General features: G+C 41.5%; 1 non-coding gene across 1 annotated transcript; it reads right to left on the bottom strand.

Moving 5' to 3' along the window:
* Positions 1–37,420: 37,420 nt before the first annotated feature.
* Positions 37,421–37,495, bottom strand: trnae-uuc (transfer RNA glutamic acid (anticodon UUC)). Its single transcript has one exon. It is a non-coding gene; the product is annotated as a tRNA-Glu (tRNA).
* Between the last annotated feature and the right edge of the window lie 34,594 nt (positions 37,496–72,089).

The raw sequence follows: 72,089 nt of genomic DNA on the forward strand, positions 1-72,089 counted from the left end.
AAATGTTACTTGCTACGTGTCAGCCCAGGCCTGGGTAGTGTCTCGATCATTTCAACTTGGACTACTTCAGCACCAGAGATGTCACAAATGGTGCTGAACATTGTGCAATCATTGCCAAACATCTCCATTTCTGAACTTATGATGTCATTGATGAAGTGGCTGAAGATTTTTCATCCCAGGACACTGCATTGAGGATCTCCTTTGGAAATGACCTGGAGCTTCGATGATTTACTTCCAACAATCACAACCATCTTCTTACGTGGCAAGTGTGACTCCAACCAGCAGAGAGTTTGCCCATGATACCTATTGACTCCAGCTTTGCTGCGGCCCATTGATGCCGCACTGTTGAATGCGACCTTGATGTCCAGGGCTGTCACTCTCACCTCATCTCTGAAATTCAGCTCTGTGAAATGTCAGAAAACACATGATAGCACTTACTCTGGTGGATGCAGGTGCATTGACCTTTTTCCTCCTTTGCTGAGCATTCCCCACAAGCAAACTTCTACTGGGCTGGCATGACTTTGCCTGGGGAAGAAGTCCTGCCTCTGCGCCATCTCATCCAATGAGACCTCCAGCTGCTTGCCCAAAAAGTGGGCACTCATTTTCCCCGGTCTGCTATGTCCAGGGCAAATGTCAGGAGCTGAACAAGGCAGCTTCAGATTGACAGCAGATGCCCGGATGCACAATGGGCTTTAAAAGATGATGCAGTGTCCAGAGATGCCAATCACTTCCAGGATATCCAGTGGCAAGTTGTTCTGGCAAAGGTGTATGGTATGATGGACACAGAGTTGGCCCTGAGGGATGGGGTAGTCACTTAGTGAAGAAAGTTTAAGTTATGTCAAGAAAACCTGCCAGGCCTCATGCTCGAGAAATCTGCAAAAAACTTGATGATACGGGGACTTAGGTAAATCAAAAACTGTAATTATTTCAATCACTCATAGAAAAATGTGATATTTGTGGCACCTTTCAAAACTCTTGCTTCAGTAATTGTGCTGCATGATTGCAAATTTATTCATGTTACTCTGTTTTTTAACAGAGGGGAAGAGAAGCAGTTAATAGCACATCCATTAATTAAATACCATTTTGAATCATTGATTCTGAGAAATTTAAGGAAGAAAAGGAAACCATTTGGTCCAATGTGTTTGTGCCAGCTGTAAATAAAATCCCTCCAGTCTAATGCCACTTTTGCATACTTATTCCATTGCCTGGAGGCAAAACTATTTGTATCCACCACGGGGGAGAGATTGGCTGAGCTTTCAGACAAATGGGCTGATCGAAGAGAATCATCAGGCGTCATTAAGAGTAAATCATGTCTGGTTAATCTAATTCCAACATAATCTATTCTATTCCTAATCCAGTGCGATGTTTTGAGACAGTCGCAGATCAAACAAACTTGGAACAGGAATGGGTCATTCAGCCGCTTGAGCCTGCTCTGCCATTCATCACGAACATTGTTGATGCATTGTTTGCTATTTCATTCTATGATCTGGAAGCCAGCAATGCCACATCCTTCATTGTATAAACAGGCAAATCAGGGGGACAAGGGGAATAATGCTTTCTTAGATTAGAAATGATTCATACAGAAACTACAAAACTGAACAACTGTCCAACTGACTTCTGTTCGCCGATGGTCAGATTTAACCTTGTTCACACTTGTAAATCAGAGTATATCTGCCAAGCGATTTAAAAGACCCTCAGCTGGTCGAGTGAGTACAAAGTCCAACCTTCCTGTAACATTCTTCCCACCCACACACCCACACGCACATAAACACACACACATGCACACAGACACACAGACACACACACACACACACATGCACACACACACGCACACGCACGCACACACACACACACACACACACACACACATGCACACATGCACACACACACACAATTAATCCTTCTGAACGTATTACTGTTTCTCTGTTTAAAAACAGAGAAGCACTTTTAAACTAATCTGTTTTATCCTCATGTAAAAGTACTACATGATTATAATTCACAACTGATTGGTGGTTCAGTCATCAATCACTGTTTTAGTTCTTCTCAATCGAGACACAGATGAATCGCAAAGCAACTTTGCTCAACAAGCAGGATGTTAGAAAATGACATAAAACAGTTGACAGATTTATGATTGTTGTGAAATAATTGCTGCTTGTACGAATAAAAATGACCACAGTGGGTCAGAAATAGAATCATTGACTCATCTGAGTCGTTGTCAGTGACTTCAGATAATCAGAAAGTTTGTGTATTTTTGGCTTTGTTAGCCTTGACTACAAACTAAATTTCACACTCTGAGCAACTCACCGCTTCAGTGGGCACTTTTGTTCCAAATTATATTTCCTCATTTTTTAATGCCACATTCCTTGACTGCCCTCTTTGAAGGCACAGGGACATAACTGAAGCATTTTGTCACATATATTGTGGATGCTGTAAGAATGAAAGAAAAACAAAAAGGAGCTGGAAAACCTCAACAATCTGAAGGGAAGTTGAGTTAACGTTTCAGGGTGATGGACTTAACCTGATCAGAAATGGTTTCCTCTTCATAGATGATGTGTTGTCCAGTTGAGGTTTTCAATGGCCCTCTTGTTCTTGCGTTGTCACCTCCTGCTCTTTCAATGGCTGAGGGATGCAACTGGGCAGCAATGTTCCATCAACGCCACCGTAGTGCAATGGTCACCTTCAATTTGGTACAACATCAAGGGATTAAGATTGAGGGTGAAGAAGGGAAAATGCCAGATAAATGTCAGGTGCCACATTGTAGCAGATCCCCACCATAGTCCTGCCAAGGGTGATGTCTCCCATCATAGGAAACGGTTGCAGCCTGCTATTTGAATAAAGAATGAACGATTGAAGGGCAATTTTCCCATATCCTTGCCATTTGGCAAGCATTGGAAAAATCACAAGTCCACTCTAATGCCATGTCGGGTGGCCTCTAGCTGTTCTCAGGTTGCAGGGTGCAGTGAGCAGTGTAGTGAAAAGGAAATTACTTGCTCGACAGCCCAACACTGCAACTCAATGGCACCACACCCTCTCTCCCACCATATCTGGCTCTGTTCTTGGGGCCTTGTCTGCCCAGCTCACATGTATTTCTTGCTCCCTCAGCAGTGACCACCTGCCTCAGAAGCACTGCTTCAGTTCTGGAGAAGCTGGCCCTCTGATGGGTTTGCAATATACTATGCACTGAAACACAGCAGAGTAATTAAATGCCCATAAGCATCGTAAAACCAAATTAGTAACCTTCAACTATTACTAAACACATTAATCCAGGAACAGCTGTATGAGAAATTCTGAAGACAGCTGGGTAAAGATCTACACATTGACATTTTTGTGCAGCTTTGCTTAATTTCTACAATGTACAAGTAGAAATTATCTGAGATTTCTTGCAATCAACTAACCACCAAATTAGCGTAGCAGCCTGTCTGTCATGACTCAGAAATTCCCAAAAATATCAGCTTATTGCAAATTTGACCCGGAATACTGTCATATTATTCATCCAGAACTTTGTGGACTTTAATTTTTGTACATGACAAATGAATAGCATGTTGACGCTCAAATCTTTTTGACTCATAATGGGGTCAGGGGGGGATTTATCAATCAGTTTAATACTTCCTTCACTCTTCAGGACGAGTGAAAGAGAAAACACAAACCAATTCCTGTGCAAACATGAGGGAACCCATCTTCTGGTAAGATTTCTCCCCTAAGGGAAGATGTCAGAAAGAGGTAAGGAAAGATTTGTGAAGCCGAAAACATTTTATAAAAGAAATGTGTTCTCAGATGAAAAGAAAGATGAGGGATGGAGTTCGATTGAGTATCATGTGGTAGAAACTTCATTGTTGCTGGCTTCAAATCCTGGAACTCCCTAGTTATGAGCATATTGAGCAGACTATCACAAGATGAACTGTTGCAGTTCAAGAAGGCAAATTACCACCATCTTCTTCAGAGCAAGTAGCTATGGCTACGAACTGCTGCTTTTTGCCAGTGGTGATCATGTTTGAAATGAATTTTTCAAAAAGAATCAAAGGCAACAACAAGAATGTACGTGAATAGACATTGCCCCTTTGCTCTCCTTAACCTGAATTCTTTGCAACGGATCAAAGTTAATGTTAGTGGGAATGGAATTCTTGATGCCTCTCTGTCCCCCACCTGTCAGGATGGAAGGGTTGCAGGAAGGCCTACAAAAAATAAGAATATAAACCTGACCCCAATTCACCTTGAAGACTTTAATTTCCAATGTTAAAGTTGATGGGTTTGGGATGGAGAGATTGTGGTTGGTGGTGGTCTGGTGTACTATTAATACAGTTAAACATTGTTATAAATTTTCACAAACTTTATCAGATTATAAAGGTCCAATTTTCATTGTGTGGAAGTCAATGAGTTTTGAGTTGATTAAATAACTGCTGCTGTCTTAATTTGACCTTTGAAGAGGAGGATGTGGTTGAAGTGATCCGACAGCAGGTGAAATAGAGGGTGACAAACAGTCAGGCCATTTTAACAGGGAGTGTCTCCAATCAGGTGACAAGAACAGAACAAACAGGAAACATGTGACACTGTCCTGGGAAACACATTTGAATTGCATCCGGCTAATTCTTCACACTATGATCTTACAATGTGCAATCTATTTGGCCCTCAGCTGCAGATGTTGGGATTACACCAAGGTGTCCTGTTCAGAAAAGTAAGTGCAAAAGCATCTGGTGGCCGAGGTATTGAATCATTCCATGAGGTTGCAGGTTTATATGATTGTGTTGAATGATCATGTTGATCTGACACGAGCTTTTAGTGCCTGGGGGTTCCAATGAAACTCAATGAAGCCTGGTATTGGGATTATGAACACAAGATGTATTGTTCCGGTAAATCTGTGCTTCCTGATATGTGGCACTGATAAGAAACATTGATGTTTCATCTTCTTTGCAGGAATTAGAGTTTGAGGAACTGTGGAAGAATTGATTTATTTTAGGTTTTGGGGGCTATATGAAATATTTTCTTTCAAGAGGCCATTGAAAGGTGGCTATGGACTTTGGAGTTTATTTTTCAATATGATTTCCTAAAAGGAAAGAGTTGGGGGATGAGAAGCTGTGTAGAAGCCCTGTCCAGCTCATCTCTCCTATTTTTGAACATAGCGATCTTGTTGAGTTCAGAGACATATTTGTTCTTCTGAAAAAGTAATTGCAAAATCTTCTCAAATTGTTCTTCAGCAAGCTGTGTCTGCTAAGACTCCAGAGACAACTGGATGTGAATACTGAAGGGAATGGGAATTTGAGGAAACACAGGAAGCTGGGAAAAGGAGGAACAGTGGTTCTGGTAGTGATGGGAGTTGCACAGTAGACAGTGATGATCTAAGTTCAGTGAAGAAGATGAAGAAACAGTTTGGTAGAGCGAGGTAATTATACAGAAAGGAAATCACTTGTGGGAGTGACATACTGACCTCAAGACTATTGTTTGAAATAAAAAGGAAGAAATAATTAGAAACAAAAATGGAAATTGTTGGACAAACTCAGCAAGACTGTCAGCATCAGTGGAAAGAAAGCTGAGTCAACATTTTGGGTCCAGTCTCTCCACTGATGCTGCCAGACCTGCTGGCATTCACTCGTTACTTCCATTTTTGTTAAAGATTTTCAACATCCTTCATTTTTTGCTTTTAGTTCAGAAATAACAGAGCTTGTCAAAAAGCTAAACTGGTAATCATGGGAGATGTGTTGATGTGGCCTGGGTGGAGTTTATGGCAGGTTGTTTAAAATGAGTTTTTCAAACAGCACATTCTGGAGCTAACCAGAGAGCAGGCTGCTCTAATCTATGAGATCTGCAATGACATGGGATGAATTAATAATCACAGCAAAGGTGTCTCTATGTAGCAGTAATCATAGCGTGAGAGAATTTGACATTCCGTTTGAGGGATGGAGTAGTGGGTGCAAGTCTAGTATTATAAACGTAAATAAGAGCAGTTATGAAGGGATAAAAAAAAGCTCATTAAGTGAACTGCCAAATTACATTAAGGAATAGGTGAATAGAGATGCAGTATCTGATATTAAAGGTCATATTTCAGATTACCCAGAATAGATCCATTTTAAAAAAGAGGAGGACTCATCATCGCTGGAAATCTAAAGAGATAAAAGATGAAATTTAGCTTAAAGGAAAGGCATTGAATCGTACAATGTTGGGTTGCATCTCAGAACATTATACAGATCTATTGGAATCGCAAAGATGGACTAAAAGATAATGATGAGCGAAATATTAACGGTGGAAGTTAATGGAAATACAAAACAGACGCAAATTTCTATAAATATTTAAAAAGGAACAGGTCTAAAAGAGTTTCTATTGATCCTGTAAGAAGTGAGTCTGGAGGTTAATGCTGGAAAAGAAGGAGATGACAGATTGAGGATGCAGACGATACAAGGGTCATCAACCATCACTGACCCCCCCACCAAAAAAAACAATAAGCCTGGAAATGGAAGGCACGGAGGAACCAATTCTAAAGAAGGGCCACCAAATTTGGAAGATTAACTCTGATTTATTTCCAAAGATGTTGCCACACCTGTAGGGTTTCTCCAGTGATTTCAGTTTTGTCTCAATTATTGACTATTTAGGACAGTGGTCAAATATTTTTGGAAACAAAGGAAAATAGGCCAAATGGAGACAGTGCAGGAGGAGGAGCTGTGCTGAACGATCCACCAGTTCTGTTTTTAAACAAATGGCAGCAACATCTCAGCAGTTCTCTCTTTACATTTACATGAATGAAATTATTGGCATTTCTTTTTTTGAGGTATTGTAAGGAAATTCTTGAAGATTGCTTTTCTTCATTCATTGAAAAGAACACTGCAGTTGTTTTAATTGAATATACCACAGTCAATTGTAAAAAAGATGTATAAAATAATCAGGGGTTCAAAGGTTCCCCTGGGAGACATCCCATTAAGTGCCACCCAGATAAAAGAGGGCTCTGTCTCAATCTGAATTGGACAAACCACGTTAAAAAAGAAATCAGGACAGAGGTACATCAATCAGCAAACCACACCACGAATCTAAAAATAATGATGCAGTCAAAATTCAGAGATTTATCTCCAGATCAGCTTTTTAAAACTTGTATCTTTTTGGATTCACAACATACTTCTCCCATCTGTGCATGTGTGTTGCATTGCTATTTCTTCTCAACTGCAGCAATTAATACACCAACTCATTTTATGAAAGATAGAAAGCTTGGTTAAATTAGCTCCTTTCAAAAAAAGTATATTTTGATGCAGGAAGTATCCACAAAGGTGCTGATCCTTCTTAAATTCAACTTGCTTACCCACCTGAGGGATTTTGAGAATAAAGTGCGGCCATTTCATTCCTCTTCACATGGGAACTTCACAGTTTTGACCATCATGTTTGGAACCGGTTAGCTTGAGGAACCTCACCTCAGGGTTGGTCTCAACATTGAGGTGAGGGGGAAGGAGAAGGACATACCATGCATATTGTTCGGGATTAAAGTGGTCTTCACCATTAATGTGAAACCAGGATCATCAATCATCAACCTATTTAACATTGACCACATTGATCAAGCAAACAGGGTATGGAGCTGCTGATTCACCCTGAGCCGAACTTACTTTACTGGGGCGGAACCGAACAGACAAAGTTCTGATGAAGGATCACTGAACTCAAAACATAAACTCCGTTTCTCGCTCCAAATGCTGCGTGGTCTGCAGAGTTTCTGAAGAAGAATCAGCTTTCCTGCTCTTCTGATGCTACTTGGCATCCAGCTCAACACCTTGATATCTTTACACAATGTAACCATCCAGGTTTCCCCATGAAATCTACAGAGCTCAGCAGAACAATGACAGCAGAATGCATTGGACTAATAACCAAAACAAAAATGAAGATATGAACCAAAAGACTTTCTTCACGCAGTTGACACAATTACTTTTTAGGATATCGGACCACATGCACTAAGGAACCTGTGACCACAATAAGCAACTCCGATCTTGCAAACAACAGACAATGGCAATGAAGAATGGCATCTGATGAAGATGTATTATTGTATCAGAAACAGAGATTTGCCTGTATTCATTGCATCACTGCAGTGTGGACATCCCCCATTGACAAAGAAATGATCACAGAATTTTTTGGAGGAATCTGAAAGGTTTTGCGAGGCTATGTAACTGGCTGAGATGTTCAGGGCTGTGTTTGTACAATGTCCAGCAGCCGGGTGCACTTCACTTCTCATCCCTGCACCAGACCTGCATCATTTAAATGTAAATGGTCTGATAGGGCACGATGTCAGCCTTGGTGCCCAGAACATGTCATCACTGAGTTTCACAATGAAGTGGCAAGATACCCCTACATTGGTCCCTTGAAAATGCAAAACCAACCTGGAGATATCAGGGTCCAGGGCCACAATTTTTAATTCCTGAATGTACCAGTCCCAATCTTTCAAATCCAGCTCTGGAAACTTTCAAACAAAATTGAATTTCTCCTTCAAAGGGCATGAACAAATCAGGGACAGAGGAATTGTTGATTTTGATTTCACGCTGCAAAGTAGAATTATAATCAAACATTGTCATATTTGATGCTGCCACAAATGGACAAAAGTTCGCTCCTGTAGAATTAAGTTTGAGACGAGTAAATACATGCTACACTTTCAAAATGACATGCAATTTTGCAGTGCAAACAGGACAGGAAATTTGTGTTATCGGGTACAGACTGGGAACAGATGGGAGTTATGAAAGTTTCCCATGATGGGAAAGCTAATAAATAATAGGGCCTGAGCAGGATTGATGCCAGTGTTTTGATTCGGGTCTGGATTCGAGCTACTATTTGTGTTTGGATAAACTTGAGGCTTTTGAAAGAAAAAGTCAAAACTTCTGGGTACTGGAGAAATCCAGTTGGTAGAATGCTGGATAAGTCAGATGTTGCTGTACTTATTGCTCAGATATAAATGATCAGAGACAAGGATCTGATATCTGTATTCCATCAATGTGCTGGGGTGGCAACATCCAGAACAGTGGAACACAATCTGAACTGCAAAGAAAGGCTTGAGTGGCGTCAGGAAGAACATTTTTCATACACAGGAAGCAGAACCCTCTCCCACAAAAACAGCGGCATTTTGGAAAGCAAATCTTTCAAAGCTTAAAGATGATCTGTTTTGTGCCTGTAAGTATCGCACAGGATGTCGATTGAATTCAACCAAACGGAGTCACAGATCAGGAATGGTTTAGGTGGTCTAATGTTGCTGCTTTCAATGTTTGAGCAAAATGATGCGAGTGAGTAACTTTCCCATATTGTGAATTTTTCATGGTGTTTCACATTATTATTTAAATTGTTTCAAAAAAGACAATTGTGCTCGTTGTTTGTTGCCTCTTGTTAAACCAAATAACTGGAGGCCGACCACGGGCTTCTGGATTTAACATCAAACTATTCAAGTATTGAGCTATGAAATAATTGCTTGCATGGTGAATAGATTATTGAATTTATAAATAAAATATGCACAGAGAAAGCAATGGTTTTTTTATGACATGATATACAACATGTGCCTGAGAAGATGCAAAATACTAGCGGGAGGCGTTCAATAATCAGGTTACATTTTACAGTAATGCGGTCTTTTTTTTTGGAATATCAGTTGGTTTTCAATGGAGGATGGGTTGTTTTCACTTTGATATCAGTCGCACAGAAAGACTTGGGCAAATAAACTGCAACAAAAAAAGAAATGGAAAATAAGAACTGTGCGAAGAATACTCTCACCATATGATTCATGAGATCATTAACTACCTGTTTTGATCTGACAATTAACAGAGCCTATTAATTAGTCCTCTGTGTTTGTAATGATTTTCTTCAATCTGTCATTCTACGCTAAGCTGTTATAGTTACCATGTGGATTACTGCACCTCTCCAAATACTCAATCCAAAGATGTAAAACAGCTTGAGTCAAACTTAAATTCTGTGCATCCTATGTAATCCTATGTAGACACAATGGATATGAACATCATCTGGAAGAACTATAAAATTTTTTGCAAAAAATCTCAAGTGTGCAGCACCTATTTAAATGATTTGAGCAGAAGGCCAGTCTTCAGTATTTGCTTGATAGGACTGAAACAACAGTATTCACAAACTAGCCTGTGAGGTAACTGGATTAACCCACTGTCCATGTGCCAATTGGGGAACTTAGTGACTCATTAGTGGCCTCGGTAGGACCTGCCAACCTGGCCCTGGCAACACTTGCTTTTGTTTCCAGTTCCAGTAATGATTGCCACTGTGGACAGAAGACTATTCCAGGATGCGGATGGGACAGCCTGCTGTGAGCCATACAGTACTTGTTTAGGATTGACATCCTGAGTCTTCAGGCATGCCTCTGAAAATCAGGATGTGGTCTTCGGCACAAGGGGCGGCCTACCCATTGCTGACAAAATGGCAGTGTTGGTTGGAACAGACTCGATATTGGGCACCTGAATGGAATGGTTCCGTGCATTTGAAAAGTTCCTGAGGACGAGCAACGTTTGGTGTCAGACGTGCACACAGTTTGAAGGTGTTTCCAGCTGAAGTTTTACTCGAGGTTTGGCAGATACATTACACTTAGCATCAGTTAAAACTGCCAAAGTGAACATTAAATATTCAATTTATGAGGCGCATTAATAGGAGAAGGATGTACCGAATGACAAATAGGAGAAAATTGCTGTCATGTACGAGAAAAGTTCGGAATGATCACCACAGAGTGTGAAACAGAGCTTTGAAGCAGGCTTACAAAGAGACAGAATGTGTGCCAGAGGGCACCTGAGGAAATTTATCAAAAAAGTACAGCCAATTCACAGGGAATCTGTCATAAACGTGGACGAAAGGAAGACATACAGCAGTCAGGGACCCAAAGAACGAAGTGCGTATATGAAGGGTACAAGACAGAGCATGGTTCAAGGCCATGAAGAATTTGAAGGTAGACACAAGTTGAAAACCAAAACATTAGATAACAGTGAGCCAGTAAAGGTCTCTCATTTCTCAAAAAGCACAAATTTAAGGTTCCCAGTCTGGTCCAGGCAGCAGCAAATGGGACTTCTATTTGCACTGTGCGCATCTCCTGATTTTACAAAGTATCATAATTCTGTGAATGCAATAGAATGCGTTGTCCAATGTTGAAGCAATTTATTCATTAGCCGTAATAGAAGTGATCAACTTTCCAATGTTAACATACATAGCTGGACTGATACAATATTCAATGTGGATCTGCATGAACAGAATGGGCTTGTCAGGGGCTTAAAACATTCCAAGCTCTAAAATTAGGTTCCATTTTAATCATATCAGCAACATGTTGCATACTCCATTACCAAAGACTTGCGATATTCAACCAGTTGTTTGGAAATACGCAACTTGGGTATATCTGTAAAACAGGTCATGCATTTTCAAGTATTATGCCTTTCATTCATCAGGATAGCTGCAAGATTATTGACACAAAAGGAAACAACATTTTAAACTGCACAAAAAAAAGTTCTGATGTGTTGAAAAGTGCATTATGATTGATAGGGATGTTATCAATGGAAACTTTCAGGGAAATAAGGAAACAGTTATCATCCTCGAGGGCATTGGTCCATGATGATACCAAGCAAGACCTGGTATGAACAAGTGATTCCTGCCCATACAGCATCAGGATAGTATTAGCTCATAGTCAGCCCAATGGAGAAGAACACCGAATAGTGTATGCATCTGGGACTTTGGTGGATGTGAAGTGTAAATGCACCCGGCTGGAGAACAGAAGTTCAGTGGTCATATTTCGAGCCAGGAAGTTCCATCAATACCTTTATGGATGTAAACTTGTCACAATAATGGACCACAAATCTCTGCTGGATCTACTTAAAAAGTAGCAGGCAGTGCCACCCATAGCTTCAGGCTAAATTCAGCAGTGGGCTCTAATACGAAGTGCATGTAATTAAAAGTTGGAACACCATCTGGGAAGCCAAGTAGCAAATGCATTGAGCTGCATCGCACTGGCAGATCCGCCGGCAATAGGAGCTGGAAGAATCCATAATGGTTTTAAATTTTCTGGGCACACTTCAAGTCACAGGTAACAATATCAGGCTTTGGACGCAGAAAGATCTGGTCCTGGAAAAATTGAAACAGCTGATGGTGATGGGGGAAAACAAAGGGCTATCACAACCAGAACAGGAACCTTTTTGGACACAGAGAGACCAGATCACAACAGAGGGTTTCACATTATTATAGGGAGCAAGTATGATTGTCCTGAGTAAGGTCACCGCCAGTTACTGGCTGAACTCTACCAGGGTCATCCAGAGTTTTCCAAAATGATGATGTTAATGATGCATTATATACACAAGACTCTGCTGAGCGAGAGAGACGGTTTACTTCAGGCGACAAAGTTTGATGTCGGAACCATGGGAATGGCCCCACAAGGGTAAGGGACACTGTCGATGCATATTCACTCCACTGAAACATAATGTTCTGACATTATATTGTGTGACTATACTGAACATGCAAGTGAACCACATGGGTGGCATCGTTGTGGCACTGCAGGAGGGCCAGGGTTATCTGCGGAATGGGGAAGGGAAGTTGAAGTGGTTCGCGACTTGGACATGCAGTTGATTCATGTGAACCGAGCGTAGGTGTTCTGCAAAGTGGTCCCCAAGCCTCTGCTTGTTTTCCCCGATGTAGAAGGGGCCACAATGGGAACAGCGGATGCAGTATACTGCATTAGCAGATGTGCAGATGACCAAAGCCTTCTTGGGGCCTGGGATTGGGGTGAGGGAGATGTGGAGGGGCAGGTGTAGTACTTGCTGCGGTTGCAGGGAAAAGTGCCAAGTGAGGTGGGGCTGGAGGGGAGTGTGGAGTGGATAAGGGAGTCGTGGAGAGAGTGGTCACTCCGGAAAGCAGATAACGGGAGGAGGGAAACTGACTTTGGTGGTGGGATCGGATTTCAGATTGTGGAAGCGTCAGAGGCTGATGCGTTGGATTCAATGGAGTGGTATGTGAGGATGAGCATGATTCTGTGTTGGTTACTCTTGCGGGGAGAGGGTGTGAGGGATCAGTTGTGGGAAATGTGGGAGACACAGTCGAGGGCATTGTGAAAAGGGCTTTCCCCAGGGACCACTCTCTCCCTGACTCCCAAGTTACTGATTTAGAGCATCCGCTGTCACTTCGGGGTTTTTATTTTCAAAACTCGATTGGGAGAGGCTATTTGTAGGTTAAGATTGGGATGCAGGATTCCTTTCAAAAAGAGGATAATTGGAGTCAAGAGACAGTTTGTTCCGGTTCATGTGAAGGGTCAGGCTGTTCGTTGCTGGGTATGCTGAATGGCGAGAGAAATTGAAGAGATAACAAGGTGTTGAGCTGGATGAACACGGCAGGCCAAGAAGCATCAGAGGAGCAGGGAAGCTGATGTTTTGTGTCTGGACCCACTTTCAGAATGAGGCAGGTTAAAGAGATTCTGAAAAAAAATAGAGAGATGGGGAGGCGGAAGGATCGGGGAGCAGATAGGTGGAGAGGAGATGGGCAGGTCAAAGAGGTCGGGATGGAGCCAGTAAATGTGAGTGCAGGTGGGGAGTGAGGGTGAGGGTCAGTCAGTCCAGGGAAGACAGACAGGTCAAGGAGGCGGGGATGAGGCTGGGAGGTAGGAGGTGGTGGTGAGGATTGAGGTGCGAGGAATGGATAGGTGGGAGAATGGAGGGACAGGTTAGTGAGGCAAGGACAAACTGGACTGGTTTTGGGAGGCGGTTGGGAGTGGGGAAGTTTTGAAGCTTGTGAAGTCCACTTTAATATCACTGGGCTGCAGGTTTCCCAAATGAAATATGAGGTGCTGCTCCTGCAACCTTCGGGTGGCATCATTGTGGCAATGGAGGAGGCCCAGGTTGGACATGTTGGCCAAGGAGTAGTAGGGGGACTTGAAGTGGTTCGCGACTGGGAGGTGCAGTTGTTTGTCCCAAACGGAGCGCAGGTGATCCACAAAGCCGTGTCCATGCCTCCGCTTGGTTTCCCCATTGTAGAGGAGTCCACAAAGCGAAATTAAAGGTCTGGTTAAGAAAAACGAGTTATACGTCACGTTGAGACAGCTGGGATTGAGTGAATCCCTGGAGAAACAGAAGGGCAGTCAGTGTGATTTTAAGAGGGAAGCCAGGAGTGCAAAATAGGGACATGGAATAGCTTCGGCAAGTAAAGTTCAGGACAACCCAAAGAGATTCTACAACGACATTAAGGGCAAAAGAGTAACGAGGGAGAGAATAAGGTGCTGTAAATATCCACATGGCCAATTGTGTGTGAAACCGCAGGAGACGGGTAAGATTCGAAATGAATATTTCACATCAGTATTTACTGTGGAGAAGGACATGGAAGCTAGGGGACTTGGGGAAATAAATAGTGATGTCCTAATAACAGTTCATATTACAGAGGAGGTGCAGGAGGTTTTAAAATGCATAAAAGTAGATAAGTCCCTGGGAACTGAGCAGGTGTATCCCAGAGGGAGGGGGGCATTTATTGGGCCCTTTGCTGAGGCATTGGTATCATTGAAAGCCATGTGTGAGGTGCCAGGGGACTGGAGGTTGACTAACGCGATGCCATTTTTTGAGAAATGTGGGAGGAAAAAGCCAAGGAACTATAGACCAGTGGGCCTGACTCCAATGGCAGATAAGTTATTGGAGGGGATCCTGAGGGATAGGATTTACATGCATTTGTAAAGGCAACTGGTGAGCGTGGCTTTGTGTGTGAGAAATTGTCTCTCCTAAGTTGTTCAAGATATTCTTTAAGACCTCAGGAAGTAGGCTGTTGAAGGCAGAGCAATGGATGTTGTTTATATGAACTTCACTCAGGCTTTCGACAATGTGCTGCATGGGTAGACTGTGAAAAAAGGTTAGATTCCGTGGAATACAGGTACAACCAGCAATTTAGGTACAAAATTGGCTCAAAAGTAGGAGACAGGTTGACGGTGGGGTGTTCGTTTCTGGACTGAAGGCCTGTGACCAGCGGAGCACTGCAAGGTTTTGGTGCTGGCTCCAGTGCTTTTTATCATTTATGTAAATGATTTGGGTGTGAACATAAGAGATATGGCTAGTAGATACGTAGGTGACACCAAAATTGGAGATGTAGTGGACAGCAAAAAATGTTACCTTCGAGTATAACAGGACATTGATCAGATGGGCCAGTGGGCCAAGGAGTGGGAAATGGAGTTTATTTAAAATAAAGGAGAGGTGCTGCATTTTCAAAAGTCGAATCAGCACCGGACTTAACGGGAAGGTCCAGGGGAGTGTTGCAGAATAAAGAGACGTTGAGGTGCAGGTGCAGAATTCTTTGAAAGTGGAGTGGCAGGTCGATAGGATAGTGAAGAGGGTGTTCAGTATGCTTGCATTTATTGCTATTGCATTGAGCCGAGGAATTGTGAGGTCATGTTATGGCTGTACGGGGCCTTAGTTCAGCCACTCTTGGAATACTGTATTCAGTTCTGGTCTCCCTGCTATATGAAAGATGTTGTGAAAGTTGAGAGGATTCAGAATGGTTTCACAAGGATGTTGCCAGGTTTGGGGGTTTGAGCCACAGGGAGAGGCTGGGGCTATTTTCCATGGATTGTCAAAGACTGAGTGGAGAGGTTTAAAAAAATGTTCAGCATTGGTAGGGTCAATAGCCAATGTCTTTTTGCCCAGGGTAGGGCAGTTGAATACGAGAGTGCATAGGTTGAGGGGGAGAGGAGAAGGTTTTGAAAGGGACCTCAGGGGCAATGTTTTCACACAGGAGGTGTTGCATGTATCGGCCAAGCTGTCAGAGGAAGTGGTGGAAGTAGGTACAATAACATTTAAAAGGAATTTGGATGGGGATACAAATAGAAAGGGTTCAGAGGGACATGGGCCAAATGCTGACAAATTGGACCAGATCAGTTTAGGGTGTTTGGCCAGCATGGACAATTGGACCAAAGGGTCTGTTTCTGTGCTGTACAGCTCTATGACTCCATGAGTACCAGAGACCCTTAAACATCAGAATACATTCCTCCTCACGTCAGTTTTAGCCTGAGGAGTAGGATCCGTCCACTCTGTCCATTTCTTTCCTCTTGCTTCCTCCTTTTTTTTTTGCTTCTTTCTTCTTGGTGATGTCCAGAATGCCCGGCTTCAGTGCAGGCCCAGTGAAGTTATCTCTCAGCTGACGTGCTCTCAGCATGGTCTTCTGGCCTTGAGGTGATTCCAAAGCAGTGTCCTCGAGAGATTCAAAGTGTAGCCTGCCACGGTTGGGAGTTGAGGATCAGACTGGAGGTTAGGTGCCAGAATGAACTGAGTTACAAGAACTGACATTCTGAACTTTTTGTTTGTATTTTAAAATGTGTTTCTCTGATCTATCATGGTGAACTTTTTCTCTATTTTTCCAATTGATTCTTATGATCTATAATCCTGCTCTTTATTTATTATTCGAATTGATTCCGATGATCTTCAGTTTCATTTTAGGAAATATTTTCCTGACCAACAATTTGTACTTAAGAATCTTAACCTTGCTACCTCTATACATAAGTTGGCCCAAGATGTGACATTTGAGTACGTGTGACAATAAAACTAATTCTAAGATTCAGTTCGAAAATGGCACCCTTTATTTGGAGACTATACTCTATGCTCCTAGACTCTCCCATGAAGGAAACATCCTTTCAACATTTACCCTGTCAAGAATCTTAAGCATTCTGTACGATTCAACAAGATCACATCCTTCTATATATCACAACCCACTCAGCCTTTGCTCAGAAGGTAATCCCACCAAACTGGAGATCATCGAGTGAATCTTCTTTGTGCTGCCTCCCGTAAAATGATATCTTTTAAATAAGGGGACAAAAACTGCTGACATTGTGAAAATATGGTCTCACCAGCACTTAGTACAGTTGCTGTAAGACACCCCAACTTCCTTGAAATAAGGGCCAACAAGTCTTTGTGTATACCTGCTGCATCTGTGTGCTACCTTCTTGTGTTTTGTGCACAAGTACCTCAATTGCCTTTGTTGCACATTTCTGCTGCTCTTCACCATTTGAATACAACAGCTCTTTTGTTTGTCCTTCCAAAATTAACAACATTGTATTTTCTCACATTAAATTCCAATGGCTTTTTGTCTGCTCAGATGTCAATATCTCTTTGTGAACTCTTTGTGTCCATCTCGCAACCAGCCTTTTCACTTATTTTTATTTTTTTTCTTCAAATTATGCCCCGGTCATTATATTTCCTTGCTCTAAGTGATTTATGTATGTTGGAACAATTGTGGTCCCAGCACCGATCCCTGTGAAAATCCACTGGCCACAGGTCACCAAGTTGAAAACGAACCTCCAATCACTGCTCACTATTTCCTAGCTGTTAGCCAATTCTCCATCCATGTTAACATGTCACCTCCAACACCATGGACTTTTATCTGAAGACTTCACCTTTTGTGAGGTACCTTGTTGAACGCTGATTCAAAGTCCAAATACAACACATGTCTTGGCTCCTCCCTAATTGCTCTGGTCGAGCAATCTTTAAAAAAATAAGAGTCAGAGATGATTTCTCTTTCATGGAGCCGTGATGACTCTGTTTAATTAGAGTACTATCTTCCAAATGCACTGTTATTATTTCCTTAATGATTGATCCCAATACTTTTTCAACATTAAATGTTTGGCCTAAAGTTACCTGCTAGTCTGGTCCCCTGTGCATCCTTTAAATACCTTACATCCCCTTTTACACACACACACATCTCACAATATAATAATTCAAAATAAATTTATTACAAATCTGAACATTAAATAACATGAAATTTGAATCTGAAACATATGTAATAGCACTGGCAATAGTAAACAATCTATTAATTCTTGTGGTTTCCTTTGTTAAAAAAAATCAATGGTTTTTTTAAAAATCCAGAATATTTAAAACGACTCAACAAACAAAGATTTGTGGGCTGAAGACACTGAAGACCGAGACACACATTTCAGCTAAGTGCTCATCACTGCACCAATGGTAGGATAAATGGTCAATGAGTTTGTTTGTTTCCCCCAAAATGGCTTGAACTTTAGAAATGTGTGTCCTCTCACAGACACTCTCTCACTGTTTCATTCACAGTCTCACAGTTATACACACAGACTCTCTCACACAGAGTCACATCCAGACAATCTCTCACAGACTCACACTTCCATTTAGCCTCTCTCTCAGTCTCACTCATCCGCAGTCTCACTCACACAATTTCTCTCTCGCTCTCTCACACACACTCTCAGTCAGTCACACTCATACTTCACAAAGCCACACTCACACTCACTCAGTTTCACTCACACAAATGGACTCATTCACACACATGGACTCACTCTGAAATCCCACAATTTCACAAGCACAGTCTCGTCCAGTCTCAGTCTGAAACACACAGACACAGACACACAGATACACACACGCACACACAACCTCACAGTTTCATTCACACACAAGCTCTCTGTGACCTTCACTCACACACATTCTCACACTCACGTTCTCACTCACACACACGGTCTCACTCACACAATCTCACTCAGGTGCTGCGGTCAGAGATTACACAGTATGCAGCTGGAGGAACACAGCAGATCAGGCTGTAACAGAGGAGCAGGAGAGTCAACGTTTTGGGTTGGGACCCTTCATCAGGACTGGGGAGGTGGAAGGGAGCTGGGAAATAGAGGGAGTAGGGGTGGGGTTGGAGGAAGGTAGGTGGGATGGTGATAGGTGGATGCAGGTAGGGGTAGTGGGGATTGGTCAATGGGAAGGGTGGTGCGGATAGGTGGGAGAGCAAATGGACAGGTTGTGTCAGGTGAGGGAGGTGGGGATGAGAGGGAGGATTGGACATGGGATGAGGCCAGGGTTGGGGAGGTTTGAGACTGGTGACTTCGGTGTTCAGGCCATTGGGCTCTGGGCTTGTGAGGTGGAATATGAGGTGTTGTTCCTCCAGTTTGTGTGTGGCATCACTGTGGTGGAAGTAGCAGAGAATGATACGCTGGATGTGAAGGTTGGTGGGGTGGCATGTGAGGACCAGGGGGATTATTTCTTTATTTTAGCTGGGGTGACAGGTTTGAGGACAGAAGTGTGAAAAATGCAACAGATGCAGTTTAAGGTGTTTTGAACCAACAGAGGCAGGTTACAATTCGATCCCACCACCAAAGAGATAATTCACTCCCCACCCCTTTTTGCCTTTCGTAGGGACTGCTCGGCCCGCGACTCCGTCAGCTGCTCCACACTGTCCATTTACACCACCACTGAGCCCTGGCATCTTTCCACGCAAACACAGGAGGCGCTACACCTGACCGTACACTACCCCGACTCACCTCCATCCAAGGCCAAAGGCAAGCTTTCCAAATCTGACTGGGATTCACTTGTATATCCTTTAACCTGGTCGACTGTCTCCACTGCTCCCGATCTTACCTCCACTGCAATGGTGAGACCAAGTGCTGGCTCGGGGACTGATTCAAGGAACATCTGTGCTCTGTACACGACAAACAACAAACACCTTCCAGTTGCCAACCATTTCTCACTCCCACTTCCTGGGTGACATATGCATCCAGGGCTTGGACCAATGCCAAGAATCACAACTACACCCCTCCATTGATTGAAAACTCCTTCACCTGCATCTCTTGCATTACTCTCCTCCTAACCACCTCCCCTCAATAATAATAAGGGCAGAGACCCCTGGTCTTCACAGACCAATCCACCAACCTCCACATGCAGCGTATCAGTCTCCGCCACGACCGCCATGTGCGATCTGACTCCAACAGCATAGAGATATTTATCCCCCCACCATTGTCTGCCTTTCGTAGCGATCGCACACTCTGTGACACCCTCATCCACTCCACACTTCCCATTTTGGGGGCACTGTTGTTTGTCTTTTTTATAAATGACCTGGATGAGGGATGGGTTCGTAAATTTGCAGATGAGACAAAAGTCGGTGGAGTTGTGGATCATGCAAAAGGATGTTGCAGGTTACAGAGGGACATAGATAGGCTGCAGAGCTGGGCTGAGAGTTGGCAAATGGAGTTGAATGCAGAAATCTGTGAGGTGATTCACTTTGGAAGGAGTAACAGGAATACAGAGTAGTGGGCTAATGGTAAGAGTCTTGGTAGTGTGGATGAGCAGAGAGATCTCGGTGTCCATGGACATAGATCCCTGAAGGTTGCCACCCAGGTTGATAGGTTGGTTAAGAAGGCATACGGCACCTTAGGTTTTATTGGTAGAGGGATTGAGTTTCGGAGCCATGAGGTCATGTTGCAGCTGCACAAATCTCCGGTGTGACCACACTTGTACTATTGCACACAGTTCTGGTCGCCGCATTATTAGGAAGGATGTGGAAGCATTAGAACAGGTGCAGAGGAGATTTACCAGGATGTTGACTGGCAGGGAGCGAAGGTCTTTCTGAGGAAAGGCTGAGGGACTTGAGGCTGTTTTTTGTTGGAGTGAAGAAGTTTAAGATGTGACCTCACAGAGACATACAAGACCATTAAAGGATTAGATACGGTGGACGGTGAGAGCCTTTTTCCTCGGATGGAGACAGATAGCACAAGGGGGCATTGTTTTAAATTGAGGGGTGATAGATAGAGGACAGATATCAGAGGTAGATTCTTTACTCAGAGTAGTAAGGGCGTGAAATGCCCTGCCTGCAACAGTACTAGCCTTGCCAAGTTTAAGGGCATTTAAATGGTTGTTGGATAAACATAGAGATAATAGTGGAATAGTGTCGATTAGATGGGCTTCAGTTTGGTTTCACAGGTCGGCGCAACATCGAGGGCTAAATGGCCTGTACTGTACTATAGTGTTCTATGTTCTATATTCTAACCCCACCACCCGCAGCCTATTCCTCTGCAACTGCAGGAAGTGCTACACTGACCCTACGACTCCCCCTTCACGGTCATCCAAGGCAAATTTTCCATGTCCAATTGGCGTTCACCTGTACATCCTACAACCTGGTCTACTGTATCCATTGTTCCCAACATGGCGACCTCAACATCAGTGAAACCAAGTGCAGACTCGGAGACCAATTCATGGAGCACCTGCCCTCTGTTCACAACAAATGCAACAGCTCCTGGTTTCAAAGCATTTTAACTCCACCTCCCACTCCCTGGATGGCATCTCCATCCTGGGCCTCCTCCGATGTCGCAATGATGCCACCCGCAAACTGGAGGAGCAGCACCTCATATTCCACATCAGGAGCCTACAGCTTTGTGGCCTAAGCATGGAAATCACCAGTTTTAAAACCTCTCCACCACCCTGCCTCATACCATGTCCAACCCTCCATCTCATGCCTGCCTCCTTCACCTGACACAACTTGTCCATCTTCTCTCTCACCTATTGCTCTGCCCTTCCCACTGACCAGTCCCCACTACCCCTAGCTGCACTCACCTATCACCATCGCACCTGACTTTCCCCAGCCACACCCCTCCTCTCCCTCTTTATTTCCCGGCTCCCTTCTCCCTCCCTAGTCGTGAGGAAGGATCGACTCTCCTGTCCACTTATGTTGCCTGACCTGTGAGCTTCATTCAGCTCCACACTGTACTGACTCACTCTGAGTTCACACAATCTCACTCTCACATATAGACTCACACAGTCTCACTCACACAAATGCACGTTCAGTCACATACAAATTCCTAGTCTCTCACACACGATCTCACTCTGACTCTCTCTCACACAGTCACACTCACACACAAACACCCACACACACTCACACAGTCTCACTCTGACTGCACACAGTCACATGCACTCACACTCATACAATCTCACTCACTCTCTCACTGACTTGACACAATCTCGCTCACACTCATGGTCTGACTCACACTCTCACAGTCTCACTCTCAGTCTCACTCACACACAGTCTCACTCCCACTCACTCACACACATGGCTTCATCTTAATCTCACTGACTTCACACAGTCTCACTCTCAGACACACACTTACACAGTCTCACTCAGACAAACACATATCTCACTCAACTACAAACTCCACGTCTCTCTCACACTGTCTCACTCTCTCACTCGCAGTCTCACTCACAGCCTACTCTGATACTCCCATTTTCACAGTCTCACTCACACACTCAGTCTCAGTCACAATCTGACTCTGACTTCACACAATGTCACTCACCCAAACACTCACACATTCTCACTCACACAAACTCAGTCTCGCTCACACACAACCTCTCGGTCTCATTCATACACAAACTCTCATTCTCAATCACACATAGTCTCATACTGGCTCTCACTCACAGATTGCTTTTTCAAAACCAACCAATCAAAACATGTTTGTCATGTTTATGGAAGACAGGTCACAGGATTCAATTATCCAGCCTTTAACCAAAATTTGCTGTTGTGCGAGATGTTATAAAAGGCAGAGAGAAGCACTTTACTCGAAAATCCAAAGTTCATGTCGTCCAGGTTGTCTGAAGGCAATCACTGTTTTCCAAATTGCCCTATAATTTGATGTAGAATACTGTCAAGGTCATTTATTCAGATATAGCAGGGTTTTGAACATTAAACAAGAGGTTTTAGATACAATTGAGACAATATGAAACCGTGTGTTCCTTACAGCTAAAACTTCCAGAAACACGAAGATCTTCTTCTGGTGAAACCTGGTATTGTCATGCTCGGAGGCCTATATGTGTACCGATTCCTCAGGATGAAATTATAATTTACGGTTTTATTCATTGCATAATACACATTTGCATTTTGCGGAAGTACGAGCACTGAAAAAAACAGAGGAAAAGCACATTATTATTCACATATGCTTTCATAATATTGATTGTACACCATCAAACACAGAAAGTTGCAGTGTGATCAATGCAAAAACACTGAGAAAAGCAATCATTTCCTTCAGAATTGAATCGGAATCTTCAAGCTAACACCACTGGGGACACCGAAAACAAACACAAGTCAGTGATCCAGCGTATGACCATTTTCTGAGGGCAATGATAGATGCACAATAAAAGCGAGCTTTGTCAGTGACTCTTGCAGCCAGTGGATTGATTTTTTTTTTCTCAGAAAATTGACAGGAATTGCATGCTGCAGATGCATTGGGACTCTTTATCCTAATAAGACATCCTGTTTAACACAGTCTGGATCGCATGTTTTAAACCACAGCAGAATGAAACCTCTGAGTCCTCTTTTCTACTTTTCACCAGGAAATGGTGAGGGGAGGCATGCTGCAGATTAGCAATTTGGCTGCAGTGACCACACCCGTATTTCTTGTCTCTCAGCCATGGGGCAAAAGGAGGGGAAAAAGATTAAGTTTAGCAACAGGAAGCATTTCTTTTGGAATAACCAGTTAGAACAAGACTGAACAAAGCAGAACAATGTTATATCACTGTGAATAATTCTGGGCTCATTGCCACAACCAACTCCAGATGTGTAACCTTCACTCAATACGGCTTTAAGAGTGGTGGGCATGTGGAATGCGCCTTTGGCAGTGATAGTGGAGTGAGATACTTTCGAGACTTTGAAGCGGCCCTTGGGTAGGCCCGTAGAGGATAGTAAAAAGTACAGCGTGCAGGATAGATTGATCCTAGTGGGATAATAGCTCGCCACAACATGGTGGGCCACAAGGCCTGTACTGTGCTGTACTGTTCTATGTTCTATGTGAAGTGGTTCTGAAGAAGGGCTGCTGGACCCAAAACATTCACTCTGATTTCTCTCTACAAGTGCTGCCACACCTGCTGTGTTTTTCCTGCACTTCTGCTCTCCAGTATTTGCAGTTCTTGGAGATTTTTTTGGCTTTAGGGCAATCAGATGAAATTCGGTACACCGAATAATTCTATTAGGTGCAAATATTAGCTGTTTACTGGCTTTACATTCATCAGAGATGAATCCTGCTGAACATAGTTGGATGTGTTCAATTATACAAATTGAAATATCTTCAGCATTTTGGTGAAATCAGTGGGAAATATCAATCCCCTTGCAGCTGTTATGATATTCAGAAATAGATTTAGACTAAATTGATGCAAATTCCACTGCTCACCTTTCTTTGATTCGATGATCTGCGCAAGATCATAATCCTGAGGACGGTCGGTTTCAAATCCGAGCACGGCCATTGCTTTCGTGAAGATGTCCGATACCCGGTCTTGGTTAGTCACCTAAATAAAACAATATTCACTTTTCATTGATGCATTCGACACACACACACAAACTAATGAAATTTGTCAAAGCTCAATTTCCAAACGGTTGAAAAACATAGCTGTTTTCACTCAGAAGACCAATTGGGACATTACACTGAAAGCTGTAAAAGTTACGTGAAGAAAATTAAGACTGGTAGGGCCGTTATTGTAAAACATGCCTTTGATGCTCCATAACCCATAGACTGTGATCAGTAAATGCTGCAATGTGAATAGCAACAGATTCCAGTGCTCAGGTTTACCTACACAGTCAGTTTGAAGTCAGTAAGTAGTTATGAAAGTAGTAATTTAGATAAGCCACTTCCATCCCCTCCCACCCAAAACCCCAATACCATTTGCCTGCTTTTAACATTTATTGTCAACACAGAAAATGGCTCAATGGTTGTTCACAAAATCTGAAATTTCCTAACACTGTGCTTATATGTGTAAAATGGTTCATAAAATTGCTTTACAGTTTGAGATATTTAGCAATTTGTGATTTGAAGACAGTGCAAATATTTCACATTCAATCAATTGTGAATTGCACAGGAATAATATTGGTTGGGCAGGATATTGAAAAGACCAATTTTTTGGAGAAATTGTCTGTTTTTGTTTAATTCTATCTTATATTTGGCGCTCACGTCTCTCAGCTCAAGTTTGAGCAATGACCTGTAAGATGAAATGCACGAGCTGATTTGCTGTTTCTCCTGGAGAACCACAATGTTTTCTGGTTGACTAGACTCATGCTTAATTTCACTTTAATTGCACCGTAGTTCATGGCGAAAAAAAAAATTACTTTGCCAGCCACGCAAAGCAAAGATCATAATAAATATATTAACGAACAACAAATTTGAAAATTACCACAGAAGTTGTGGAATTAACTTCCTGAGGAAGTGTCAGATATAGGCAGACTAACAATAGGTAAAAGACATTTGGGTAAGGACTGAAATAGGAAAGGTTAGAAGGGATATTTTGCGCTGTATGTCTCGACAACTCAAAGTGGTAGAGTCAACTATGACACAATTAGAGGTTATGTTAACTAACATCCCGTAAATTGATCTTTTTTGAATAACTAATGTCTTTTCCACTCCGTTTGTGCAGGCTGGAAACAATTAATCACTGATTTTAGTGATTCATTGGCGATGCACTGGGTTTTCTAAAATATGTTTCATAAAGTAGCACACAAGTGTGCGAGCAAAAACTGAAGCCTGTGGAATGAAATGGGCAGTGGTGGTATAGACACAAAATTGGGTGAGAACGAGAGTGCAGAATCATGAATAACAGTCATTTGCTCAGACTAAATCAAGGAAATGAGGGAAACTGTTTCCTGGCCCCTCTGATACGATGTACCAAGGACAAAATCTGAGGTCATTGGTGAGGAGAAAAGGCCAAAAAAATTGCGAATTCTGCTGTTACCAAACCACAATATCTGAACATGTGGACAAAGCAGATTAAATTGCCTTCTTAAGGGGAACGAATAATTATATGAGACAAAATTTGCAGTGCAGTGGTAAAAAGGACATTGGAGCAGGACAAGTCAGATACTTCTTACTGAAATTTAGCACAGACACAATTACCCAAAGTTTTTTTCACTTTGTAATAACGTTCCATGATTCTTTGCCTGGCCTCAAACGACCGTGTTCATTGGCAAAAATATATTCCTTTTTTAGCAGGAAACGTTGTTGCCATTTTTGTTGCAATTTGTTTTGTATTTCACAAATGTTCAATTTGAATAGGTCGTTTGCCGTTTGCTTGTCTAAATTCCTCCTCAATTCTTCGGCTGGTTCTGCCCCAGCTCCAACTCTCTGACAACCCAACAAATGTTCTTTTTACCAGGTCATAGAGATGGTGTTTGTAAACCATATTTAAATGCCAGAAGCAATTTCACACACATCACACTGAGCTCTGTGGAGCCACAATCAAAGACTATCACTGATCCCTTCAAGGAAAATTAATGATCAAGCCAAACAAATAATCTATATGCCTTCCAATTTGGCCAACATTCCTTCGGCTTTACTCAACTAGTCAGTTTGGCAATTCTTCTATTTTGCACACTTCTCCAACCCTTTTTTTTGACGTGCTTTCTTCCATGCTCCAGCCTTTTAAATTTCACATGAGTCAAAGACAGGAAAGAAATACTATTCAATGTCTCTGCTAATATTACTCGATTTGTAGACAGATGGGCCAAAGTGCCTGTGGTCAGCTAACTAAAGATCTGGTCCCTCCTTGCTGATTTTTTGCACAGTTAATGGCGTGGGTTAATTTGCGATTTTTCACTTCAATAGTTATCAGCCCATTCCCAAAATGGGGTAGCAGAGCGCTGCACCTTACTATTGACATTTAAACGAGAAATACAAGGGAAATGCAGTCAGGCCTAAAACCTAAACACTGCCAGTGCATCGCAAAACCGGATCCAAATGATGGACTAAGCACACCCATAGACCAAAAAAAAAAATAGGCTTTGGCAATGTGGAAGGCAGACAATGATTATGACTGCATGGCAACAAATAGTTTGGATAAAATATTCTCTCGCCTTTCTGTCGATACTGACAGGAAACAACAACAAATACTTAGACTTGCGAAGAGAGAAAACAATCCAGGTACTTACCAAAATAGTTTTAAATTCTTTTGCTTGGTCTTGCTCAAAACCCAGACGGATGAGGCAGCTTTCCCCATTTTGTTGGTTGTATCGGGGGCGTGTTGTACTCTCAAACCTGCCTGAGCAAGCACGCTTCCGAGACTTCGCGATGTCACAGTGTGGATTTGATGTCACACCACTACTGCGTGAATCTCCTGTGGAAGCACTGTCCGTGGATTTCAGTGACTGTGGAAGAATTATTTTGTTTGAGAAGACTTTTGGAAACTGTTGCATATGAGATAGTTCCTTCTTTCCAGTTATATTTATTGTTCCACTTCTGAGGAATTACACTCCCACATGTGTTTACTAGCTGTTTAGCCAACGTCAACAGTTCATCACATAGCACACTGATAAATTACCAAGTTAGTTCCTGAAGCACAATAACATTGTGGTCATTTCACTTGACCATTTAAATTGGTGCTTCAATTCTAAGTTTGTCAGATGAACCCTTTGGGACCTCAGTTTGCACTCAGCAATTGAACATTCTTACATCAATATTTATCTGCCCGTTTCACCCAACTATGCACAGAAATCTTGAATCCAACTACACTGTGTACACTGTGTAACGTTAAGGCACACATTTATGGCATTATGAGTGACTGTGAATGGGCCAGTGTATTGTGAGGGTCAGAATGTGTGCGAGACAGTACCACAGACAGAAAGAAAGACAGAGATAGCAACAGCAAAACACATGGAGCCGTAGATCCAATGAAACTGGAAGCAAAATCATTCAAGTCACTGCAGCTCTTAGTTTATTATTAATATAGAGGCGATCACAACACTAAACAGGAGAATCCATAAAAGGGGAGAGGGTATTTTAAAACAAAATAATACCACTCCAAAACACCCAAACCTGACCGAATAATGCTTAACCCAATTCTTGGGAGAATAAATTGCTAAAATATCCCTGAGACAAGTCCCCCTGGACATATTCAATAAACATCAACCATGAACTTTGATAATCTCCCGCGATACAACGGTCTTCAGCAGACAACACAATAATCAATAGCTAAAAGGCCAAGGATAGAAGAAAAACAAAACATGCAGTGAAGAGGTCTGCGTGCAGGGAGCTGCATTCCTTTATTGCAATTGCTGGATCAAGGCACAGCCAACAGACTCGAAAGTACTGCTTTTGGTGGCAGTGCACTTCAAGCTGCTGCAGTCATACCCCATGCACTAAAATTTACTGTGCAGAAATTAAAAATGATGTTCAGGATTCAAGATGAAATACTTTCATTGTTCGTGCAATGATTTATTAAAAAATCACATGTATAGCTTTATTTATGTATTTTTCAAAGTTGTATAAAATATCTAAGCAAAACAAAGCAAATCTACACATCTCAAAAAAAAAGTTAGCTTTCATTTCGTCAGCAAATAATATTTGTTCTGGAATCAGATGCTTCAGTAAACGGCAAAAGGTTGAATTTTGTTGGGAATGGCATCCTGTCTTGCATTGGTTCTGAAACCAAGTAACCCAACTTTGGCAAGTGGGACCTGCTATGGAAAATTGCTGGCAGCGGCCAATCATGAGGATGCTTCGTGAAGCTGCCTTCAAACTGAGGATTACAGTCTGGCTGAAACCTCAAAATGGCTAACAGTCCATTAGCTCTCAAAAGAAAGGTAAAGTAGATTGGCCAGGCAGTCATCCAGCTCCAGTGGTTGAGGCGCTATCACCGAGTCCTCTTGCATCCTCTCGAAAGGATAGGGTAACAGAGCGAAGAAACACAGAAGAAAGTTAGAAAAGAAAGAAGAAGTAAATGCATCTGGACGGACCAGTGTCTCCGTGAACAACCTATTTTATGTGGTGAGTGCCTTCTTGTCTCACCTTTTCCGGTGGATTTTGCAAAGTGCTGTGCTTTTGCATTTCCAAGTTGCTGCAATCTCCTGAAATTCTGGCTGAAGCAATGCTTTCTTCACAATCGTCACTCTCAGGGGATGTTGGATGCTGAGAGCTTTTAGTTGGTGTGCTGTTTGCTTTAACACCTCTCCTTGAAAACAGTTTGCAAAATGGAAAGGGGAACACATCAGAAATATTGAAACGTCATTACATTCTGGACAAACTTTCAAACAAATTAAACTAGAATGAAGGTATGTTGATGCTGTGAGTATCAGAAGTTTGAATTTTGCCACATTCAACCTGTGACAAATTAATAGTGACGCACTAATACCAAGAGTGAGCATTATTAGTGTTGAATATTGTTCCATTTTCTAATGGTTAGGGAGTATACGGATGGGAGATAACATTTTGCATATACAAGTGGCACAAGAATCTGGACTTATGACAACGTTATTCAACCTGATATCAACCTAGTTCATACAAAAGGGAAAATGTGGACTTGAATACCCACAAAGTAGAAAATCTACCCCAACCTGGCCACATGCTAAGGCGTACATACTTTCTTCCTGAAAGAAGAATTTTGTTGACAATTAAAGTTAAAACAAAGTAATACCATTGATAAGTGATAGAAAACTGTGCACAATACTTTGAAAGGTAGGATAGTGAACTCTTAATCTGGCCTTCAGGATATGGGTACTGCAAAAGTTAGAATTCCTATTCAGAACCTTGCATTCAGATTGCACATTTAACACAGAAAATTTCCCAAAACTCTCAAAAGGAGTACTGCAGATGGCATGACAAAAATTTCCCACACTGAAAATCCTGATGTTGGCACATGAGGCATGACATAATACAGGGAGCAGAGCAGATGGCTGCTGAAATGTGAGATTGCAAACTAATGCAGCGTTGTTGATTGCCTCCACTTTGACAATCATATTTCAGCTCCGGAAACTAAAATCACATCCAGAGAACATCTACACTCATGTAAAGAGAAGATATTCCAGCAAGTGAATAAGTGTTTCCCTTCACTTTCTTGGTTTTGATATAACAGTTGCATGACATAGTCCACATCACTGCAAGGCAAAATGCACCAACAAGGCATGGGCTTTCCTCCGAAACTCTACATGGGTGTGTGGGGAAAAGAATATGACTTTGCTGAGATCAGCTCAGTCCTTGACTATTGTACAGAAATATAAAATAATGTCTCTAGCTCAGGAAAGTTACTGAAAAAAATAAGTTTGAAGTCTTTACTTATGCATGCACGACAACACAAACATATACTTTCATGTCAACTTCTACATGGCAATACATTTGAGTTGTCATGTGGAATTTCAAGTCTGAGAAGCATGGCCGATAATTTTTCAGCACAAGTTATTTTTGCTGCCTGCTGACCCACAAAGTAGAACATAGATCTGATTTTTCATTCCAAATTGTTCATCATTGCCAGTTTTCATCTTATCGGACCACAAATATGCAAATTCATTTCACAATAACAGCTTTTTTGTTTAATTGTCGCTCATAAACAAATTCAATGAGGTGAAATTTAGCCATGGTGTATAAACTTCTGATAATAAATGAGAATCATGAGACAGCAATATCAAGCTCATCACAGGTCCACATTCTACAATCACGGTCAAAGCAAAGAATCTCTATCAATCAGTCTACAATAGACACATTCACAAGGTGAGAAGAGCACTACTATTCCTTGCTTCGCCTCAAGTTAATCAACTTTATCAGTGACTAAAAACATCTCAGTCCCATGAAGCAATAATGAGTCCATATCAAACAAAACCATTTGTCAAGAAACCGATGTACTTATCTGTCTGTCCAATCATCCCTATAATAAAGGAAGTCATGACATATCTGTTGTATTTAACATGGGATACTTACCAGCTGAAGAGCTTAAACACGCTCTTTTTGGGATTTGCTGGTTTCTCCCGTTCAGAGGAAATACTGGAACTGCAGGATGGCAGATAAACATTTTCAGACAAAATTCATTCAAAATTAAACAGATGCCTTTGTTCAATATTCGTATTATTGATAGCAAATCAATCATTGACATGGAAATGAAATTGCATGAATGATAATTTTGCTTGCAAAAGACACATGTTTTCAGGCAGGAGTACATTGAATATTAGTTTGACTAATGAGTGGCAGCAGATTTAACTGCAAACGTTCTCACTGTCGGCACAGTGATCTTTTCTGCTATGTGAAGAGCAGATCAAGATGATAAGAGGTCTTAGGAAGTGTCACCAGACCCAAAAGTTAACTCTGTTTTCTTTCCACAGATGCTGGCAGACTTGCTGAATTTTTCCAGCAATTTCGGAGTGTGTTTTTGAATGACAGCACGCACAGGTCTTTTGGGTATTTTTTTTTTACCAAGAAGATAACCCAACAAGTCTTTTTGCAGAACACATGGAATTGAACAAAACTGTCAAACATCGACAGCAGGTGCAGAAAAATTAACAAGGACCAGGCTTGAAATAAAGTGAATTGAAAAAAATGAGAATCAAACTTTGAGTGCCTAAGGTAATAGAATAGGTTTTAATGTGATGCAGAAGTTCGTCTGGGCCTCATCCACACTGTCATGTGAACGTACAGACATTATCAGGCAAACAATACAAAAGTGGTCATGAATCAGTCACGGCAGGTGACTAAAACACCACGTGTCACGTGTAGGAGGTAGTGAAATGAAAGAGTAGCTCTCTTGACCAGTAGCAACGGGAGCAAGGCTTTCTGTTTCTGATTCTTTTCAGACAATCTGTCCGAAAATCAGCCAAACTGTCCCAGAGGTCAAAACGAACTTTAAATACAACTTATGATCCACGCAAACTGAGGTTCTGTCACATATTGTACTTCCTGTTACAAAAAATATCATGATTGAAGTTGGTTCAAAACTGACTGTACCGGTGTTTGAATTGATGATAATGCCAGGTGCTTGTTACACATGTTCATCCATAGCCTGAGGATGAGCTTAATAGGGAGCTAACAAAGTGTGGAGCTCGCTGAACACAGCAGGCCAAGCAGTACAGATTATTTTAAATAATAACTTCTGTCCACCCACTTATGAAGAAGCTAACTGCTGTCAACTAATGTAAATATTACAAAGCCTGCTCTGTCAAAACAAAAACTAAATTCAGTTTTCTAAAATCTGATCCTTAACCAACTCTGGCCCACCAATGGCAAAGTCATTATTTTTTAGTTGGAGCTTATTTTTGCTTGTATTATTAAAAAGGCACTGTGGCCATCTCTAGATGAGGAAATGATATTTTTAGGCAACCATTTAAAAATACTTAAAAATGCTGACCAATTGTGTCGGCTTGTTACTGATTTTGTGTTCGTAATAGGATTGTGTATTTGAAAAGAAATTTGAACAAAAAGAAACACATCTCAAAACTGGTACAGTTTACATCTGGATTTGTAGATGCACCCAAAGCACGAGGTCTTGGACATGTTGCGAAAATTGGTCACTCATCAAGTCTTTGCATTTTCCTGTTCCCGTTGGCTTAGCGGCAGTACAATTTGTGCTATTATACGCCAATAAAACACATTTTGATACAACACAATGGAAATGATTCATAGAGCAACCGGCTTTATTCCAATATGTCAGAATTCATGATCACAACTTTGAAACCAACGAAAAGGAAGACGATAATAAATTGGCAGGCTCACTAGCATTCAACAGTAGTTAAAATTGTGGGAGATTTTAAAAACCAAACGAAAATATTTTATCTGCACATTCCTACAATCCAGTTACTTACTTGTTATTCTCAGCTAAGTATAGTTGTGTGAAGAACAGGTCCAGAAACTTCTCGTCTGGGCGAATGATGTAACATTGACAAGCAAACTGCATATATTTAAGACACGAAATGATTTCATATTCCTGAACGAACACAAATAAATAACAAGCTGTTAACAAAATGTTAAAATTGCAAGAAGTGTAACTGCTATATCCTACTCAGTGGTACTTTAAACAGCATCAATAACTTTATTCCAACCACACGGTAAATCATGTCACAAAAATATTTCTGCTTTGGAAATAAATGACATTTATGTGACTTTTCAAGGATAAATTTCTGTACAGATTATCCAGGATGGTTTCAGGTCACAAATTCATGATTCAATGATGGATTTTTTTTCAAAGAAGTATTAGGGATTCACCTCAGAACCAGAAGCTGATTTAGGTTGAAGGCAAGAAACATTATGAAAGATCATTTATCCAAGCAAAAGAAATTCTGCAAAGTACAAAATAAGTGGCTGGTCTATCGTAATTGATACCAAGGCAGATGGTGAACATGTTGAGTTAATTTTTCAAAGTTGCGGCATCATAAAATTTACGGGCCATGTGCCGCTAGAAGTTACTGGACTATTTTCTTTCAATCACATTGGCTTCTTGGTTGAACCTTGTCACGATTTGACATGTAAAGAGGGGCAGAACTCTCAAAGTCAAATGTTGATAACGTTACTTTTAAGTTGTAAAGTGCATGCCAGTTTTCAACAGATCAGTTGAAATAAACACTTGAAGCATCATCCATGAGAAATGACGGGCTATTTGACAGATGACACTCTGTGCTAATTAAGTGGAGTCACACAGCGTTGGATGCCTATTTTGCATCCCAGCTGATTTTACACCACAGGGCCCAGCTTGGCAAATTCGGCGTCAGTTGTTTCTGATTGCAACCTATTCTATTCATAGGTTAGATTAAAATGGCACCTCAAGTTACAGTTTTGTCAGCAAAACCATGTGACAAACAAATGAATTGAACTTTGTATCATGTTAATATTCTCACGCTGTCTGCTGAATGCTGCTGTACAAGACCAAAATATCGTCTGCATGGATTTCCTCTGGGTGCTACTGTTTCCTCCCACAGTCCAAAGATGTGCAGGGGAGGTAGATTCCCATGCTAAGTTGTCGATAGTGCCCAGGGATGTTGAGGTGAGGTGGGTTAGACATGGGGAATGGGTCTGGATGGGATGCTCTTCCGAGGGTCAGTGTGGACTTGTTGGGCCAAATAGCCGGTTTCCACCCTATAGGGATTGTACGATACCCTCAATAGTAACCATGGCAACAGAGATATTTCAGAAGTTGGTCTTACCAAATTCAGAAATATGGAATCAAATGCCCAGTCAGTGATGACCCCAACGGCTGCACTCCCTCACTTTCTGATCTTCCATAAGTAACCGATGCCTCTCTTCTGACGGAAAATACCAACTAATATGGAGAGATTATTTACTCAGTCTCTTCGATCATGAAATAGCTTCCATTGCACCCAGACTAATTTCACAACATCTTCATTCACAGAACACCAGGAAGGTCCTGGACCTGGTTGTGAATGCTGAAAGGTAACTTGCATCATAACAGCAGTGCAAAAACAGGCCATTTGGCTGAACTGCTCCATGCTGCTCTCTACACTTCTCCCACCATGCTCCAAATTCTTAATGTGCCTCTTTGTGCCCTTTCTGACATCTAACTTTCTCTCAAATCCATCTCTGCTATTCTTCTCAACTTGTCCTGGTAGCAGCAGCTTCTGCAATCTGACTGCTGCGAGCAACAAAGCTTCTCCTGATTTCTTTATTGGATTTATTAGTGATCATCCACATTTAAGATGTAGTTGTGGACACTTCCAACATTCCCCATCAAGCAGAAAAAGCACAACAATATTGAAAGGCACGCTTTTCCCGTTTCATGCATTTACAAACATTTTGCACAGTACAATCACCTTTCGTCTCTTGTCGAAGTTGATCAAGCCATTCTGTAAGAAATAGACATGAACAAAGAAAATTAATTCAATATATATAAAGGTCAAATGGTACTATGAGAGCATGAAATTTAACAGATCAGCAGTGAAATACAAACTCTGTAAACTTGTTTCAATTTTAGGAAATAGTCAAAGGTCAAACACAAATGATCGATCATTCCACCAGGTTTATATTTTGGCCATTACATAGAGCCCTTTGTTCCACTCAAATAGATCAGTACCAAGCTGATGCCATTCTCAGCTGCTCAACTGCACAATAGGCAGTGACGTCCAGCTAACAAATTTACCTGTACAAAATAAAAATGATGCCCACTTTATCCAATCTTTAGAAAAACTAAACCTGTATTCAATCAACTGCAAAGCCTTTTGCATGTTTCTTTATTTACATATTGTTTGATTCGCAACACAAAGCATCACATTATTCTCATCAGTATCATTAATCATACTTATTCGTTTCTTTTATTGCTATGAGCAGCTTGCAATGAAACTGTAACAATAGTGCTCATCAGCAAATAAGGAATCCAAATCTTGTAAAACAGACTTACGAAACGATAATTGGGGAAAGCCGAATCCAATTTTGTTAAGTCCGTGAAGAAAGTTCCCAGGAATGGTACAATTCCCTGAACTACACCCTGGAAAAGTGAGGTGAATTTATTTCATCCATTGTGAACGCACTGTCATATTTCCCAAACATACTACTCCATGCCTTATTTATACCATTTATCATGCAACTAAATCTAATTAGAATCAAAATTTCGGACTCAATTTTTGATACAGTTACACAGTGGAATACAAAGTTAGATCTATAAACGACAGGCAAGTTCGGAGTTTTGATCCCTGATCTGTTAACTGTCAACCAAACTCAATGTTTGTGTAACTTCATCATTTGGAGATTGGAAATTTTCTAAGTACTGTGTGATTTTGACTGAAGATGGAAACAACTTATCGCACCAGATTTCCAAACGTTTGACTCAGTAAGGTTAACCCTTATTTTTCAAAACTCAAGAATATAATTCTACTCAATGTCTTTTCATAGGACACCTTTCTGACCCCAAGAAATAATTTAATGGTCTCAGACTGCTTAAGGAGCTAAAAGCCTAGGAGATACACCGGAATTGGCAAACTGGAACCAAAACTGACTTTGCGACTGGAAGTATGTGTGATTTTTGAAGAGCATTTTTGCAACTTGAAGCATTCATCCAGCAGCATACCACAGCATAAAGTGATGGTTCTTGTTGTGTGTACATGAATTTTCAAGGCACAAAAGCTACAAGTGTGAACAGCAGGTTCACAGGTGCCACAAGAATTGGCGATGTGGTAAACAGCAAAAAGCCTTAGTCTCCAGGATTACACACATGGGCTGGTTAGAAGGCCTGAAAAGAGGCAAATAGAATTCTATCCTGAAAAGTGTCAGGCGAAGCGTTTTGGGAGGACAAATAAGTCAGGACAAGACATGTTAAATGGAAGTTTTAGAATGTACAGAGAATCACGAGGACCTTGCTGTGCGCATAAGCATATTCTTGAAGGCAGGAGGACCTGTGGATAAGGTGGTAAAAGCACCATATTGGATACTTGCCTGAATATAAGAGCGGACGTAAATAAAATTAGTTGAGCCACAGTTAGAACACGGTGTGCCAAGAGACTAAAGCATTTTGCTATTTACCACACCTCCAATTCTTGTGTCATCTGTGAGCCTGATGTTCATACTTGTATCTTTTGTGTCTGGAGCATTAAAGTACACACAGCAAGAACTATCACTCTACCCTGTGCTACACTGCCGAATGAAAGCTTCAAGTTGCAGAAATGTTCTTCAAAAGTCACGCTTACTTCCTGCCAAAAGCTAATTTTGATTCCAATTGACTAATACAGCTCGGGCGGGAACATTTCAGTTATAGAAAGGGGCTAAATAAGCTGGGACAAACTTCACTGCAACAAAGACACTGAGGAGGAACCTGGTTGAGGTTCAAAGAGTTCTGAGGGATTTGGCTAAGTGTTAGGAAAAACTTTATTCCCTGTCTATCAATATCAGGGCTTACAGTTTTAATACAACAAGCAGGCTATTTTGAGGGGATTTGTTCAAAAACTTTTCACCCAGAAGTGGTGGGTTTCTGGAACGCACTGCCTAAAAGGGTGGTCCAGGCAGGAACCCTTGAGACACTGAAGAACAATTTTGATGAACTCTTGAAACGCCATTGCCATCAAAACTCCTGGGTGGGGGTAGGGGTTGTGGAATTTTGTAGGAATGATACCTACCGTTGAGGCAGGGGATCCCAGTTCAGTCCAACCTCCTACAGAATGGAGTCATAAGCTTGGCTGAATGGGTTGACAAAAACGCCAATAAATGCAAATTCTTTAAAGGGGTAGAAAAACAAAGTTGCTGGAAAAGCTCAGCTGCTCTGGGAGCATTTGTGAAGAAGAAAACTGTGTTAATGTTTTGGGTCTGGTGACCCTTCATCAGAGCTCTATAAAGGGTTCTTGTGGTTCAGTGGTAGCGTCCCTACCGCTGAGCCAGAAATCTGAGTTTGAGTTCCACCTCTGCCAGACAAGTGTCATCATGTGTTCAGAACATGTTGATGAAGAATACCTAGAAGGCGATGGGCTAAGTTCTACAAAATGGGATCAGAATAGGTGGGTGCTTTATGACCAGCGCAGACACAAGGGGCAGTGCTGAAAAAATTCTCGTCATGTTGCCTCATGCATGATGGCTAACCGAGTTATTGTGTAACCCGGGTTTAGTTCTTCCTTTGCTACACAAAAAGGGAACACCAGATGAGTACCTGAATCTCTGCCTTTGTGAGCGTCGGCATATTTCAATGCTTCAGCCAAGATGTTGTATTGAGATTAAATTCCATTACCCACAGTGTAGACACAGGCCCTTCGGCTCACCAATTTCACACCGCCACTTGAAACATCCCACCCAGAACCATCCCCTACAGCTCACACACCCCTGAACACAACCAGCAATTCAGCATGGCCAACCCACCTAGCCTGCACATCTTTGGACTGTGGGAGGAAACCAGAGCACCGGGAGGAAAACCATGCACACACGGGGAGAATATGCAAACTCCACACAGACAGTCACCCGAGGTTGGATTCGAACCTGGGTCCCCGGCACTGTGAGGCCGCAATGCTAACCACTGAGCCACTGAGCCACCCCAAAATGTGCTGCACTGACCGGGAATCGAACCCAGGCCGCAGCGGTGAAAGCGCCGAATCCTAACCACTGGACCACCAGTGATGCTAACCATCTCTCAAAGACAGCAAGAACTGCAAATGTTGGAGTCAGAGTCAATACAGTGTGGTCCTGACCTGACACGTTGATTTTCTTGCTCCTCTCATGCTGCCTGACCTGCTGAGTTCCTTCAGCTCCACACTGTATTGACTGTTGTCTTTATCCATCAGACCATGGGAAATGTTTGTGCATACCTGCCTGGCCTCGCAGATTTACTTCCGTTCAATGTAGAAATATTCTACCCACAACCCAACACACTGATAGATATGCAACAAGCAGCATGGTTATAGCTTCAAACATATAACCAAATATGTTCAATGGCTTAAGTAGCAGCAATGCTGATAACTTCCCTTTAGTTACCCGGAGAACTGCTTTACAGCATAGTTATAACAAAGATACACCATTATGGAAAGATAAATCAGATTTACTTGTAAAGCTTCAAGATTAACTGCTTCAACTTGAGAACGTTTCATTCCAATATTAAACATAAAGGGATGATTACCTTCTTCTTTGTTACTTTCAGTGTTTTGTGTGTCAGTATTTTGTTCTCTTTCAAGGTGCTGTTGAGGGCGGCAAATTTTGAAGCTCCATCCTGAAAATGTACATAGAAAACCAGCTATTCATTCACTGCATCTAATCTATATCTCCCATAATATCAAATGAGATAACAGAAGAGATTTCAAAACTCAAGCCTTTATTGTAAAAACATTTTACAACACTAAAGCCTTATGTCAACATTTGGCCAATTCAAACTCAAGAGGTGATAGCCAGGCAATGATATTTGGAAGTGATATTACAATTTATCCCACGCACAATAGTTTATCACAAAACTAGTATCAATGTTTAACCCATAAAACAATCACTTGGCAACTATTTCAGATTCCCATCCAAGTGTGCAAATCAAATTGTTGGACATGGTGAAGTTGCTGCTTCAAACTGCATTTAAAATGAGGTTTCAAATTATATTTTCTGAGATTTAAAAACACAACAGTGAAAATGATGATTGCTGGCTCACTCAGGTGAAATTCACCAGACAGTCACATTTGGGGAAGTATTTTCAGAAAATACGCTATGGTATATCAAGGTGGTATCTTATCACTGCACTCAGTGTCAATTAAGGATCGACAGTAAGTGTTGATATGGTGGCCTTGCGAATGGCACACCCATATAAAGTAAAGCTTAGCAAGCCATATTGCCAGAGAACATCTGTGTAATATGCTTAAAGATTAACGAACCATGCATCGATATTCACTGTACAATCTGGGAGACAGCATTATGGAAGTTAAACAACTGTCCAATCTTGAACTCAGATTTTCCCATGTATATTTACAGAAATTGACACCACAAAAGCAATCATCCTGCACAACACACGTTTTTGATTATTAAAAACAAATCTACTTTTAGATTCAAGCCAGATATGAAAAGTAATTTGGAATTCTGCACTGTGCACCAATAGCAAACATAATAAACAAGGTGTGACAGCAGCACCGCAGAAATTCTGGAGCCAGCAGATGGACAGCAATGCAAAAACATCGTCAACCGCAACTAGAACTTTCAGCAGTATGAAAAACAGAGTGTCTGTCAAATTGTTAACAACCCAACATGAATGCTGCATTTCGTCCTCTTCAAGTACCACCTTCAAACTGCTTTGATTTAATATTAAGAATGATTCAACAGAAAACTTGAATCTTGCCTCCTTACTGTCCTGGACACACTAGTTTGGTCAAGTGACATCAAAATGTTTATAACTAACAAATTATTTTGTTACTTTGTAAAATTCAGGAACAAAATGACTGGGCAAACAGCATGACAAACAGAGTGAGGAGGAATGTCTCGAAACCTGGTAAAACAATATGCTTTTTGAGAAGGTTTTTGAAGTTAGTTTGAAATGTCAGTGGTGGTCCAAGCTAGTTGAAACTAAATAGTTGATGTCTGAAATGCTCAACAAACAAAGCAATGTGATTATCTCTCACTTCCAATGCAGTAAATATTTATTACCGCAGAGAACAATAAAAGGAAGACATGCTAATTGAACAAAAACACTAACGAGAACCAATTAAAGCTATTCGTGTTTTGCTTTGGCTTTAATTAATTACGAGGCCCTCCAAGTGTGCAAATCAAAAGAAAAGAAAACTGACATATATCCTGCTTTTAATATCATTGTGCAAGTGTTCAAACTTCCAAGATAACGAACACTGAGAAAGATAATCTATGAAGGTTGCATCATGACAGAACGATTTTGGAAGACTTGAGCCAAGTTAGACCATCCATATGTAATACATGTATCCCTTGTTGCATTATAGATTCACAGTATTTGTATGCATTCAGACACCAATGTAATTCATTGTAGATATTTTGCTTGAAAATACCTATAATGCCCTGAATATCGATGCACAGTGCCAAATGCAAACGCTTACCTGTTTTTCACGCTGGCTACTTGTCATTATGTTGCCATCTTCGGAGATGAGATTTGAAAGATCTTCAAATGTTGCCTTTGTGCTCCTAGTCAAGAGAATAAAACAAATTACTCTTGACAGAATAGAGTCAAGATTGCAAACAGCTGACATGGAATCTGACAAATAAGCAAGTAATACAGACAGTGAAGGGCAGTGAAGCATTTTTCAAACAATTGCAGTTATTTTAATGAAACAGTTCAGATATGTTTTGACACATCTCTTTGGCAGGTAGAATTTGAACCCAAGAGATATTGGGAACTGCAGATGCTGGAGAATCCAAGATAACAAAGTGTGGAGCTGGATGAACACAGCAGGCCAATCAGCATCTCAGGAGCACAAAAGCTGACATTTCGGTCCTAGACCCTTCATCAGACAGAATTTGAACCCAGATTATTTCAGCCAAGAGATGGAGATGTTACCACTGTGCCACAAAAGCCCTTCATTGCAGTAGTTTTAGGAAATCTCATCACAGCAAGTGAGATTTCACCTCCAAGCTGCCTCAAAAAAACAATCATGATCAAATCGTCTACGGCACAGGAATATAAACTACAAGTGTGCACTTCAAAGAGGTATAGACTGCTTTCTTGGGTGATTAAAATAATTGTGTTCTTTGTATTTCAGATTCCTATACAAACCTCCAGTTCATATCACCCCGTCACAGCACATCCACAGGAAACTGTCTTACGTTACATCCAACAGCAGATCAGTTTTGGTACACAATAGTTCAATATTTTAAGCTGTCAAACAGTTTTCTTTTTCCACTGTAGAAAATTAACTCCTCACTCCTTAGTGAAAGAATGAAAGATTCTGCCAGTACGCCAATTGTTGGGATTGCACTGTAGTGCCTCTGGTAATCCTGTCAACACATCTGGAGTGTGAAGATCACTTTGGCAAGTAAACTTGGAGGTGAAACCTGCAAATTCCTACCACATATTTATTAAAAATAACGACACGGCTTTTTCAGAAAAATGACTCACTTTGACACGGCTGCCCAAGTCTTCTGAAACTCAAAGATGTTATTTGCTTGCAATGCACGGGTAATTGCACACACTGAAGAGAAATTTCCCAAAATCCGACATTCCTGTGAGAACATAAAACATGAGTTCTGTGGGAAAAACAGTGGCTCCCCATGACCCAATACCTCAGACATTAAAATGTTCCATCAGAAAAACGTGATCTGCAAAAATAACAGCATTAACAAACGACTTTGTGGGGGCAAAAATTCCACAAATCTTAGCGACTTAAAACTTGATCTTCATTTTTTTTTCCCTCTGAGACATTTCACTCTCTGCCAACACTTGACTCGTTAGACATGGTTACTGACGCCAAAGCAAAGATTCGAATGAATAAGTTGGAGACACGGCCATCTGAGTGGTGGAAGTGGCGAAGTTAGGGAGCTGGAGACGGGTAATCATCTGTGTTATATCCATCGTATTCATCTGATAAACGAATGACAGATTACATTTTCTGCCAGCATAGGAGGGCAGGGCCTGACACATGAGATAATCATTCAAGGAAAGCGTACAAATCAGAAAATTGAGTCTACTTTTATGAATCACAATGTTATTGAGACTGAGTTAACTAATCGTAGTGAGGATAGCATGTGAATGTCCTTCATCTGCCTGCCCCACGGAGGCAGGGAGAAGAATAGAACAAATCAAACCTCCCTTCCACAAGCATCAATTTGAACTTGTTGGGAAGGGCCGAGGGGCAGGAGAGTAGGAAGCCTGCAATTGTTTGTTCTCAGTTCTCAAAACCACTTCTGCTTAGCGAGGAAGGCCAAGGAGGGAGAGGGTCATTAGACCATATTGGCTTTATGTGGATGTGCCTCACTGGGCATCATTAGATAGATGCCTTATCTGATTAAGTCCAGCAGGTAAGATCTCAAGCCCACAGTCTTCCGGCTTGAGGGCAACAAAGGCTGCTGCAGTAAAAAGTAAGTGACGGAGGACACTTCAACATGGATAAGGACCCTCATCAACTATTGTCAACTCAAATGACAACCGGAAGAGTCAGCCAAGTGATCACTGGAAGGTGGCAACTCGTCTTCAGAATGGCCTTTGACAGCACCAGTTTCTAGGTCGGCACGGACAGCCTGTCAGGAGCTCATGTATCCATGTCTATGACTGGGTGTCTGCCTCCATTCATTTCAACTACTCTGGATTGTGAAACTGGAGAGAGACATCAATGCTTTAAGATTCTTTACGAGTCCAAATCCATGCAGGCAGTGTTGCCAAGAGCCAAACCAGACTTGTCTCAAATGCCTGGCAAAGGTATTATTATGAATCTTCATTCCCAACCTTTCGAATGACTAAATATTTTATTGGCACATGAATATGGGAAATTTCAATGATAATACACTTTTGTTGCTATGATCCAGTGCCATTTTGGATGATAAAATGAATATGAATAAATTACTTAATTCACTTAATTAGTTAATTACTGGCTTCCTGTCTTGATTCTTTCCAAATGTCCTCGTGGGAATGCCACATATTGATGACAAAGACAAGCCAGACATCAGGTATGACAGCCCTTCCTCATCCTTTTCCCAATTGCTGATTAAAATGCAAAGACAAATTCCTTTGGCAAACACATAAGAAACAGACAACCAGGCAAGTTACTGAAGGGCCATCATACGGGCATATGGAACGCAGAAAACTGAGAATAACATTTACAATGTATCATAAATCTGATCACCGCTCGCAAGGGAGGCAAACAACATTCTGTTATGCCTAATAAGTAACTTTGTGTTTGAAGGGCCACTAAAAATCTGAAATCAGTTTCCTTTATTTCTCCACAGAAATATTTTTGATGGGAAAGAAATCTTTAATATTTCAATGCAACTGTAAACTGAGGCATGAACTATTAACAGCCAACACTATGGAAATTACAAATGCTAGGATTTGCCATGAAGCATTCAATTCTAATTCTGCTCGTCAATTCGAGAGGCTTTCAAACCCTAAACATCTCAACACATCGTAGGAACTGCTTGCTCTCTTCCACCATGTTTGTTTCATGCACTGAGTGCTTTACCCTGTCATAAAGGTTAAAAATCACTAAAGAACAAGTGTACCTTGGCAACATCAATCCACTTCTCAATGATCTTCGCCCTCTGTCGTGGTTTTAGCTGCTGAGGCCGACTGATGGTGCTGGTGACACAATTCTTAACGTTATTAAACTGTGCCACGATAGCCCAGACGGTTGATGCTCGATCTGGTTGTTCAGCCCAGATGGACCCTAAACATTCGCTGGGCACAAGTTTCTTAAAAAGATCCTGATCAAAAATAAAAAGGAAACAAAGATTACATATATTAGCAGTACTGTGGTTGAAGGAATGAACTACAAACAAGGTTCTTCCATTCATGAGTAAACTCATCCTGCTAGTTTGCAATTGTACATTCAAAACTGCACAAGCTACTTTGTCATCAACTGAGTACATAATACACACATTGATGCCCAAGGTGCATATAGGTTGTACAAACAGGTCAACAGCCTTGAGTTTTCAGTCATCTCCTTCTTATTTGTAGGTTAGATTCGAAATCACAGGTTATCTCCACCCAGCTCCTACTGCTGGCTCCGTGCACACCATCAATGCACGGCTTTGTTGGCAATAGTCACTCCTCCTGATGCTCAGCCATGGTGGTCCATAAGCTAGACAGACTGGCCATCAGGAAAGTGCTCCTGCATCATGTCCACTTCTCACATCAAGGCAGATTGACAGAACACAATGGCAGCCGCACCCCGTGTTGGTTCAGTACACCTCAACGTCAACACCTCCCCACTGTTGGTTTCATGCTGAAGCTGAATGTTGCCAAACATCCAAGCCTGTCAATTGGTCATTCTGTTTGCATTGTCTCCTCTTGCCTCCCTCTTCAAGGCTAACAACTCCCACAAACAATTATGCTCCGAGTGTCAAAGTTAACACAAACCACAAATAGCTTCTTCAGATCCCGGTGAACTCATTCAGAACGGAGAAATTTGTCAGTCTTGTCAATTTCAAAGCCAGAGCTGGCTGTGACAGGCTGGAGCGGAAGGGAGTGCTCAGAAGCCATGGAGTGGGAAACTGCTGCGTATTTATGCAAGCATGGTGCACTCTCACTTTTAACACTCCGATCATGTGACAATGATGTCATCGATTATTTCAGGCAGGGAACAGCTGAGGCTAACCTTCCGCCCTCTACAGTAAACTAAATAATAAATCTCCTGTTTCAGCCTCCTGGACCTGCCTGCAACAGAAACAACACAGGCGACCAGAATCAAAAACACTGCCTTGACATTCACCAGGTCAAACAACTGATTTGAAAAGGAATCACTGATCTCATTGCCGACCTCACTGCTTCAAGGAAAGAAAAGCAGCTATGTTCCTCTACAGACACCAATATAGGTTGTTTCCCATCCAAAATGTCTGTTGTCATCATTGTGTCACATGATTAGACTCGAAGTGCCAGAATGTATACACACGTACAACAGAGACTGCAATGAAAACAGATGTTAACTTTCTAACTCTGTGCAGAAAAGCAGCGATCCATAACCAACTCGTACGTTTGACAAAAAGTTCACTTTCAGATTAGATATGCGCACCCCTGCTCTCAACACTGACAATTGCTCAGGCTTTTTGAGACCTCGAGGACTACTTACATTCTAGAGTCACACCCAATGCTGTCATATAGACCACAGTCCCATTTGCTCAAAGCTGAGCTTCCATTTGAAGCCGAAGCCTATGACCAGACCCAGACAGAACACAAAATTTGAGTCAGCAATCCTTCGCCTCATTTCGTAGAGGTAGGCACCAAGCCACCTTGGAGACTAGACTGGAATAGCCTGATCTCGTGGCTGATTCCATTCCAGGAGATCTCTGCAAACACCAAAGTTGTCGTACTGGACACTTCGAACAAAATCCCTGGGTTCATGTCGGAACAGTGATTGTTCTGGTGAAACATTTCAACTTTTACCCTGAAATACTATTCATTTTGTCGAGATTCAACACGAAGTTACGAAGGATTTTCAGTGCTCTCCCTGCTCACTTAATTCATGTGACATTCATTTAAAAAAAATAGGCGAGTGCTGAAGTCTTCATCGACAGGTATTTCAAGCTCAAGACTGAAGTTACATTTCAAACAAGACACTTTGACATCTTGGACGACTGCATTATGAAGGCAATTCAGTTATAATGACTGGTGGAGCGGAAATACTCCGCTCTTGCCTGCCGTCCGGAGAGACCACTCTCTCCGCGACTCTCTTGTTCGCTCCACACTCCCCTCCAAACCCACCACACCAGCACCTTCCACTGAAACCGCAGGAAATGCTACACTTGCCCCCACACCCCCTCCCTCACCCCATCCAAGGCCCCAAGATGACTTTCCATATTAAGCAGAGGTTCACCTGCACATCTGCCAATCTAGTATACTGTATCCATTGTACCCGGTGTGGCTTCCTCTACATTGGGGAAACCAAGTGGAGGCTTGGGGACCGGTTTGCAGAACACCTCCACTTGGCTCGCAATAAACAACTGCACCTCCCAGTCGCGAGCGTTTTCCACTCTCCCTCCCATTCTTTAGATGACATGTCCATCATGGGCCTCCTGCAGTGCCACAATGATGCCACCCGAAGGCTGCGGGAACAGCAATTCATATTCCGCTTGGAAACCCTGCAGCCCAATGATGTCAATGTGGACTTCACCAGATTCAAAATCTCCCCTTCCCTCACCGCATCCCAAAACCAGCCCAGATCGTCCTCTCCCCCGACTGCATCCCAAAAGCAGCCCAGACTGTCTTTGCCTCCCTAACCTGTTCTTCTTCTCAACAATCACTTCCTCCCACACCAAGTCGCACCTCCATCTCCTTTCTGCTAACCTCATCCCACCTCCTTGACCTGTCCGTCTTCCCTGGACTGTCTCATCCCCTCCCTACCTCCCCACCTATACTCTCCTCTCCACCTATCTTCTTTTCTCTCCATCTTCGGTCCGCCTCCGCCCTCTCTCCCTATTTATTCCAGAACCCTCACCCCATCCCCCTCTCTGATGAAGGGTCTAGGCCCCAAATGACAGCTTTTAAGCTCCTGAGATGCTGCTGGTCCTGCTGTGTTCATCCAGCCTCACATTTTATTATCTTGGATTCTCCAGCATCTGCAGTCCATTATCACAGACCCAGATTCCTGTTTACTCACAGCATCCATAAAGGTCAGCTGCTCTGCAATGCAGCGTGATGGGTAGCAGAGGAGCTTTTCGTCCACTTCTTCGATGGTTCCTTCATGTTCTTCTCCCACGTAGAACCCAAGTCTTCCAGGGTAGCCTTCTGCGTAAGTGAAGATAGATATTTATTTTGTGCCCAAAGTTCTCATTGCTCCAAAACATCTTACTCACTTGTGACTAGAAATCGTCCATTAATTTACAACAGTTAGCTCACATTTATAGTTTTAAATCTCGATTTGCTGAATTTAATGTGATATTGCAGTGAAACCCTCCTGTTGGAAGCATTTCAATTGCAAAAGAAATTGTACTTATTGACAGATTCCCATTCCAATTTCTTGCCAAAGGAAATCTTTCAAATCTCAAGTTCTTGTTTTACAATAACCTGCAAAATTATTCAATCATATTAGAAAATAAAATGTCATTGACAGCAACAGTTAAAAAGGAAATTGTCCTGAAAGACTCATTCAATGCTGCTGGGTCTTAGCAGACCATATTACAGAGTCCGTTCTATGCAGAATTTGGTCTTGTACATCATGAACTCAGTACAGCGGTATTCACTCAGCAATACTTGGCTTAACCAAAATTTTTGGATCTACTTTTGAAGCTTGTCAAAGGAAGCCCAAATGAACTAAACCCTGAGACAGATGGCTAAGCCCTCCACGAACTGACAGGGAGACACCATGAATTTGACAACGTCAGATGACCACTCAAAATGGAGGCTCTTGAGGCACATTGGTAGTGTTCCTATTTCCGGACCAAGTGGCCTTGGGCTTAGTCTCACCTGCTCCACAGGCATGTAGTAACCAACAAGGGCTCTTGTGCTGTAGTGCTAGTGTCAATAACAATGAGCCACGAGGCCTGGCTTCAACACCCACCTGCTACAGTGTATGCGTTAACATGTGTGAACAAGTTCGATTAGAAAAACATCTTGCTACTCAAAATGAACAGCTTTACACATCATGTCTAAACAAATTCAGACACACCGCCGACCCCACCCATTGATTCTTTCACTGATGTCAAAGTATCCAAATGGTTGGTATCTGGCTAAAATGGTGCTCTTCTACGGTCAATGATTACTACTGCACAACACTGATCTTTGGGACCACTGGTAATCTCGGATCTAAATGGTCATTTTAACAAATTAATTTCATCACAGTCCATCGCAGAAAAAGATCTTAACTTTCATCATAACTCAGTCATTTGAATTACCATTAAGCTGCAGCGTTAACAATTTATTCTGGCAGCTATGTGAGCTATTTATAGAGATGTTTCACTTTGAACCCCAAATTACAAGAGAAAGCAGCGAAGTTGCCAAAGGCACTTGTGCTGATCCAAATGAATCCATCTATTGCAATCTCATTTCTCTGTACTGTGAGATATTGCAGTGAAGCAAACGTAATCCGAATAGTTTGCAGTGCATTCATGTTAACTTTGGAATTCAACTGACATGAACAACCACATCCCTCTGAATACAAACTTATCAAAAGACATTCTGAATTTAGTTTTCCGATCAAACTGGTTAACTTCACACCTTGCCACATTGTATTCCTTCTGCTGCAATTTCTGCCCATTTATCAAAACTGTCTGCAGCCTCTTTTCATTCTCACAGCCACAGATGAAGAGTCAGAGATGGAGCAGTTGAAGATGAAGAGAAGGACAGAAAGTGGAAACAAGTTCAATAAACTTTTCCAGTTGGTGACAATAGCAAGCATCAGCTTTGATGGATTGGAATAAGAAATTCAAGAGACATGGCTGGAATAATGTCTGCTACACATCTCAATTTAAAAAAAACACAGCATTTTGGGGTTCCGTGCAAGCATTCATAGCAATGCCTTCATTGCACAGGAAGTGAGTTGCATTACATCAGATGAAGTTGAAATACAGGCTGTTGAGAGTAAGGTCATGTTCAGCAAGGGAACACAGGTGTGATAAATGGCGATTGGTTGGGCAGCCATTGGAGGGAGCGGCAGAGAGCTCCAATACTGTCCTGGTGAGGGACGGAATACAGACGGAGTAGATGTCCATGAATCAGATTTACACTACAGGAATAGCACACTATAATCTTTCAGAGATATATTTAAAGTAAATTCCCAAACTGCCTTTTGGAGCCAAACAGAACATGCTTTCACCACCGCACCGATAAAAACACTGCCCCACAATTATTTCCCCTTGCCTTATGAATTAAAACCACTGTTTTTGCATCATAAATATAAATCTTACTGAACATTTCTTTCTCTGCACTTTCATCCTCCAGAAACTGACTGTGAAGATCCTGGGCCCGTTTTTCAGGGTCTGACCCCGGCGCTGTCTGCTTTAGGTATGTGAGGACTTTATTTAGGCAAGCATAACTTGAGCCTTGTCGGAAGTCTTCAGGGTGCTGATTCAACCAGAATTTCAGGATTTCAGCAATAGCACTGGAAATGAAGTCAGAGTTAATACTGTTCATCAGGGAAGCAAATCTCTTGGGGAAAAAAAACCTTCAAATTATACAAATATAAATGCAATCGATTAAATTTGGAATACAGAGTCAATGCGATGGCACAGAAGAAGATGAACTGCTCTCTTGAATTGCTGCAGTGCACACGGCAATGGTAAACCTGCCATGCCATCAGCTAAGGAGCGTGGCACTTGGACCCAGTGACAAAGGAATGACTGTCCAATTGAGAATTGTGCTGGTCATGGATAGAAACTATATGTTGGCCATGTTTCCAAGTTTTCTTCTTTGTAGATTGCACAGATATACTTAAGGCTCATTGCAAAATGATTTCACATGCATCTGAGGATACTTCTTACACCAGCAGGATTTCCTGGCATTTCGATGCTGCTTTTCCACCAGTAAGGAGAAAGTGAGTTGAAAAAATAACGTTGTAAAAGTCAAAGAGACAAATCAAGTGAACAAAGAAAAACACCAAGATTATGATGATTTGTTTGCCTGTGTTCTGGGAGTTGCATTGCCAATGCTTGGATACCCCAGTAACATGGCAAAGTCGGGTCTAGCTGGGGATGGCTAATGAAATACTCCAAAATACTCAGCTTGCAATTCACCGATTTAACGACCTGGTTAATACTGAGAGGGAACATTGCATTATTTCACAGGCAAATCAATGGTTACTTTTTGGCAACAAGACATCAGCTGCACACAGAAGTCATCACAACACTGAAATAGAACCCCTTGCACAGAAAAAAACTCCTCATGGCACTTCACAGCAGGGGAGCCATACAAAAACTGACATCAAAGGAGGAGATTTTCATACAGGTGACCAAAAGTTTGGCCAGAGTGACATTTCGTGAGCATCTTAAAGGTGAGAGATGGTGATGTTAAGAGGAAGGAATTGCACGCCTGCAAAAAAGTATCAAGAGATGCACAGCTCTCAGGATTTGGCAGAACAGGAAAGTTCCAGGCAAAGTTTGGGACCTCAAATAATTCCAGACAGTAGCAAAGTGAGAACATGAGGGATGTGAGCACAAGAACTTAAAGGTTTTTTTTAAAAAAATCTAATGTTCAGGCGTTGGTCAACCAGGAGACAATGTGGGTCAGCAAACATTGGGGTGATGTGTTTGTTGTGAATTAGGAGATGGACTGAGTTGCAAATATGGCCGATGATGGGATAAGCAGGAGAAGCCTTTGACATGTCTTGAATTAGCATTCCCAACATATATGGAACAATTTACACTAAGAATGCTGTTCTAGTTTTTCATGAGCTATTTCCTTATCTACAGCTCTACACCGCTGACTACATCCAACTGAAACAGATGGTTGCTCATTTAAAAGTGTTCATCATCTATCATTACAGCACAGAAATATATTCTGTGAGACATTACACACAGACATTGGGACAATACTTGAATTCAAAAGGAGGCTTTTGTACCAATTAACATGCCCAACCAGCACACTACTTTCATGAGGATTACAACGTCCTCACTCTGGGATCAGACCAATTTAGCTCCCTTTATATATTCCATCCCTACATGTCTCTTGGCAAATTACTAGACAAATACCGTGAAATTAGTCAGGAGCAATTTGCTATCCGCCATCAGAGGTGTTCATCCAAATATGATCAGCTCAGTGTTGGAGAAAAATGTCCAGGTTACCACCAAGCAAGCGGCTTCGATTTCTAAATCTAAGGTTCGTTTACCCAAAAAGACAACTAGCCGGGGCTTAGAGTGAAGTGCAATGCACAAGGCGTCCCAACTGTGTTCTGTTTGTTAGACTAACCAGATGGTTTTCCTGTGCCGCATTTTTCAACAACTGTTAGAGGCTTTCTTCAAACTTCAGTCCAGCTCAGTTGTGATTGCTTACTATTGCATCGGAAGTCAAGGCATTCGCTGAAAATCCTCTCTTCCTCAAATTGATCATTTTTCACAATACAAGACTGCAAAAATTTGCCTTTGTATTTGCTCACAGGTAGTTTCTCTGTGCTTTGCCCCTCAGGCATTGACATTCTTGATGATAAAAACCATAAACAACATCAACTCAAGAAAGCAAAATAAATGAGTCAGCAAACCATTTACAAAAGAAAATAAATCACTGTATATGTTAGATTGGAATCTCAAACTTTGAAGCACCAAGTCCAGGCCAGCACTCAAGTCTATGAGATAAATGTTCTTTGTCCTTCATCAAAAAGCACAGAGTTTAATTGAACAGCAAAACAAACCAGAATAATCCTGTCTTTAACCCCGTGCTTCAAAAGTATTAACCCATGTGAGTCAGAGCAGTAAAACAACGTCAGCAATCTGGTACGGCTCAAAAATTTCACGAGCATTCCTGCTAATCTCCCAACAATGCTGTCGAAGTGCATTTGTGCAATGCTTTCTGCAACCAAATATCCTTGAAAGCACTTATTTCTCATATTTCATCCATGAAAAGTCATTTCGCAAAGACATTTGGATTTCATAGATTCAGGAAACAGGAATGCAAGCTCGATTATTGCAAAACATACAACAGCAACAAGGAGTGGGAGGGCACCAATGTCCAAGGACACCACAAACAAACCACACAACAAGTATATGACTGCACTAGAAAGTGGTTTAATTCCATTTCCAACATTCACATGAAGTTTGCAGGATAACTTGTCATGAAGTGGTGTGAAGAGGGAAGCCATTCCTTCAATAGTGCATCACGACTGCAAACTCGACAAATGACAATCCTCAGAACTGGAAGGGTCACCGGACCTGAAGTATTATCGCTGTTTTTACATTCACAGATGCTGCCAGAACTGCTGAGCTTTTCCAGCAACTTTGTTTTTGTCCCTGATTTACTGAATCCACAGATTTGTTTCTGTTTTCAGTTCGCTTCTTTCATGTGTTTTTTATGGTCTGGAGTGCTGTTTGCCATCTAGTCTGGGTGACTGGCGTTTTTGTTGAAAAAGTCTCTATATTGTTTTACAGGATGCACTGGCTCTCCAGCAATTCTTCTCACATTCTTAAATTCCAAATTATAAATACAATTTAACTACATGTTAAATCAAACTTACTTTTTCATGATTGCTTTCTTTTCTGCAGATCTGCATTTGTCCAAATCTGGGAAGCTCGATCTGTGAAAGTGTACGCTTCTGCAATTGATCACAAGCCACAAAACAAAAAGCAAATTAAAATGGTGTTTGGGTCGATAATTGGTTGCCAGCCATTGAAAAAAAAATGAAGTCTCAAAGTGCAGCATTTCAAACCCTGATCAGCTCATTTTAATTTAAACAAGGTCATGCTGCAAATGTAAAACTGCATAAAACAGTGAATCCGTCTTTAAAATTCCCAGGAAATTTACAAGAAATGACCTTGAGGGCCAAAGCAGCTCGCCAGCAGTGGTGGCGGCAGCTGGGAACAGGGAAAAGGACCAGGCGCAAGGAGTGAAGCCACCTCTTCAAAAGCTTACATTTGCTACCAAGTCCAGAAATTTCTGTCTGAGATCAACTCAACACCTTCACATGCAACTGCTGCTTGTGCTTCACTAAGTGCTTTGCATTGCTTCTTCCTCGGGATTAGGGAGAAACTATGCAAATAACTGAGAAGCTGTTTCTTCATCAATGTGCCATGATCTGGAGTGATTTCCGTGTTTTTAATTCTGTGGTATGTCTGACACAGTCACACAGCACAGAAACATTTTCATCTTCATCAAGAGATTTCTGATGATCTAACATATGGCCACCAGCTCTCCAGGGATTCCCTTTTGACATTAATGTGGTGCAAATGAAACATACACATGCTCATGCATTGGATCAAACTCACTTCTTGACTGTCACTTTCTTCTCCTGTGAAATTAAATCCTTGCATTCAATGTTTTCACACCTGCAATTGAACATGAAGAACAATTTACAACACTTCACGCAAACATTTTCATCGACAATTCAATCCATTTGAATGCCCATGAAAACTGAAGATTCGCAATTACAAGCCTTCATCAGATGGTTCTATTAAGCAGGTTACACTCTAGATGGTGAAGATTCCTTAGCATAAAATGTTAGCCCCAAATGGTGCTCCCTAACTTGTATTCAAATTTACTTGCTGCAAATGGCATCTGGCCCCTTTTGAAATTGGCCCTCCTCCAAATCAAAATTATTCAGGATTGCTCATTGTTCTCTTCTATATCCAAACAAAAAAATCTTATGATACAGTGATCAGTGTTTCCTTAAATGATCCATGTATGATATTCGATACACTGTGAGTATGCAGACTAATTATGAAGGTGGTACTACAGGTTGAAGATATCGTCAGGTTTCTGAACTTTAAAAATAAGAGCATCGTATGCAAAACAAAAAAGATATGACAAATCTTTACAGAAAACGCTGATTTGCCCTCAACTCTAGTCTTTCCAAACCACACTTCAGGAAGAGATTTGACAGGGTTGTACGAAACATTCACAAAAATAGTACCGGAGGTGACAAACTAGACAACATTGTGGAGATAACAAGGTGTAGAGCTGGATGAACACAGCAGACCAAGCACCATCAGAAGAGCAGGAAAGCTGATGTTTTGGGCCAAGACCCTTCTTCAGAAATGGGGGAAAGGACGGGATTCTGAAATAAATAGGGAGCGAGGCAGAGGGAAATAGAAGATGGATAGAGGAGAAGATAGGTGGAGAGGAGACAGACAGGACAAAGAGCTGGGGTTGGAGCCATTAAGGGTTTTGTGGAAAAGGTAGGGCTGCTTGTCTTGGAGAAGACTATGAAGAGATTTTACAAGTGTTCAAAATCATGAGGGATTTGGTGGGACTGGATAAGAACAATCAATATCTTGTGACAGAAGAGTTGAAAAGAAAACGACACCGATTCAACATGTTCAATGAAAAAAAAATGGTGACATGGATTATTTTTTAAACAGCACGGTGAGGAAGTGAGACATTCTGCCTAATAGTGTGGTGAATGCAGCTTCAATTGAGGTCTTCAAAAGGGAACTACAATTTTCTAAATCAATGGTTTGGTACTATTACATAGGACTGAATGTAGGCCGGTTCCTCTTTGAAAGCTATTACAAACATTATCAAATCATTGCCTCTGGGCTGTTACCATGTGATGGTTGTATAACATTGCACAAACGGCCAGCTCCTCAGCTGTTTCCTCGCGTTTTGTCACATTCTGAATAATGATTAATTTAGTCATACATGGAATTAAACTTACTCAGCAATTATTTCGTTTGCTCCTGAGGAACCTCCAAATCCATTTTGTTCACCATTTGTACTCTCAGTTTTTCCAGAACTGCAATTGATGAAAGAGAACAAATTGAGTCATTTCTAACAAGCAAACTCATCCAGAATTAAATCCAACCCAATTTCACAAAAAATATCACTGTCTTGAAAGATGGATTATTCTGACTTCCACAGGATGTCCACATGTCATCAGAATGAGGCAGTGCTGGAGTGGGGTTTGGAAGAGACAGAACAGGGCAAAAAGAAGAGCAAGCCATTTCTTCACTGATAGTCAATTCTGGCCTCTGCAAGACCTTGATACTGAAAGACAAGCAAAATCCAATCTAACATTGAAAAGCTTTGCTCATAAAATGTGAGGCTGGATGAACACAGCAGGCCCAGCATCATCTCAGGAGCACAAAAGTTGACGTTTCGGGCCGAGACCCTTCATCTGCTGTGTTCATCCAGCCTCACATTTTATTATCTTGGATTCTCCAGCATCTGCACTTCCCATTATCATTGAAAAGCTTTGAATGCTTTATGCTCATTCAACATTATCTAATTTCTCAAAATCAGCCAAACATTTCAGAACCAGTCAAGCAGTTGCTTCATATCATTGCTATCATCTGGATTGGTGTTCACTGCTCTGTCAATGGGATGCTTTACAGAGGCAATCCTGACATCATCTTCCACCAACTGCCAACAGTTTCCTTTCACATTATTAGATCCCAAATACTGGGCAACAGGTTTAATCTGACAACAGATCAAACGGACTTGCTAATTGCTCCTTTCGCTTCTGAATAACTTAGGTTTCCACCTAGTTCACAGTGTGGCATGTCAACATTTTCACAGCTGCAAGTGGTCATAAAGCACCAGTTAAATCATTTCAAATGTGCACATAATCACAATATTAATTTCTGGCACTTCTTATCAACACTGGGATTTTTGGCTGTGAGAGGGAGCCAGTGGGCAGATAGGGAGTAAAGAGTTCAAATAAAGAACCTCTGCACACGGGCAGACGATAAACATCCCAAATGCAAAGTTTTAAGTTTAACGTTCCCATCTCTTCAAAAGAACCTCAAGCTATTTACAGATAATTGACAAGACCTATAACTTGCCTGACATTCAGTTCCTTACTTTTTCTGACCGGCACTGAGTGCCCAAGTTGCTCATTCACTGTTTCCAAGCTCCTGGGTTGGTACCAAAGGCTCTTCACTTACTGTGCTGGCCCTCCTGACTGAAAGCCATGTACCATCACTCACCTAGAAAGTTTGAGTTACAATGAGAGCTGGATAGGCTGATACTTTTGATCACTGGAGCATAAGAAGTTGAAAGGTGACGTTAAAGAATTTGATAAAATCATGAGGGATACGGATAAAGTGAATGGCAGGCGTCTTTTCTGTCAGCTGGAGGATTTCAAGACTCGGGGGCATATTCTATTTTAAGATGGGAGGAGAAAGATTTTTTAAAATGGCATGAGGAACAATTTTCTGATACAAAGAATGGTTTGTGGGTGGATGGGGTACAGTTACAACATTTAAAAGGTGTTTAAGCTGATCACCAAAATTCTGCCCTGGTCTTCCCATGTCAACATTATGGTCATGAAAGCACAACAAAGTCTCTACTTGCTTCAAGGCTCAGGAAATTTGGCATGTCCACTAGGATTCTGACTGGTTTTTACAGATGCAAGACAGAAAGCATTCTATCTGAATCACTGCAATTGCCAGAGCATTAACAATTTCTTTTTGCTTCCTTGTGTTCGGAATGAAGCAAGTTTGTCATTAAATATGGTATCAAACTTACATTTTTATGTCATGCTGTTTTCCATCCCCAGTGCAGTTCGAACTGTCCAGGTAACCAGGCGTGTAATTGGTCAGACAAGGTTAAGTTTTCTTCTTAAAATTAGCATTTGCTTCCATTTACAATTGTGTGACAGCTGTTTGAATGGCTTAAAGCTCTAGGTTCAGTACTGCACCTTGTGTTCAGCTGCTTTTCTGAAACTGGTCACACTCCAGATAGATGACTGGACTAGATGGTAATTTTGTTTCAGCAAACTGACAGAGCTCGTTTGCAAGAAAGCAGAGCACAGGTAGAGGGAGAGGCAAAGAGTGCAGGAGAGAGAAGGACAAAAGGCTTAAGCCATTTTTTCCCTTGCAGCGTACTTCCAAGAAGTAAACATTTCAGGACCAGGATGTTGAAGGGCAAGCAATTTCTCATTGAAGTGTTGCGGATGATTTCTGTTGACTTAATTGAATATGAGCTCCAATCTCTAGCAATAAAGCAAGCATGAGAGAGGCAAATCATTCCCCCTGATGTGATTGCAATGGTCTGGTGTGCAACGGTGTTTGCTGCATTCCTGCCACTTGATTTCAACAGGAAGCTCCGAAAAAATCCAAACAACATCTCTCCGGCGAGTGCCTTTCACATTTTGCACCCTGATTGAAAGATCATTTATGTTTGCATTGTAACAAAGTTCCCAAAGATCACAACTGGCTGCAAGATGTTAAAAGATTCTGGAGTCTCTGAGATTCAGTATTTTATCCCATAACAAACCCAGTGGAATCAGCAGATAGCACTCCAGACATTTGGATCCAAAGGATAACCCTTTTTCCCTTATTCAAAGCCTATCATAGATTTCAAGGACACAGTAGCTGGTGATACAGGGAAAAGTCAGAAATGGGAATCCTGTTTTTCATATTCAACACAGGTCATAGGGAAGTAATTCAACATTTCTAATCCAAAAGATGAACAATTTTCGATTGAAACATCTTGTCAGAATGCTATTTTTCTTGAAGAATGAAGGAATAATGCAAATATCAGAGATGCAACAATGTGATTACAATTGCGAGGAATGGAGCTCAATACACTACAGTGTGATGCTTTCACAAGGAATCCTGATGTTCTCCTACAGTAACTGCCATCTCACCTGCAATTGCCTTTCACTTCCTTGCATTCTGAATAAAGTAAAATCTCATTCACATATTGCATTCAACTTACTTTTCGATGACGCCCACCGTTGCTGGAAAACACGCATCTCCACCTCCCTCGCAGCCTGGGTGGTCAACGTTTCCAGAGCTGCAAATGGTCACAAAGTGCTATTAAGTCATTTTAAACAAACATTTATGTTCACAACAAAACAATTTTTTATCCTCTTGAATCGGTGCATCAGCATTTCAAGCCATTGACAGTTGGGCTGGAGCATGGAAGCACAGAAAGGGGGAAAAGCATGTGGCAAACCATTTCTTCAATGCTTTACATCTGTTGTGTTGTCGAGAAAAGTCTCAAATAAACAGCACGGGGCAATTATACAAGTGCAACTAATTGTACAATTTCTCCGGTGAAGAGCTTTGGACACAATATTGACGTAGAGGATTGAATGGGTATTGACTCAGCAATTGCAAAGATTAATGGTGGCAAAGAAAAGCTTGCTGCTGTGCCATCGTTCTGATTTCACCATCAGCTCTTGGGATCGGCCCATTTCATTTATGGGATACTGATCTGGTAACAGCTTCTTGATCAGCCCACATAAACACACTGCCACTCTGGTGGGGCCACTCCTCACAGCAAGAGTGGCTCAGCTCTCAGTCCAAGCAGCAGGGTTCCACCACAATTCACAAAATTGTTCCTGCAAATGTCTTGTTAAAAAACAGCCCCACTAACTAACTTCTACAAAAATTAAACATTTTGGAAGCAGTGTCCAACAGTTTCCGTAATGTGGTCTGGAATCGTATATTCTAAACTGTTCTGGAAAGTATGCAGAAAATCTTAACTGCATAACTTCACAGGAATTCTTGGTTATCAGCAAATGCCGTTATTCCAATTACAATAATGATCGGGAATTAAATTGCACTTGGAATTTAAGCCACTCTTTCGTTTCTTCAGTTGTTCCTGAAGAACTATTGTTTTCATCTTCATTGCAGATTGGATTGGCAAACTCACTCGGCCTACAACTGGTCAAAAGAGATGAATGAAATTATTTAAATATGTATTTGCCTCCATCTAAAATTGCGTGCCAGCTGTTTGAAAGGCTGAAGGTTCTGGATTTAGTATTGCAGCCTGCATTCAGCTGCTTGTGTCAAACTGGTCACACTCCAAATGGGTGACTGCAACATATGATCACTTTATTCTTCAAAACCTTTCAAGGCTGTGGCTAATAATAAGTGTTAGGGAGAGAAATGGGACACCCATTTCTTGCATTTATTCATATTCAAATTTTGGAAAAAACTTCAGAAGCGTGAGGAATAATGCAGATAACACAAAGACAGTAATTCAACTGCGAGCGTCTGGAGCTCTGAACACTGCACTGCTATGTGATGTTTTCATGAGAACTCCTAACGATATCTTACAGTATCAAAGATTGTATCACAGTTTGGAAGCAGGTCCTTTGGCCCAACAAGTCTACACCAAGCTTCAGAACATCCAACCCAGACCCATCCAAATCTAGTGCACCAAATCTACACATCCCAAAACACGAGGGACAATTTGGCATGGCCAATTCAGCTCGCCTGCACATCTTTGGACTGTGGCAGGAAAATGGAGTACCGGGAGTGAACCCATGCAGACATGGGGAAAATGTGCAAACTCCACACGGTTAATTGTCAGCGGATTCAAACCGGAGTTTCTGGCGCTGTGAGGCAGCAGTGCGAATCACTGAGCCACCAAGCCACCCAATAATTGCGAGCTCCTCAACAATTTCCTTTGTATTTCTCAAATTCAAATGAAGCAAAACCTTCACCACATGCTGTATTCTAACTTACTTTTTCATGATTGATTTTAGAATGCATGGTTTCCCATCTACACTGTCAGCGATCTGCAAATAGTCTGAAATGTGCTATGAAGTAATTTTAAGCAAACTCCTAACTGCACAATAAAAACATCGAATAGACTTGAAAGCAACTGAGTCGGTATTTCCTGCCGTTTTTCAGCTGATTTTGTGCAACAGGTCAAGACACAACTGCAGTATGTGGTGTTTGTTTCCCCAAACCCTTCAATGGTAGTTTGCAGGATAAGACAGAGAGACAGGCGCATGGAAGTTACAAGAGAGAGAGCAAGATGCAACAAATCCATTTCTTCAACACTTTCTATTTGTTGCAAAGTCCAGAAATATTTCAAATAAAGAGCTCCAGTCCCAAATGTAGAAGGGCAACCAAATTTCCAATGAAGAACTTCTGATATTGTCTCTACACACAGGGCTGAATTGTCGAAGTCAACTGGCCTTGACCTGAGACATGAGATTCTTCACAACGTGGAGCGGAATTCGGGAGGAAAACCAAAGTCCCTCTGCACGCACTCTGATTTCACCGTCACTTATTGGAATCGTGCCATTTCAAGAATGGTACAGTGATCAGGCAGCAGCTTCTGGAGTAGCCACCGCCAGCACCATGCCACCCTTGGTGCTGCCACAAACCACAATTGGCTCCAGCTCTCACATCCAGCAGCAGGGCTTCATGACAATCCAGAACATTAAGACCGCAATTGTCTCGTGTGAAAAAGAACGCCATCTTCCAACTTTTAGATGCAATGCACATTTTGTGGACTGAACCCCATCACTTTTCTCAATGTGGTAGCCATGGTTTGGAATAATTCTTGTTTTGTTGTTCCTGGGTGCAGAAGGAAATATCCACAGAACTTTCCACAAACTGCTTGCTCTCCAGCAATTGCCTTTGAGAATGTCGCATTAAAAGAGCCATTCATTACACAAAAGATCAAGCGTGCTTTCAAGTGACTGCAAATATTCCTGGAGAACTAAATTTTTCATATCCCTTGCAGTTTGGATTGTCAAGGTCACCGTGCCTGTAACTGGTCAGGCAAGATAACTGAAGTCCTTGAAATGAGCGTTTGACTCCATCTGTGACTGTGTGCCAGCTGTTAGAATGGCTGACATCTCTGGATTCAGTGTTGCAACTTGGATTCAGCGCTTTTGGGAAACTGATCACACTGCAGACGGGTGACTGCAATAGTTGGTGATCTCTTTTTGTCAAACTTACATAGCTGGTCAGCGAGAAAGCAGTGATAATGGGAAGTGCAGATGCTTGAGAATCCAAGATAATAAAGTGTGAAGCTGAATGAACACAGCAGGCCAAGCAGCATCTCAGGAGCACAAAAGCTGACGTTTCGGGCATAGACCCTTCAGGCCCGAAACGTCAGCTTTTGTGCTTCTGAGATGCTGCTTGGCCTGCTGTGTTCATCCAGCTTCACACTTTATTCTCTTCGCAAGAAAGCAGATCACATTTAGTGGAAGAGACAGAGAATGGAGGTGAGAAAAGGAGGAGTGAACCAAGCCCATTTCTTCAATTGATTTTTCCTTGCAGTAGAGTCCAGAGATGCAAATGTGAGGTAAACAATTCAGGGCCAGGGCTGATGAAGGGAACAAACTGTTCAATGAAGAGATTTGGATGCTTTCTGTTGATCGAATTAAATAAGAGCTCTAATACGTAAGAACAAAGTAAGGATAAGAGAGGCATATTTAATGCGATTCTGAGCGTTTGTGCAGCAATGGTGTTGGCTGCACTGCTATCATCTGCTTTCAAGAGGAAGACCGTAAAAAGCTAAACAACAGCTCTCCAGTAAATTCCTTTTATGTTTTTGAATTTTGAGTCAAAAGTTATTTATACACAGACTGGAGCAAACGTGTTTTCCTCTCACTGCAACTGTCCCGAGAGACATGAGATTTCCAGATTCCTCACAGCTCTGCAGCTGAAATTGATCATGAAGAAAGACATTTTAAACAAGCTTTCCCATCCACTAGTGGCAGACAGCTGGTATAAAATTGCTGGAGATGCATGGGTTCAGTGTTACATTCTTTGATTGACTCTCTTTATGAGATGGATCACCCTCCAGACGTAGTGATACAATAGGCTGCAGCAGGTTTTACTTCAAAACCTTCACAAGAGGTTTGAAAGCCACTACAGGCAGACAGAGCGGAGGTGTGGAGATAGGAGCCTGAATTCTTCAACATTTTGTATCCTTGTTTCAGATTTCAGCTATCTAAATTTTAGCCTACAAATGGAGATCTGAATATTGAATGGATGTGTAATTTTTCACGGAACACTTTTGGATCTTTTGCAGTGATGCAACATCTTTTTAAACAAATAAAATCTTTCATCTCTCAGAATAATGCAAACATTATACGTACAGTCAGGCAACTTTGTTAATGTGACTGTTGCAGACTGGTGTTAGCTGCACTGCTCTGGCAGGAAGGCCCCCCATACAACTTACAAGAAGTGCCAGCAATGTTCTTTGACGTTGTTGTAATTTGGATGAAACTTAATTAAATCACACATTGGCTGAAAACTTACCTTTTGCTTGCTGCTATCATTGTTGGAATTTCTTCTGCTCCTGACATGTCAAAGCTTCCATATCTGCAATTGGTCACACAAAGCAAATTAAGTGATTTTAATCAAGCACTTGAATCTGCAACTTGCATTCAGCCATTGAAAAACATCTGAAGTTATTCGGTGTAGGCATTCGAAGACTTGATTACCGAGTTTGTTAAAACTATGCATTGAAATGCCAATTTGGCATTTTATAGCTTACGCGCCGCGTCCCATGCAGACAGGGAGGCGTAAAACATGCAATATGGTAATATCTCATCTGATTTTAACTTCAAATTTACATTACATTAACCATTCAACCCCACTGTCTCAACAAGAATCTATTTACCTTTGCATTGATAACATTCAAGAGTTCTGCTTTTACCATCTTTTTAGGAAGAGAACTCCAAAGAATAACCACATTTTGAAAGATATTTTTTTAAAATCACTGTTTTACATGGACACCAACTGACTTTTAGACGTTAACCCTTCATTCCAGTCTCTCCTCGAACAGGAAACATCGTCTCCACATCTGACTTGTCCAAATCCACAGGATTTTTTATGTTTCAATCATGTTGCCTCTTCCTCCCCTGAACACTCACTGGTGCAAGCCTTGCCTTTGAAAAGTTTCCTTGTCATCCAAGTCAATTCGTCTTGGTATTATTCTGGTAAAACTGCTCTGAAGTGCCTCCAATGTATTTACATCCTTCCTTTAATAGACTGACCAATATCAAGAACTTTCAAGATATGGGCTCACCAGTGATCCCTACATTTGTGCTAAAATCCCCTCATGATAAAATAAAAACATTTTTTCACTTTCCTAATTACTTCCTGTATGACTAGCATTTTGTGATTCATGCACTGGGATCCCCAGATTCCACTGCATCTCAGAGCGATGGAACCTCCTTCCATTATAAAAACTGCCGTTTTTCCTACCAAAAAGGAAAACTTGGAAAACTTCAGCAGAAACAGATTGTCAAAATGGTTGCTCAATTTGTCTGATCCGAACCATTTTGAACTCCAGTTAACTCTCAGTCTCAAAAAATCACAGAAGGAAATGTGGATATTCACGTATAAAGGGATGAATTCCCTCGATCTCATTACAGAATGCCAAAACAACTGGAGCATCCAGTAAGCCTGTCTCTCCCTTTCACCATGGATAAAGGAAAATCTTGAAAAGTAGGCTGTCTGTGAGGTGAATGGACACGATAAACGTCCAATGCATAATGATGATCTTACAGCTGCACTAAAATGGTTGACTCAAACACTAATCTTAAACACAACATCTGTCCAATTGGTAAAAGGGATTTGAACTTTTGTTTCGCAGGGACGCCATTTTGTTTTTAGAATTTTTAAAATACTTCAAGATGCCACTTGCAGATGGAGAATTCCACCAAATGCCAAAAGACCAGTCATTGACTAAGCAGCCAAAGTCGTAAACAACTACATTGTGAAAGGAGGAGACAGTAAATATAAGAGGTGACTGTCCTAACCAGAGCTACCTCAGAGTTCAATCACCTCTGGCTATTTTCTACTCTGCTCAGATTTTATCACCATAGCGCATTTGGGAAAGATTTTCCTCCCAGTTGCAGGTTGTCCCCGTAATGTCAGAGGCACGTCAATTGAAGGTCAGCAGTGGTGAGAATCCCTGTATCCGCAAATTGAGCTTTGAAGAATAAACCCAAAAAACCATTTGTGAACTGCATAAACTGTTAAATGCTTCCCCATCATTCGGAAAACTAATGTATAAAAACTCAGGTGACAAGAGGAACCATCGCTGATGCCATTTAAAAAAACAAATTAACCCGTTGTTACAGAACTGTTGTACCCCTGCATATTTCAGTCATAAAGAGACATTCATTTGACCAACATAATAAAGTGTGAAGCTGGATGAACACAGCAGGCCAAGCAGCATCTCAGGAGCACAAAAGCTCACGATGAAGGGTCCAGGCCCGAAACGTCAGCTTTTGTGCTCCTGAGATGCTGCTTGGCCTGCTGTGTTCATCCAGCTTCATACTTTATTAGCTTTCTTCCATTCACCGCATTCAGAAACTGATGCATTCCAAACATTGTTGCAGATAGCTCCAAACTCCATACAAAACATCGAAGGAAGTCAAAGTGACTGCTTATCTTTAATACCAAGGCCTGGTCACCGTCGTAAACCACTCACCGCGCTTTTTAAACTTGGTGTTCTACTTGCCCTAGGTCGCTTCATTGTTGTGAATAATGAACCAAAACAAAAAGTTGTCACCTGTTTTTGCATTCCGTCCCAAACCACTTGTGGGGTGCTTCATCATGATTTGTGCTGCATATGGGCTCAGGGTTATTGGAAGGGGATGGGGGCACAAACCAGAAGAAGGGAAGGACTGCTCTGCCTTGTTATAAACAAACAAGCTCATCACAGGACCTGGACTGTGGTACCCATCTGTTGGCAGAAAGGTTCCATTACAGGAAACACTTCCTGCAGGAAATGGGGAGCCCAAACAGTGACAAATTCACCTTCGGGAAAATAAAATCTGATGTAAATCCTGGGGAAGTCGAATGAAATTCACATGCTGGAATTGCCATCATTATTTTTCCAGTCTGAAAATTAGAACAGTTGTGTGCTGCTCATGAAATCATTCTGACAGCAATAAGATGGCACAATTTTGTTTTGTGAGTCCTTTAAATCTCTTCTGCATGCAAATCCACATTTTGCAACAGGCCAGTGAATGCTGCAAGGCACCTGAAAAAGTTTGCACTTTATTTCACTGTGGAGAGCTAGAAGAAGAGTTTCAATTGTATTGTAGGCATATAATTTTTAAAAAATATCAACCTGGCCATAAGCTTTTATAGACAACACTGGAGCAGGTGGGACTTGTACCCAAGCCTTCTGGCCCAGAGGTAGGGACACATATCACTGCACCACAACACTCTGCAAAATCTCTCATTATGGAGGACTTCAAGTTTAATTACTTTTCATCAAGTTATTCAGACATTTTATGACTCATGACTGCAACAGATAGAATTTGAATCTGGACCTTTTAGGCAGAAGGTAGGGACATTATCACTGCATCAGTGTGCAGGATAAAGTCTTTCAGAGCACGTCAAAAAATACATGGGCATTTCTGATGAAATCAGATGAAAGGTAAAGCCCAGATCTGCGGAGCTCAATGTCCAAGGGGTGGGGGCTGCAGATGCAGGTAACTTAGTGTGTCTAATGAGAAAAAAAACATTTGTCTCCCTTATTGATGCTTGGACGGTGCTTCTCAGTTCACAAGTGAAGAACTCAGAGTTGTTTCCAGACAGCTAGTTTCAGTGATTCATTGCCAGAATAATTAAAAGCAAGATTTACTCGACTGAACCTTTTCTATCATTGCTATTAAACAAACTGTTGACACTCACTTGTCCAGGAGGCTAACCAACACACTTTCAGTGGTGGTATATGTTTTGTATGTCGAAAGAAATACGCAGACATAGGAAAAATCCTTGTTCATGAAAGCAACTATTAAATTTTCGACAAGTTTTTCCACAGTGCCAGAGTTGAGAATTCGAACTTTGCTGGTATCAGAGAGATTTGAAGGAAGCTGATTTGTTGATGTCTATGGAGAGTACAAATGAACAAAGTAAAAACGATGCAGGAACAACTTTCATTTGTGAAGATCATTGACATGGCAGAAACATTTCAAAATGCTTCACATTTCCATTATCATTAAAAAATCAGCCCATCTTCATGGAGCTATTTTACTCGGACAGCTCACCAAAAGCTTGATCAGAAAGATCGGTTTGAGGACAAAGAGGAGATATTTTCGAAGGGTGTTCCAGAATAAAGAAGATCAAGCATGCGAGGAAATTCAAAGTGGGCAGAATTAGAACGACAAACATATGAGCATTGCAGGGCTGGGGGAGGATACATTCTTGGGGAGTTACAATACGTTCAATCCAATGACAAAGCAGCTGGTCTCTTCTTGTGTTATTTCAACCATTTTATAAAACAAACCTCAAGTCAAAACATCACAGAAATATGGCCAGCCCGATTAATATAAAACCAAAATTTGAATCTTGGAGTTATTTTGGATCGACCTCAAGAGTATTAAAACATAATTTGAAGTAAACAAGCATTTAATATTAAAGCCCTTCATCTGCCCGGCCACTCCTTCTCAATTTCTACTTCGATCCAGTCACAGAGGGCCAGAAACTTTCCACAGCAGGGACACTGTGCAATTATGTGCATCAAGTTCTGTCTCCACCTCTCGGCCACAGCATACAACAGCAAACAGGACAGTCCAGCTTCAATCACGTTTGAACTCTCTGCTAACATTATCACTGATCTCACATTTCTGAACAATATTGTTTTTTAGCAATCTAATTACTCTTGAAAGTAAGCTTACAGAACTGGGAGGAAAGCAAAGAGTTGTAAAACGTTTGCTGCCTTGGCAGAAAATAGAAGGAGGGAGAGAATCGAAGAAAAAGGAAACCTCAGTTTTTATGTTCCACACCGAGTGCTGTGCAAAGTCTCTTCCAATGTGCAGCCTGAGCATTATCAAACTTGATACTGGAAAATTCATCTTTTGCAGTCTGAACTATTCAAAATTTAAATGCTTCAGTTGGAAACATGCTGGAATTCATATAAATGGAACTTCATACCAAATGGTTGACCCCCTTCATGTAACTGGTCTTTCACTTCCCACTGTCTCTGCTCCATAAATAAGTGACTGCCGATTGCAGTGGATTCCTGACATTAATTTACATTTCGCCTCAAAAGCAAGGTAGTTCTTTCCTCTCCTTTGTATGTTCTCTTCCACTAAAAGCATGGATGCTAGAAAGATTGTCACTTCCCAGAAATCAGTTTTGTCAGTTGGGGCCAGGCCTGGCAGGGGAGAAAGGGGGAAGGAGTCTGGGGTCGGTGCTCTCCGGAGCATGAGAGACAAGTTTGGGGACTTTTGAATGGGTATGACGAAGGAGGACTGTGTATTCAGTTGTCTATTTTTTTACGTGCAACTATATACTTAATTTCATCAGCACTCTCCAAAATCTCTAAATTAAAATGAAGACTTAAACAGTACAGCACAGTGCAGGCTCTTCGGCTCACAATGTTGTGCCAACCTGTTATCCTACAAAGTGCAATCTACCCTTCATACCCTACATTTTACTATCCTCCACGTCCCTATCCAAGATTCACTTCAAAGTCTCGGAAGTATCTGACTCTACTACCATTGCTAGCAGTGCACTCCACGTGCCTACCACCCTCTGTGTAAAGAATCGAACTTTGACGTCTCTCCTATACCTTCCGACAATCAATTTAAAATTATACCCCCTCATAATTGTCATTTCCGCCCTGGGGGAAAAAAGTCTCTGACTATCCACGCTCTCTTTGCTTCTCAGCCTCCATCAAATCACCTCTCATCCTTCTTCGCTACAATGAAAAAAACCTGAACCTTTCTTCAAAAGACCTCTCTCTCGTCGAGGCAGCATCCTGGAAAATCTCCTCTGCAGCCTCTCTCAATGTTCCACATCTTTCCTGTAATGAGCTGACCAGAACTGAACACAATATTCCAAGAGCAGTCTTACCAGAGTTTTGCAGAGCTGCACAATCAGCCCCGCTCATCCCCTCGCCCCACTGCATCCCAAAACCAGCCCAGCCTGTCTCTGCCTCCCTAACCTGTTCTTCCTCTCAACCATCCCATCCTCCCACCTCAAGCCGCACCTCCATTTCCGACCTACTAGCCTCCTCCCACCTCCTTGACCTGTCCGTCTTCCCTGGACTGACCTATCCCCTCCCTACCTCACCACCTATACTCTCCTCTCCACCGATCTTCTTTTCTTTCCATCATCAGTCCGCCTTCCCCTCTCTCCTTATTTTTTCCAGAATAGTCTACCCATCCCCCTCTCTGATGAAGGGTCGAGGCACGAAACATCAGCTTTTGTGCTCCTGAGATGCTGCTTGGCCTGCTGTGTTCAGCCAGCTTCACACTTTCTTACATTTAATTTGCACCTTTTCTTTACTGTTTGTGAGTGATACCTTTCTTTAATTCTGTGGTGGTCTGTAATTGAAAATACCGAATGTGTAAGTTTTGCAGTGAAACAGGCTCTTTGCCTTGCTTGTTTCTTTCCTCCGATCTGGGTGACCAAAATATCTTTGAACCCAGTGGGTGTGATGTTTTGCCTCAATGACCATGCTTCATGTTTAGATGTAGCCTGTATATGATTAGGCATTGTTTGCTTGATCATAGATTACAACACAGTTGAGCCTTTGCATTCCCTCCCCAAACAGTTCACAATATTGTCTGCCCAACGAATAGACATCAGAGGGCCTCTCGTGGCAAAATGTACCACAGTTATCACGGCAGCTGAGAAGGTGGGGACACAGTTGAGCCTTTGCATTCCCTCCCCAAACACTCCAGGAGGCCAGTGATGGACATGTCATCTAAAGAATTGGAGGGTGAGTTAAAATGGTTTGCGACTGGGAGGTGCAGTTGTTTATTGCAAACCGAGCGGAGGTGTTCTGCAAAGCAGTCCCCAAGCCTCCGCTTGGCTTCCCCAATGTAGAGAAAGTCAAATTGAAGTCTTTTCGTTGGGACAATTTTACCACTCGAAACAAGAGCAATTAAAGACTAACAAATCTACATTTGAACACACGGCATTGTTTATCAGGCAGATTCAAGTGACCACGAGATTTTGTTTTGTGTGACAATGCCAATTTTGGCCTGTGACCTGGGCAGAATTTCACACCTCATTGTTACAGTGTAGACTACGAGCAAATCCTGTCATATAATTGCAGTAGACCTCACCTCCGCTTCAACTCTATTGTAAATAAATGGGCAATTCCATCCAATTTCTGGCAGATTAACACAACTTGCCATAACCCCAACATACTCCATTAAAACACAGGCAAATTAGTTGTGCAGAAGAAGAGTAAAGGCAGACGGGAGACAAACCATACTCACTCCTGAACCTCTTGCAGCTTTGTTGGTTGCTTGTTTGCTGCGGTGTCGATTAAAGATTACTTGATAGGCAACTCCTTCTTCCAGCTCCCACTCCCAGCTTGGCCACTGCTTGTGCTGTCAAAGAATAGAAACAAAACACTCAGTAAATCCCTCTGAACAGATTCTTCCTCCAATTTAGCAACTAGAATACAAAGATGAAAAGTTAAAAATAATTATTGACTCTGCAGAAGAGTGAGGAAACTTTGCTTTCTCCATGTAATGCTTTCACACAGCACAAAAATATTCTGCAGCAACGCTCACAGGACTTCTTGCACACTTTAAGGTGAGTTTGCAGCATTTATTACATTGATAAAAATTCAAGTTATCACTATTTCCAAATTTGAAATAAAACCTGCTTATGCTCAGACTGACTTGATACTCAGTGCAGAAACTGTACACAGTAAAACAAAATAGAAGGCTCTTACAAACAATGTTCACTTTTGTAACAATACTCCCTCGCATTCCAGTGTTTAAACTAAAAGATGAAAAGAGTTAATGTTAGCCAGTGCACTGTATGGACGGCATTCATGAATCAAAAAATAGGATGTTAACATGAGAAAGGTGTTTGCTCCTTTCCTCACTCCTGAAATCAGTAATTCCCTGACAACATACAGGGAATGGCCAAGGGCTCAATTTCCATTTTGATTTTGGTACCAAACGGATGCTACATAAACCGGGACATTCATTTTAGGTGAACATATTGCAAGGGTCTTGCTTCAGTTCCATTCCTCACACCCACCTGCCACCCTACTTTGGCCATAATCAAATTACGGTTTCTCCATCTCCGCAATTGCCTCTAGCATGGCAAATGCTAGAGACATCTGTGCTCCTATACCAGAAGACTTGGGCATACCTGACTGTCATTGTTGCATCAATGATTGCCGTGCCGACAGCTTCGGAGGGTGACAACTTAAAAATTAAATTTACCTCCTGAACTTTTCCACTTCAATTTGCTTCTTCAAAGTTGTCCTTCAAAATCTTTCTGATCAAGATTTGATCATCTGACCTCACATTTCCTAGACAATTCGAGGTCGCATCTGCCTTTAAAATTCTCGATAATCATAGATGTCTCAGTGCAACAAAGGCACTGAAGATTAACATCAGTTTTTGTTTTTAATTACAGTAGACCTGCCAAGCTATGAAGTAGGAAGGCCAGGTATTCAGAAGGAAATTGAATTTCCTTGGTCATTGTGTCAAATAATTGCTCTCACTTATGTCGCACTTCAGCACATGACATTCTTGTGATGGACTTTGAGATGGCAATTTCAAAAAAAATAAGGCAGCTGCAAAATTAATTTGGAAAAAGATGTGCAACTGAGCATGTTTCTGATCTATTAGATTCAACTGCAACTACAGGCAGCGGGTCGGGCAAATTGGCAAGTGACTTGAAGGACATTCCTTTTTCGTGAATCAAAAAAACTCAATTTTAAACCATTCAAATGGATGACTTTTCAGCGTTGAGCAAAACTGCATTTCTAACAGGCAGACATGCTGAGAAAATGGAAATAATTCTAAACGTTGAAAACTATCATCCTTTACATTGCTGGAAATAAAACAATAAATTCACCATTGTAGCTGGCTTTGAGTCAACAAAACACTAAGAGCCAATGTTCAGTCACACGAACATACGCATTTTTCCAGAGTAGCATCCAGGAAATTGGGGAAAAAAACGGAACAATGTTCCAGAAAAGGTAACGAGGGAGTTGCTCTCAAAGATTATTTAAACCATTAGCAGTTGAAAAAGGTGGCAGCACAGCAAGCTGAAGACTGGAAAACAAGTCACTAGTGAGCAATCTACACTCAGATTCGATAACTTGTACAGTATGAAGATGCATTACACCAATGTATTGAGTACTTCTGCTTCAGCAAGGGCAGTAATGCACCCAAACCTAAAATAATATCACACTCCTCAAGATCACAAACAGAAGACTCCCACAGCTTTTGAGGTATACTATGAAGATTAAGCAAACCAAAATCCAATTTTCTAGCACTTTTTATTTTCATTTCCACGCTTGGATGTGTCACAGATACACAATCGCTCCATCATGAAGCAAATTGTTCACTGAAAGCTCCAAGCTGAACAATATTGACCAGAATTGTTTTTTAAGTCACTACTCTCTGAAATTGCCAGCATAATCCAGGATGCCTCAGCACAAATTTTATTACATAACAATAAACACAAACACAAAAGAACTCTGAATTTCAGGTATTTACATTCCTTCACTGTCTACTTCGAAGTATTCCAGGCAACTTAGAAAAAGAAAGACCAAGATTTATTTTGTTTATAATTGTAAAAGCAGGGTTTTCTTGATAGATTATGAGTAGTGTTGAGTTTGTCACACAGATTTGGACAATTCCAGTTTTGTTGCCAACATTGTGCTGTATCAACTGGTGGTTCGGGCATGAACATTACAACTTGCTTCAGGAAAGCTACTGCAGTTATTTTACCAAAACTGTTGTGACTTTGCAACATTTTACCTGTTGCAGGAATGCTGTCTGTACCTTCAAGACAAAATAAACTGGCTATGGATATCAAGACATTGTAGAACCTTACCATATCAAGACCCAAGATGAAACTGCAACAATATCTGTCTTTTGGGACCATTTAAGACGAAGCAGGGCTTGAAATATGTCCATCATTGTGCAGTCAGAAGAGCTACAGAGCATGCCCAGAAAGAGCCACGTCACATTGGACAGAGCTAGCGCCTGAATATATCAGGTTGCACAAGATATTCTCCTCTCTTACAGTTCCTTGTATGTATTTATATTTAATAAAGCCTGTGAAATGTTCACTTAAAAAAGAGTTCATCTGATGGTCAACTTACTTTTCACACATGACCACAGTCAAATTTCGAACAGAGATTTTCTAAGTCTTCGGGGAAGGCACAAGGTTCAACATCTTCAATCAAGTTCAGTACACCCTCCCTCGCCCAGCATCTCTGATCCACATGTACACTGAGTAAGGTGGATGGTGATAGGAGATTCACAGCAATCAAATCAAAGCCACTTGCTGTCTTCATTAACTTGAGGGCAGACAGTCTCACTTTGCTTGGAATCAACCTAATACTGCCAAGTGTCAGGATTATGTGCTGCGAGAATTCACTCTCAGAATTATCCCTCCATTCCATAGATATCTTCAAGCCTTATAACAGCAGTCTTAATGATTAGTCACCAAATTATCAGAACAGTCTGAGAAAATATTTTCCAATAAATTTATATCTCATGATTTTCAACTAAAGCATCAGTCCTGCCATCTCCTTCTTAATCAGGCCATTATTTTGCTGCATGATTTAATGGGCTATTTCATTTCAATTGCAGCTTTTCAAAACTCTTCATCACCACTGGAAAATGACCCTGCCTGGTTTGATGAAATTCTCTGGGTATCAGGCAAACAGCAGGGAAACTTCACTGCAAGGAAGACACACGAAACAACTCCCAAAGTGTCACTGATTGACTGGGGCAGTACATCACCAACATTCACAATTAAGAATTGAAATGATGTGGTGTCCAGTCCTTTGCACCATTTGGAACACTGTTTCGGATGATGTCTCCCAAACACGATTTCGAGATAACCTAACACAGATTACCATATCTCCACACCTTCCCTTTTGTTCACATATTTCGGGATTTCAACAAAAAAGTGAGTTTTGCGTCCATTAGTTTTATGAAAATTATGGGAATAATAGGCTAACCAGCTTATATTGACACGAGGAATATTACAGTTCTGTCAAACATGTTCTTCTACAGCTTACTCTTTGTAGCAAGTGGTACTATCTCAGCAGCTGGAAAATCAGGCAGCCCTAGCTTCAAGACCCTCAACTGTGTCAAGTTATCATGTCTCAACGAGATGCTTTAAAATTGGTTTTAGTCTGCACTTCAGAATTCTGGCATGAACTTAATAAAATCCCTTGGTCCATCAGAGAACTGAAATCCACGGAGAGCTCAAACATGATCAAATCCTGGAGAGCCTTGTAAGGTTTATTCAATTGAAAAGACGGTGTGGCAGTCACAACTTTCACTCTTTAGGAAGGTCGGACTAATGATGGCACCAACACATCACT

This window comes from Stegostoma tigrinum, chromosome 8, assembly GCF_030684315.1.
Source record: "Stegostoma tigrinum isolate sSteTig4 chromosome 8, sSteTig4.hap1, whole genome shotgun sequence".
Lineage (NCBI taxonomy): Eukaryota > Metazoa > Chordata > Chondrichthyes > Orectolobiformes > Stegostomatidae > Stegostoma > Stegostoma tigrinum.